The sequence below is a fragment of the Gymnoscopelus braueri genome, assembly GCF_963280865.1.
Source record: "Gymnoscopelus braueri genome assembly, chromosome: 19".
NCBI lineage: Eukaryota > Metazoa > Chordata > Actinopteri > Myctophiformes > Myctophidae > Gymnoscopelus > Gymnoscopelus braueri.
In genome coordinates, this window is record NC_137621.1 from 34,484,779 (window position 1) to 34,556,867 (window position 72,089).

Sequence of the window (72,089 nt, forward strand, 5' to 3'; positions counted from 1 at the left end):
GCCCAATACATGTTCTCAGGTAGTAATGTTTACTCGCATTTTTGTTCAGTAAGGGTGAGACTTAGGTCGTAATCAGAGCTGGCATTTTCCACTTCCTTCACTCGTTCACCAAGACTCAATAAAGAAGCCCGGGTCGAGGCCAGAGAGGCTTCCAAGTTGTCGAATCGATCATTCATTGTCTTGTTGTATTGCAGCAAGAATGTTTGTTAAGTGAATCGGTGCCAGTTTCAGATGGCTCTGTGTTCGCAGCAGCAGGCTCAGGTGATTCCTGAGCAGCAGGTGGAACAGGTGGTTTGTTCTGTAGTTCTTCTTGCATCTTCGCTTCGGTGTAGAAGGAAATAAAGTAGAACTGGAAAATTGAACTTAATATTCAGTAAATAACCGTGTTTTTGTCGGATATGGAGAGAGAAGCTCTGGGAAAGCGTGTCTACTCCATACGGTGCTCACGGGCGCCCCCTCGTCAGTGGGAAGGTTTGTCCCCAGTGTGGATACGCTGGTGTCTCTTCAGATTACCTAACTGATTGAAACTCTTTTTACACTGTTTACAGTAGAAAGGTTTTTCACCAGTGTGAATACGCTGGTGAATCTCCAGACTACTTAACTGACTGAAACTCTTTCGACACTGTTTACAGTAGAAAGGATTTTCACCAGTGTGAATACGCTGGTGAATCTCCAGACTACTTAACTGACTGAATCTCTGGTCACAATGTTTACAGACGAAAGGTTTTTCCCCAGTGTGGACACGCTGGTGTGTCTTCAGATTACTTAACAGACTGAAACTCTTGTCACACTTTTTACAGTAGAAAGGTTTTTCTCCAGTGTGGACACGCTGGTGTGTCTTCAGATTACTTAACAGACTGAAACTCTTATCACACTTTTTACAGTAGAAAGGTTTTTCACCAGTGTGGACACGCTGGTGTGTCTTCAGATTACTTAACAGACTGAAACTCTTGTCACACTTTTTACAGTAGAAAGGTTTTTCTCCAGTGTGGATGCTTTGATGTCTTTTCAGGTCACTTGACTGACTGAAACCCTTATTACACTGTTTACAGTAGAAAGGTTTTTCTCCAGTGTGGATGCGTTGATGTCTTTTCAGGTCACTTGACTGACTGAAACCCTTATTACACTGTTTACAGTGGAAATGTTTTTCTCCAGTGTGAATAGGCTGGTTTATATTCATGTCACTCATCTTACTGAAACACGGTTTAAAGATGTGGGTTTTCTTGCCTCTGTAAGTCAGCTTATGTTTCTTTAGTTGTTCCCAAAGTAAACTGTCGATGACTTTAAGATCTTCCTTCGTCTGTGTCTCCTTGTTTCGGGCTGGTTAAAGAGGTGAACATTTGCTGCCAGGTGGTGACTGGGATCTGTCCTTCTTCAGCATTTGGCAGTTGTAGTGCAGTTTTGGTCAGGTCTGGGAAGATCGGGACGTCACTCCACCCAGGAGCATTATTGGTTGCTGCTAGACATGGATTGTGATGTGAACAGAGTGTAGGTCTATTGGGGCTTAAATATGCTTTTTGTCTCTCGCTTCTCTCACTATATATCTTGTCTGTCGCTCTTTCCTTGATCTAGGTATGAAACGGAAGTGCAAAGGCATCTTCACACTTCATATAGGCTGAGCAGAGCTGTGGTCTGATGTCACACACATGTCACACACAACACAAACTGTTGCCAATTGCCATATATGCTAGCCTGGCTACATGTAGGCTGCGAACCCCCAATAGAATCATATTTGAACAGTGTGGCCAATGTGGATACGCTGGTGTCTTCAAATGACCTAACCAACTGAAACGGTTTTTCTACTGTAAAATTAAAGCTTAGTTTCTGTTTAGATACGTACAACACTAGAACACGCAACAGGAAAGACAAGACAAAGGCTTGGAGGTGGCTAGATCTACTTGGGAAGGAGCAATGCTGGGTTGTGAGAAGATGTTGGAATGCATCTATGTCAGACCAATTTCTTCAAAAACACTCCGTGGGGCCTCCCCACCCTGACAAGCAAATTGTAGATTTAGTTTGACTCGGTTCCACAGATAAATATTGTGAAAATAGCCGAACTACAAGTGCGAGGCGTTGTGAGCTTGCAGATCAGCTATTTTCACAATATTTGCCTCTTTTTTACGGAGATGTGACTTATATTCATAAGAATGCCTTCTGAGGGAAGCATTTAAGGCATTCCAATGAATATAAGTCTAACGTGCATTTCTTACATGCCGTAATATTTCCCAACTAGGCCAATTTGGTAATAAAAAGGTCTTAAAAGTCATTAACAGAAACATGGCTTCATTCTGCCCAAGCCTGTCCCCCAAACTACAGCCTTATACATTCTATACGTGAGGGCAAGAGAGGAGGTGTCCGACTTTTTATCTGTTGTATAATTGCTCGTTCTTTTGTCGGTCTGTCAGTCTCGTTGGTTGTGTGTAGTCTGTCTACTCCATGTCTGTCTGTCTGGTGTCTTGCTAGCTAATCACAATACTGAATGGAGTCAACCAATCGAATCATGTACAAAAGACAAATACATTTATTGAAACACTCTTTATGATGGACGAAACCATAACTTAAAAAAAACAAATATGTGTTTTTTTTTAAAGTTATGGTTTCTTATATAGGGCTATGCACATGTGTCATGTGACACTGGCCAATCACAGTCCTGAATAGATTGTGATTGGCCAATCACGGTGCAGGGTTAGGCGGGGTAAATTGTACAAATTTCCAAACCTCACTTATAGGGGCGGTTTCACCGCCCAAAAATAAGGCAAGATATGTATATTTTTAAATTAACTGACAATTAAAAGGTGCTGTGCATCATGCATGGGTCCTATACTATCTATCACAGCCATTCTAGGGCTGTCTGTCTGTCTGTCTGTCTGTCTGTCTGTGCTACACAATGTTTTGTGTAGGTTCCTCTGGATAACAGCATCATGCAGCTCCAACAATCAAAGTGATAAAGAGGATGTTATCAGCTCAGTGATACAATACTTTCACTGAATGTTCCCCCCAGAATAGGGACTGTAAGATTCCTGTGGTCAAAGGGAAATTATTTAACATATTTCACATTCCTTGGTGTTAGTGTTTCAGTAAATTATACCAATATTGTTTACCAATCAAAAAAAGTAAAGTGATATTCAACCTGATTCTATTTAATTCTTTCTTTTTGCGAATACATTTGGTGTAGACTGAAAAACGTGGTCCGAGTACAGAGCCAACTCGGGTCCAGTTTAAAGAGTTTACTCTATATAGGGTTTAAGTTGTTAAAATGTTGTTAATAGACAAAATAAATCTATGTGTAGGCAAGGGAAACATGTCTACTATTATACAATTTATTTGTTTCACCTTCAAGCACCTCAAAGTGTGCTACTGTATATGACTAGTGTTTAGAAACAACCAGGAGAGTCCTATCTGAGGATCATACAGGGTCATACTGTATGGGACCAGCATATTACTGTTGTCGGGCAGAAACCTCCATACAAATCTCCATTCAAATGAATGCCCTACTTGATAATACTACAGCGTCACACAAAAGTAGCAGAGCTTGTAGATCTGCTACTTTTGCCGTTTATTCATTTTAATCCTGAAAAGTAACAGTTTTGGACATAATGAGGCTTTCACCCTGCAGCGACGATATGTAAAATGTAACTGGGAGCATTGCAAGGCCTTTAAAGTCATCATTAAAAAAAACTATTCTGAAACTCACCAGCAGCCAATAAAGAGAAGCATGGATGGGTTTAGTATGGTCCGGTTTCTTAGAACTTGCTAATAATCTAGCAGCTGAATTTTGCCCCAGATGAAGACGGAAGATACTGTAGCCTGTTTACTGAGCCCAGAGTACAGAGAGCAGTAGTCTACGAAGTGTGATGAAATGAAAGCACAAATGACCTTTTCAAGGTCTGCAAATGATGAAAAGGAGGACTTGATTTAACAATGTTTCTCAGCTGGAAGAAGCATTATTGCACAAAACAGTCATTTAACTACGCACTGTATGCATACAGTATGTCTATATAACAAGTACTCAATGCTCAATCTGGGCATTATCATTTTCTTTTGTTAGTGCAGTTCTACTGTTATGGCAATAGTACAGTAACAAGAAATAAAATGCAAAAATAACGAACTGTACCCCATTGACCGGCTGGCAATGAATCATGTTCAGTGACTATACCTGGCTTTGGAATACTAGGCTGTTTATGTTGTGACAGGATACAGTATACGTATACTAGGCTGTGTACTATGTTGTGTGTGCTTTTTATGTGAATGTGTACATATGTTGCACATGATGTTGCACAAACATGCACCAACATAGGCCTACTGTATGTCTGCAATATGTTAATGTTGGTCTTTCTTTCTTTCTTTTTTTCTTATGTTGTCCCTCCCAACCTACTCCACAGGTACAAGAGCCAAGGTGATGACCCCAGACAGTAACAGCGAGGAGTTTAACATCCTGGCAGAGGTGTTGCAAGGGGATAGCCTTGCCTCCAATTCACAATGCGCTGAAAGAAGTTATTGACTTTAAACACCTGGACTCATGGGTCAACACAACCTTAAAGTGAGGAAATAACTTTCACGGAGGGCTCTGAATGGCATGGGGGAGGTCCAACATCCCCCATCATATCAAGCTCAGCTTCTTCTCAGCGGCTGTAGAGTTCGTTCTCTTGTGAATGCTGGACCCTAAAGCCTTCCCTACAGAAGAACCTGGCCACTGTACTACACCAGAATGCTATGTGCAGTACTAAACATCAAACAGGATGAACATGTTACCAACAAGCTTCTGTATGGGGGGGTTACCAAGTGGAAGGGAGGAAAGTACTGGCGAGCTAGCTATCTATGGAGGATTGAGATGACTGGAGACGTAGACGCCGCTGGAGGGCTTGCCCGAAGACGACCTAGGCCATCGCTTACACAACTGATGAAGTCAAATAGAAGACAGCTCAGGGTAGGAAGTAGGAACCTTGTTTTTCCCATTGCTGCTGCTGCTTCTGCTTGTGTTGTGATTCAAGTTGTTGCTCTATTGCTGTCATATTTGGAGCCAATGACTGGGTGGCAATGTAACATGTTCAGTCACTGTTTCTGGCTCGGGAATTGAAGGCTGATATGAAACTACAGTGCGTCTGTTGTGGTTGCTGTGAGTTGTGATAGACAGGGTACAGTAACAGCAGCCACTTCAATTAGCCCATGTGTGAACTTGCTATTTCCTTTCAAGCTAGAGTTTTTTTAGGCAGCCTTCAATTCCAAATCTTCATTTGGAAATGAAGATTGATGTGGATCTACAGTGTGCCTGTCGTGTTGTGGCTGCTGTTGAAGTTTGTGAGTTTTGACAGGGTGGGTGGCTGTAGTTCATATGGCTTGGTGGCAACATCTCTATGTAGGCCTTTTCCTATGACCAGTTACCCTGGTGGTGGGTTCTCCCTATCTGAGCCTTCACTGTCACTACTTAATTACCTCTTTTTCAAGCGTAGGAATGACAGTGATGCTGCAAACAGCACTTGGGGAGTCATGTAGGTCTAGACCTACATGACTCCTGCTTAAGTAGCTTTGTTGAACCTTCTAGATGGTTCAACAAAGCTACTTATTGCTGTGTATCAACAACACACACGCGCGCGTGCGCACACACACAGTATTGCAAAAGCCTCAAAGAGTGGGAATGGGGAAAACATCCATAGCAAATAAATAATATTCAAACATAAATTCCTCCATTTGCTGGGTTTTTGTCCATGCACATTTCGGTACTTTTCCAGTCAAGTCTTATGTTGCCTATGAGAGTAGAGAGGCGAACATTAGTAGGGCATTTCACCAACATGAATATAGAGGGAGGAATAAGTGGAAGTTTTCGCTTACCGCCTGAGCACCCGTCCGTTCAATGAGGAGAGCCAGTCAAGATTGAGGCAGAGTGAGTGCTTTTCATGAGAGTGGCCGCTCCTAGCTGGTCAGCGCAGGTATGCCTCTGTCCCACTGTCTCGCCTCGTTGAGGTGCTTACCTGTCAGGCGGCCGTCTAGCGAAACTCCACTATATATATATATATATATATATATATATATATATATATATATATATATATATATATATATATATATATATATATGATATACACACAAATAAACACACACACACACACACACACACACACACACTGTGTACGCATATACTGTCTATTTACTATTGTAAATTTTAAGACACACTCGCTCTCTCTGCACATCACAGAGATCAGACAGCTTTGCCAAGTAGCAGATACACCAAAAAAAAAGAAAAGAAATGGAGACAGTCTTGGTCATGAAAAGTGGGCATGCAAACCCGCAGGGAAGTGTTCCCTGTGCGCATCACTGGAGCGAGTAAAATCCCTATGAAAGGAAAGAGTTTCTGGCAGCAGGTGATGGGGTACCTTGGTGAACCAGAAGCAGGGGGTTTGGCCCTGTGTATAGTGGTGTAGGGCTGACAACCCAAAGCCCCCAACGCCCCATGTATCGGAAACGAGCCGTGAGCCATGGTAATGAGGGAAGGGCCCGTGGTGAGCTGATGTTCGGAGGGAGACGGCTGTCTGCGGCTCAGTGACTCTCATTTCGTAAACCAAATCACACCATAACCATGCGTCATGTTCTAAAACTTTGTGGGATGTTTGGGAGGGGTGCTTTCCTTCTACCAGATGCCGTTTCATACCCATTTATGCTAAATGATGGTGGGGTAATCTGCTCTGTGGGCTGTAAACAGTATCTGGGACTGATGAAATGAGGTTGCGATGGGTTGTAAGTTGTAAGACTATAGTGGTAGTATGTCATTCTTGTACTTGGAGCAGGTGTGGTACTATAGTAGCACAGTAAGAGTAGAAGTGGCGGCAGCAGTAGCAATTGTGCATCATACTAAATTATGAGCTATAAATCAATCAATCTTGATCAGGGTTATTAAGTACTGGTGCAATGATTTTGTTTGAATTGAGAGTGAAGCGAAATGTAACTGTTCTGGGGACTGTTGATGTGCATACAGTATGGTTCTTAAAAAAAGAAGGGAGGGTGAACCAGCTCCAGCTGGCAACTTTTAAAATATCACAATTCCCTATGTTTATTGGTAGGGACTACATTTTGCACAATGGGACTTTAAACCTTATTCCCTGGTCTTTTCCTGTATGATATTGAGGGAGTTTGTTGGCCTGGTGAGTCTTAAGCACCAGGTGCATGCATTGTTTTGTCTCTTAGGGAATAACCCTGTAAATATGAACAAATTTAGCAGATGCTAAATGAATGCAAGTCACAGAGATGACGTGGAAAAATTACTGCAAACACTGGGGTGTGTATAAAGATGTGTGTTTGTGTGGATGTAGGCTGTGTAAGTTGGTTTGTGCTGGTGTATGCATGTCATTACAGTTCTGTCAGTATGTGTGTCAGTCTGCTGTATTGTATTTGTCTGTGCAGTGGACCTGTATTGTTGTGACAGGGGGTGGCTGTATTAGTTCATATGATTGGCTTGGTGGCAACATCTCTGTCTATGTAGGCCACACTACTGTATATGGTACTGTGTACTGTGGAAAAGAAAGTTCCCCCATGTTAAGCAGAAAAGGCAAAACTGCTTTGTCTGTGAAAATGCGACTTTAGTCTGAATGTAAGCTGAGCTTCTGAGATTAGCGATAGAGCAAAAATATTCACGCAGCAAAATACAAGCTTGTACACACCTTGTTTATTGAATGTATTTAGGTTAGTCCTATTGAGATCAGGTTTCTCTTACTGCTATAACCATATTGCACATTGAACAATAGATAGAGCTATAGGACGTGTGTGTGTGTGTGTGTGTGTGTGTGTTGGGGGGGGGGGGGGGGGGCTGTGCATGTGGTAGAAAGAGAGGGGAGAGGTCAAAGCAAGAGCACAGAAAAGGTGACACAGTCCTAAAACAGTCAGCAGTAAATGGGAATTACAGTCTACAGCAGGGCTACTCAACTTAAAGGGATATTTCACTTTCAAAAAAACTTTTGGTCATTTTATCATCTACTCAGGCCTTTGTGAACCCCCCAGACCGTTTTTAAGTTGCTTGATTCATTATTTAGATATTTGATATTCATTTTATCAGACACGCTCCCTTCCTATACAAACCCATTGTAACTTCAAGGGTGAGTCACCAGAACCAAGGACGGGTGTTTTTGATGAATCTAACATGGTTAAAATGGAGTTTGAAGTTATAATGGGTTTGTATAGGAAGGGGGCGTGTCTGATAAAATGAATATCAAATATCTAAATAATAAATCAAGCAACTTAAAAACTGTCTGGGGGGTTCACAAAGGCCTGAGTAGATGATAAAATGACCAAAAGTTTTTTTGAAAGTGAAATATCCCTTTAAGATGGCTCAGGGGCCACTCAGCAAAATACCAAAAGTCCAAGGGGCCGCAAGCTAAAAATGACGGTCCTATTTTGGATTTTTCGATTTTGTAACACACACTACGCATTGTTATTGTTATAAGAAAATGTAGTTCAGCAAAAGCTAAGGTATGGCAAGGTTAGAGTTGCCAACTCCCAGAGATTGAAATAAGGGACACCTACCCTGGGCGCGCGGCAAAGCCGCGCGGCCGGAAAAAAATGGGGGTCAAACCCCCCAAAAAACCCGAAATGCATAGAAAACTATGCATTATACCTGTAACAATTTTTGAAGTTTGTTTTTGAAAAATTAGCAACCCATATATTTGAACGGAAATGTATATTTTTATCCTGTGCTTAATTCTTTTTTTTTTTTTTTTTTTTTGGTTTGACCATGAGGGGCCGCCAAGACGCTGCGTTGGGGCTGCATGTGGCCCGCGGGCCGCGGGTTGAGTAGCGCTGGTCTACAGTGAACTACTCACTGCAAAGTGCATGCTTGTAAGCCTGCACTTAAATACATCCATTCTATGCTATTTTACTCTATTCAATCCATTCTGTTACAATCTATTGTACTGTATTCTATTCCAATGCCCTGATTGTCTTTAATAATTTTACTTGTACAAGACAGGACTTTACAATACACATGAAATACATGCTCTTTGTAATGCATTCAAACCAAATGTCCAAATACCCAAAATGTAAATGGTTGAATGAATAATGGTCCAAGAGTCAAAAGCTCGAAAGATAAGAACATATTTTGCTTGTATTGCCTTGTAATAATTTCTCTCTCACAGAGCCACAATAATCAAAATAACCATACTCAAATTCCATTATACAGTCATACCCTGCAGTGGAAGTAGTTGCTCCCACCTTTCATCTGACCTGTATTAGTGCTGCAACTATTTGTCTTGGAATGAGGGAAGGCGAGGTTGCAGTGCAGGTGCAGTGCAACAAGCATGTACTGTAAAGTGTGTGTGTGTGTGTGTGTGTGTGTGTGTGTGTGTGTGTGTGTGTGTGTGTGTGTGTGTGTGTGTGTGTGTGTGTGTGTGTGTGTGTGTGTGTGTGTGTGTGTGTGTGTGTGTGTGTGTGTGTGTGTGTGTGTGTGTGTGTGTGTGTGTGTGTGTGTGTGTGTGTGTGTGTGTATCAAAGGATATCAAACGGAACACAACCACCCTAAAGACTAATCATTGTGTATATTCCGGCACTATACCTGCACCCAGTGATCTTGGTACATAGAAATTGATCTATTGAAGATTCTGACTTTCAAATGTACATATTTTTTGTTTCGATTGTATTGCTGTATTGTTGTATTGTGCTTTCTGCTTTGGCAATGTAAACGTATGTTTTCTCATGCCAATAAAGCCCTTTGAATTGAAAAAAATGAATTGAATTGTGTGTGTTAGAGTGTGCTGGTCAGTGTGTGTATTTAATGAGGGAGAACTGCATGTCCTCTTTCTGTGTTTTTTTGTATTCCCTTTTGGGACAAATTAATATCTACCCTATTCTAGTTCTCAACCCTTTCTGGATCAGGGCCCACTTGAAAATCGCGAAACTGTTCGTGGCCCACCCATGTTCGGCTACCGTGTTAAATGGTCAGATGGGTGGGCCGCGTGCATTTTCAGAGCATGTTTATTTTAATGATGAATCAATTGATTGTGTTACGGCTTGGATCAAAGGTCATAGTATACCTCAACTTCCCATTTATCTATTCTGTATCACAATTGAAACTCATTTTCAATGTTTTAAAGAAAAAAAGTGTATTGGACTATACTACTGGTATACTGTATAAAATGTTGTTGCATAGTTATACATTTTGTTCCATGCAACATGATGAGATGCTTTCAAGGCTAGCACACCATATTTAGAGATTTAGAGATTTGAGACTAGCTTGGAAGTATTCCACAGGTATTTCTTTTAAGTAATTATGGGTTGCCTCTATGACTTCATAGATTCTTCTGACAGCACTATCATCAGTATTGTGTACTAATATGTTGGAGGACATAGGGGTTGGGAACTCCCTGTTTAAGACCCATGGTCTATTCTACTTCCTATATCTCCTACAGGCCAGAACTGTCTGTGTGTGTGGGGGGGGGGGGGTATTTCTACAGCTAATCTCTAATCTCACAAACTGCAGCACTGATCAGGCTCACACTTGAGCACACTGCCACTCAGGCCACGAGAGAGAGGCACACTCACAACACAGAGACCGCTCACCTATGATGCACGCATGTGCACAGACACAGTGAGAGAGACGAAGTTTGATGTTACAGTACTTCGTCAGACAGTGTACTTATTGTTCTGGCGTGTTTACTTGCAGAGATTTGCGCTCCGCTGAGCACCCCTTTCTAGTTCTATTTAGACTTTTGGTCGATTAGATTTTCCTCTATTCTATTCTGTAATGAAGTTGCTATGCACTACATGAGTCTGTCTTGTTGTTGTGACTTGGTGTTGTCGGTTGGATGACCGTGTGGCTGTCAGAGGCAGAACTGACACCAGGGCTGTCGCAGTGCTAAAACTCCAGCCAGAGGCTTTACTGCATTAAAAATGAAACAGAGCCAGTGTTTGACAGAGGGATCTCTGTCTGAATATCAAAGGGTGTGTGTGTGTGTGTGTGTGTGATCATGTGAATTTGTGTGTGTGTGTCTCTCTGAATGTGGGAGATTGTGTGTTGGTGGCTGTGTGTGTGTGTGTGTGTGTGTCTTGGAGATATTTGTCTCTGTTTTTCTTTTTCTGTATCTGCATAGGGTTTGATGAAGCCTCTATCCTGGGAAATCCCGAGAAACAAACTCAAAACACATTGATCAAACAACAGTAAATGCAACAAGGAGATATATGCATAAACCTATGGATTCCCAACCTCACTGCTTTAGAGTATGATTTAGTGTATAAATATTAAAGTGAAAGGATACCATTTATTTTAATAAGCATCAGAATGAGCATAAACTGTGCATGCAGTTTGAAGTTTGCTATAGCTGTGAGCCTGCGACTCCTGCAAGGAATACGAAATGCAAAGTTCATTGCCTGTGATCTGTCTGCTGAGAAGAACAGCTTCACAGAAGTAACATTTAATGAATCTTCATTGTGTAAACAAATGAAATCCATTAAAGCAAGTAAAGCAAGACGATTGTGCGTCATTGATGCATGGAAAATATTGAAGGAATGATAATCATAGTGGTTTCTCCTTCATAAATGGCTAGTCATTGGTCAACTAGATAGATTATTACACAACATGCTGCCAGGTTCTGTTTGGCTCAGCGCTTGGCATCATTGAGTCATTATTGGTGCTTATTTAGTGCTTAAAATAGGGAGCGGATTTGTACAAGGATGGAGAATTCAGTGGACTGCAGAGGACTTTTGCCTTTTTAAAGTCCAGTGTTCTTGAAGCATATTATGAGCCGCTCAGCCATATAGTATGGACCCTGATGCCTGCCTACTGTAGGTCCACGTAGTTTACTTGGAGATCCTGATTGAATAGGGGTTATGTTATTCATCAACTGCTCTTGGCCATCTGTTTGAGGTGGTGATGTAGGTTAGGTGATGCAACCTACATTCCGCACCCCCCCCCCCGCGCATGGACGTCAAGTTTGATAGTGGAAAAAAACGTTCTTCCATGAGAAGTCCGGAAATACCAAACATCTTGAACGTAATGGTAGTAATATAACACACCTGCAGCCCTGCATATCACTTACTGTGGTATAATGGGAAATCTACACCCACCCCACCTGTGTTTCTGCACCAGTTCACTTGCTTCCCCAAAATATGGCACTTCATTTTGGTTTGGTTCATTCACCAAACAAATCAATGCATTTTGCCCCAACTTCCATGTCTTCAATCAATGCATAGGGTTTTAACAAAGTCAACTGTAGGCCTACATATTTTCAAAATATAGGTCTATTCCATGTAGTTATAGTTGGGGGTCTAAAGATATATTTTAGTGACAGAAATAACGTGTTTTAAACTGTCAAAAAGTGTACACGCATTGAGTGCTATACATGTGAACACTTGGCAACATCATTTTTTAAATGGTATATATATATATGATATATATCTATGCAGTGTATGTATGTGTATATATATATATATATATATATATATATATATATATATATATATATATATATATATATATATATATATATATATATATATATATATATATATATATACTGTACATGTAACTGGCAATAGCAGTTTAGTCCAGCCTGTCCAGATGCAGGCAGGGACTTTATCAATATTCTATTTAGCTTTCCACTCTCATAATTATAGTTATGGTATGGTTAGGGTATAATATGTCTAAAGAAATTAATGAGGTTTACAATCCTATACATTTGAAGTGAAACGGACTCAGCTGTAGTAATGCCATTGTTACTGGCATTTCTCCCAACACCAACCAGAGCACAGTACAAAGTACTGACAGTGAATTACTCGTCTGCCCCTCGGCCAACCTGCCACCTTTTGCCCCCACCCCATGTGGAGGTTTTGATCTATGATCGTCTGTGAGCTCTGAGGACATGACACTACAGAGAGAGAAGAAAGGGTTCTTCTAAGCCAATATCCTCAGTTGAACTCTCTCTTCTCCAGGCATTTGGAAGGCATGCTTCTCTCACTATCAGCCACTAAACAGGGACAGTTTGTTTTAGCCACAGAATTGGTTGAGGTAGAGTGGGTACGTGGGAAACGTCTTTTGTATGAGAGCTGGTGTTCTGGTTGTGCTTGTGTGTGCGTGTCTGTCTCTCTGTCTGCGTGTGTCTGTCTGTCTACGTTTAATGGGTCTTGCTTTGTTGGTGCATGCGTGCACGTGAGTGCTAGTGTGCATGTGTATGCATATTTTTATGGAACTGTGGCTGAGGTGACGTAAGTGTGAAATTTATATTATGAGTCAGGCGCTCATCTGTGTTCTGCATGTGTATTTTTGCCTTTGCAGAAACATAGCACATCCTCCTGCTCTGCTGTCTTTCTTTTCTGTTTCTGTTGTGCATGTTCATTTGTTTATTTCCTCTACCTGGTGCCGTACAGGCAGCCAACCACTTACACATTCACAGACTATGCCTTTGTTTGTTTTTGTGCTGTACGTGTGTCCCGGCAAATTGATCCCCTCCGGCGCAGCCAGCTTCCTGGTTTGATTTGTGTGATGCCGGTTCCTCCTCAGATAACTAACTAGAGATTCTCTGAAAGCTAGGCCCACACAGCTGTTCCCCCGTCATCCATTGTTCATCTCTTCTACCCATTCTCACTGACTGGCTTTTATGGAGACTCTCACAGTGCTTCCCGTGTTTAACTTGGCAGTAGCACTCAATGGACCGGGCTGTGTTTGACCACATTACACCCTGAAAGCTTTAAGGGCTTCATCACGGGGTCCTTTGTGTAGTAGTTCTTATCTGACTCAAATTGCCTCAAATTGAAAATGTGGTTGGCATGAGGCGTAAAATGCAATTAAAAAACAAATTATGCTCAACAATTATTTGAAAGTGTTATGGCACATCAGCCGAACATCAACAAACAATGATTGAGGCAAAGGGTAGACACTATAAATGTTGTACAATATTTGTATTTTTGGCCATTTATATAATTAAGTATTGTTTATTTTTTTCTCTTTTTTTCCCCATTTTGACTACAATGTACGGAGCCCTGTAATAATGTACTGTATTAAGTGAAAAAAACACCATCCTTTAGGAACTTTCCGTGACCCTCTGTGGTTGCACTCCGAAAAAAGAATTATCTAAAAGGTTCCTCAAAGCACTCTTTCTTTCAGAGCGTTAAGGTTAAGCTGCGCCAAGACAAACTTCTGAAAAGAATGAGTCTTTATGAAGTCTCTGAGGCCGAGTAGATAAAAGAGCAGAGGTGTTTTCCATTAAACCATGATCTATGTGTGTTTTAACAAGGATTAACAAGGCACATGAGCAGTGCAGCATTCACCTGTTTGACCATCTTAAGCCGCCTCATGTATCTGAAGGTCAAATACAATCTGCACCATAGTGCCATAGTCAGACTGACACTCATTTATATCACAATGAAACGTTTTGTTTTTGTTCCAAAATGAGATAGTGTTATGCTTCTTTTGATAAAATAGCGAAAATACTGTACTGTACTATACTGTAATATTTACTACTATGTAAATATTTTAATAAATAATATAGTAGCGCACATAATCTCCCTACCTCACCTGCCCTGTTGGTGTCCCACAGGGTTCAATACTGGGTCCCATTTAGTTTTCTCTGTACATCAATGACCGATGTTGCAGTCATTGTGTCATATGGTAGACTTGACAGAGACTTCCTTAGTCCTGACATCTGTGCTGACCAGTGTTCAAGACTGGCTCCTTGATTCATGTCTGCTTTTAAACACCAAAAAGACTGTGTGCATGATGTTCACAAAGAAGCCAGTTAAAATGGTACTCTCTTCAAATGTGTTTATTTTTTTGGAGGGGAAGACTTGAAATTGGAAACACAATTCAAGTACCTCGGAGTCCCTAACTTTTACAAATCACATCAAGAAGGTCTCCAACACTGTCAACTTTAACTTTTTAATTTTTTAATTTTCAAACAATTTCAAAATGTCAAACAAGTTGGGCCTTTTCTAACAGTTGGAGCTGCCAGGACGTACTTGAACTTTATGATCTTCTCTCACATCGAGTACTGTTTCACAAGGTACTGCAGCCTATGTGGCTGTGCAGCATCCTAAAAATATATATATATTTTTACCTTTGATAACTGGAAGCTCTTTAAACAGGCATGTGTAAAACTTTACATGGTTTATTTTCGTTTTCTTGATTGTCTTGTATTTTAGGTCAAAACTAGGCATTTTTTTGTTTTTCTCTAATGTTTTTTTCTCTTCTGTTTGTACCCTTTCAGTAATGTTCATATGAGCTCTTTTTTCTAATGTTGCTTGTTTTCTGTATGGGGACTACAGATTGAAATTAGCATTCTTGCTAAATCCGGTGTATTTACACGGCATTGTATGTGTGGTGTTCATTAATATGCGCTGTACCTTCCAAATAAACGTATAAATAAATAAATAAATACGTCGAAATAGAAGTGTCGGGTACACTGGTCAATGCAATTGGGGAATCTACAAGTGTTCTGGGAAGACAAGAGTACTGTTTGACCTGTACACTTGAATTTATAACTTGAGAAATATTTTAAAAAATGGGTCTCTCTGCAGAGTGCACATCCCCGCCAGGCCTACTGCTGCTTTTCTACTGCATACTATGTACAGTATTGGCTCTACCCTCCTCCTTTGATTTTCCATGAGGTATCTGTTGAGAGGCAGAATATACCATTGGCATGGGATGATGTGTGGCATAGCATCAACCCCAAAAATATGTATGTTGACATATGACACATGCACTTGCACACAGCGCCCATTCACAGGCACCTGACACTTTACATAATTAAGATTGCACACAACTTGTGCACACAAAATGTACATACACTTTGTAAATAGATGCTTATGTATGTACTGCTCACATACATATATAATAGTTAGAATAAATATATACTTAAATATATACCCACAGTAGAAGGACCCATGCACACAGCACCTTCAAGCACCTCAAACTGTGCTATGATTAATGTACGTACTTACTGTAGCTATTTCTTACTACATGCTGTTATTCTTGATTGTTTCTTGTTGTTGTTATTGCTCCTACAGTGTTGAGGAAACAAAACCAAAGACTTTTACTACTGTGTACTTAAGGTACATAAGGTGTTGTAGTATTGAAGCGTAAATCTGCTGGCCTATGATAGTGGCATCGTTTGAGTAACGGAGCTCAAAGAGTTACAGTGATGCGGAATAAATAAAAGTCCATTGAAAAAAATCTATATTCTATGTGGACTGTGGAAGGAATACTTTTACTTTTGAGTCTGTGTCGTTTCCCTGAAGTCAAACATTTTACTTAAGAATTCAGATCTCTTTAAATATCATACTCGATGAGTCACAGTGACAATAGAATGGGTTCCAACAAGCTTTCGTCAATTTCCCTTCAAAGTTCCCAGCGGTATCCAGCATACCCACGCATGTTTGAGCAGGGACAGCTGGCTCAACACAGGACATGAACTATGGTAATAAAGCAAAAAAGACATAATGTAGTTATCTTAGTCACAGAGTTTCTAACACCTCCATCCTTTTGGTGCAGAGGAGCTGAATGCAAGCAGCAGCTTGTGGTTAATTATTTTCCCCTGCTCTTCAGAATCAATTGATTGCACATCCCTTTGAGTTGCTTGGAAGGGAAATACACTGTCATAGTCACATCAAAAACTTTTATTATTCTGCACACATAGCACGCAGACACGAGGTTGACATTTTCTAATTAAACGTTTCCTTAAGCTGTGTACATCTCCCTGGGAAGTCTTGGCTGGAGACGCAGACACCCTCACTGCTGAGATGAAAGAACTCATTATTTTTCCCTTTCCCCACTATCGTTCTCCATGTTTCTCTCTCTCTCTCTCTCTGCGCTCCCTCTCTCTCTCGCTCCCTCTCCTTCTCTCCCTCTCCTCTTTTTATCCAGATAACAGGACCATTTCATTTAATCAATGCTGCCTTCAAGAGTGCAAAACGGGAGTAGCCGCGGTCAAACAAGTAAGCATGAAATTCAATTCTACCCCCACCCACCCACACAACCAACCAACCACCCACCCCCCATCTGCCCAGCCCCTCCACCCACTTCCAAGCCCACCCCTCCTCTGAAAACACAAACAAACAAGCAGAGCAGCAAGCAAGGCATTCATCATCGCCGATTCTGCTTTGACAACTCGCTCTGTTTTAGTATTACAATCATAAACCCCTGAATTGGATAAGGGGCGGTAGGAAGAGGTTGAAGAATGGAGAAATGCAGTGGAATTGGCCGACCACCAATGGGCAGTGGTGGACAAAGTATTGGACCCCAGTACTTGAGTCAAAGTATAGATAATCCTGGTCAAAAGTTACTCAACTGAAGTGAAAGTTGCTCAGTCAAATTTGCACTTGAGTTAGAGTACTGGAGTACTTGCTTTTAAAATGTATTCAAAAGTACAAATTATATATTTTTTATAATTACATTAAGTACATTTTCTTATTGCTGTATTGTATTCTAGAAATTTAAAAAAAACAACAACGACGATAGTGAAAACAGCAGATCTACAAGCTCACAACGCGTCACATCGCAACACGTTTTGAGCTTGTAGATCGGCTGTTTTCACTACTTACACCGGCGATCCGAGCGATATGTCTGAGTCATAGTGTCGGGGGCTTTGTCAACTTACCCAGTCCCTTTTGTGCCCATATATGGAGATCTCTGTATCTGTCTGTCTACCTGTGTCCCTTTTATGCCCATATATGGAGATCCCTGATGTCATTAGTATATGCCCGTACCCTGTATATTGGTTTGCCCTTAAGCCAATATAGGATACAGGAGGTTCGGGCCCTCACACCAAGGTTGCACCGCCGATCTGACCGATATGCCCATATGGAGATCTCTGTATCTGTCAGTCCTTGTGCCCCTTTTTGTGCCCATATATGGAGCTGACTGATTTGTTTGCACCTGAGGTTAGACAATACACTCCATATTTGAGCGTAGCTGCATTGGTAACTCCTTATATGGTTATGGCTGAGCCATAGTGACATGAGCGTGATGACTTGGTACGCTGGCCTGTCCTCCCATTAGCCAATTTTAATCTAGGATTTGATTTGAAATTGGGCTTAACTTGTTAATTCATAATGTACTTTCTCTCTTCCTAGAAATGTAGTGGAGTCAAAAGTACAATATTTGTCTTTTGAGATGTAGTGGAGTGAAAGTCATTAGCATCCAAAAATACAAATACTCAAGTAAATGCAGATGCTCAAAACATTTCTTGAAGTACCTTTAAGTATCTGGCTATGTAATGTTATGTAAATGTATTTCACCGTTTGTCTGTTTTCTGATGTTATGTTTTTCTGATTTTATGTTTTGTGTGAGGACTGCGGATGAAAATTAGCATCTTTGTTAAATCCGGTGTATTTACGTTCATGTGACGTTCATTAATATGCTCTGTCCTGTCTAAATAAACAAATAAAGTAAAGTATAAGTACAGTATCCTACTCGAGTAAATGTACTTTGTTACTGTTTGTTACTGCCAATGGGAGAAAGGGAGGCAAGCATCCTTTTTTGGCTGGACCACAGGGGCGAGCCCTATACACACATATGTCTGTCACTGAGTAATGAAGTTACAGCGTTGCTCGATCTAGCCAATCGCAGACCAATCGTCCCTCCAGGCTATGGGATCTAGGCTACCTCAGTTGGCCTAACAACAATGAAATAGGCAATTTCAGCACAATCATCCCTCCAGTCTATGGGATAAAAACAAATCTTGTGCTGAAAGAACAATGGTAACTTATGGTGATGTGCTGGTCGACCTGAAACCTGGAGATTGTATGGGTTCTCATAAGCTTTCCGAGACAATATCATTCGGGCAGCTGGATACACACACAGCCAGCCAGCCAGCCAGCAAGCAAGGGCTGTGTTTGCAGTGTTGAGGTTTCACCTATGAGTTTTTCCCCCTTCAATGTTTTTACACCACCGGCACTTTTTTAGGTCAGAAAGAAGAGGCTACCGCTGACGATATGGCCAATTTAATCAGGGGAAAGTAAAAAAAACGGGCGATGCTAAGGTTGCATGCAAACTGGGCCAAAAACATAAGGTGTGGGAAAGAGAGCAACATATTTCATGTTCAGAGACATACTAGAACGACACATTATTAGGCTACTACTGTATTTTGTTAAAGTTCACCTTAAGATGTGAAGGTTGCATTCACACAACTGGATATGGTGCTTCACTGTGGGATCAGGCTGCAGGGTATGGCGAGTCGACCACAGTGGTCGAGGAGCATGTACTGCAGCGGTGTTACAGTGTATACGAGTGGTTCCCAAACAATGGATCGGAATCCATTTTTATGGGTCGTGATAAATTATCCCTTTTATTTGATTCCTACAAGCTCACAACGACGTGTGAGCTTGTGAGATCAGCTATTTTCACTAGTTTTGGGTCCTGGGGAGACATAAAATGTCTCTTTTGGGCCTCGAACTAAAAAGTTTGGGAACCACTGGTGTATAGCCTACTATAGGCAGGTTTGTGTGTTTAAGGTTCAAGCGTTTTTTATTTGTTACATCTTGTGTAGGCGTACAGAAGAGAAACATTATTTCTTCAGACCTTGTAGCAGCAGTAATAAAGATATGTATACAACGACAAGGGAATAACAACAAAAAGATAGCAGCACTATCAAAACATATTCTCTATTGGTTTTAGCACTAAAGGTGCATGAAGGTGCTATGTGCAAGGTTCTAACTTATAAATTATGAACATCTGTCAGTGCCTGTGTCCTTGGCAATTGTTTAACTAACACTCAGACTACCTCTGACCTGAGACAGGCTGCCTCCTTGTCCTCTCAACACGGACAAGGAGCTGGTCAGATGGAGGTCAGTCTCTTATGTTGAGGGTCATGGAGGCAGAGGTGTTGGAACCTATCCTCACCTCTTGGCGTCACTCTTACAGAAATCCAGAATCCAGCTGCACAGGCTGGGGTTGAATCCTATAGGTCTCTGATCTTGGTGTTGAGTCTGGAAGGGACTATGGTGTTGAACGAATTCACATTTCCTTTTCTCCAGGTGGGAGAGGTTAGTGTGTAGCGTTGTGGCTATGGCGTCATCTATGGATCCATTTTGTAAATTGGTGGGGGTATTGGGTGGGTAGCAACCTGCTGTTGATCAGCTCTTAAGGAGACAACCCACAGAGCCTAGTCCCTCCACGTGCCAGAGCCTCCCCGAGTCCCGGCAGAGTAGTTCCGGAGAAGTGGACTGAGTGGCCCTGTCTTTCCCTATAGGACTGACCGTGGATAGCTACTGGGACGTAAGTCGGGGCATGATCAACCCCGGCTGGGTCACCTGGGCGAGGGTGTATGTTGTTGCGAGACCCGAAACACCCTATGACCCCAGGCTACAACACTGATGATACGTCCCAGGTGCATCCATGTGATGTTTTCTTTATAGTTAACATGCTTAAGCATGTTAACTATAAAGAAAACATCACAGCCTTCAGAAGCTTCTGAAGGCATTTGCTCACTGTGGGGGTGAGAGCTACAGGTACCAGAATTACTGTATAGTAGCTTGTTTGAAACAGAAGGGAACAATTGGTTGTAAATGTCCGTAAAAACTTGTTATATACCTGCGTCATGCATGCTGCGAACACTAGACCATCTGACCCAGCCGGATAATAATCAAATCTTGATTAATTTCACTTTATTATCTACAACAGCTAAATTTATTGACGATATTCAGGGGTTTGCTTAGAGGAAACGGTTACTATGTGGTTGCGACCCTGTTACTAATCTAATTGGCTGCAGCTCAGACTTACTGGCACTGCTTTTTGTGTCCATCGTTTCAAATTAAAAGTTCTCCAGCATTTCATACTTTGATTTAATTTATTTGACATAACAAAAAGTATTTATCTAACAGGTAATATATAACTGCAACAAATACGTATTTTTGAAAATATAGAGGATAACACAAGTTTAAAAAAAAATTCCATTGTGTTCCAGCCATATACTAGGTTTTAGTCTTGTTACTCTGTTCAGTGGGACCTGATCACTGGCACAGAAGATGCAATGGAGAGTCATGTGAAATAAAGTTTTAAACCCCTAACTCATACCTTACTGTTTATAAGGTAAAAACCCAGTGGCACTTAAAAAAAACAAAAAACAAACAAACAAAAGAATCTTCAATATAGAAATTATTTTCAAAGAGTTGTGGGGGGGGGGGGGGACTTGGAAGTGAAAAAACATTAATATTTTCAATGGTTTGATCTTGAAAAGTAACAGCTGTGTATGAAAGCCAGGCAAGAGGAGAGGAAAATCGACAGATGATCATGATTTGTTTTCTTTTAATAGATAAACATGGTGATCAATTATATAACAAAAGTTGTTGCACTATAGCTCAAACCTAATTAGGTCACTGCTTAAAGATGTAATTAATATTCACAATATATCTCTACTGCTGATTGGTTAGAAACAGACAAATAACCCGCGGACAGACATCGTTATATTCCAAAGCTTTATGCGTTCTCTCATTCATTACTTCAAACTTCGCAGTATGGGCTTTTGTTCACAGAAATTCCATGTTTCCTGGAAAAAAATACTTTCTTCTTTTTCCCCTCCTCACAGGCAATAACTTGCACTGAGTTTGCAGATAAGTAGAATTGAAATCAATACACTCCATGGGAACAATGTTGGTATTGTTCACAATGGATAGCTGCTACAGCGAACATATTGCTTATCAAAGTTGCTTATTATCTTAAAGGGCTATGCAAGAGGGCGAATGTTTTGAGGAGATTGAATATAACTGAGAGAACGACCTATTTCTGGTTCATTGAGTTCATTTGAACTGGTGCACCACGTACTGTAGATGTAGGAAGTATACCTTTCAACAGTTTCGTAGGATTTTGTTGTGGAATTTTCAGCATGTTAACCACTTAAATCCAATATACTTCGTTGACTGATGGTCCCTCGGGGGTCTATATACTTGGTCTTCTCATTTTCCCTCTACACCAAAGCTCTTCACCAAAATAGGCTGATATCCGCTCACAACGTGTCATATTGTAGTGTAATTGCAGTGTAATTAGGATTTGAATTCCTCTAATACATAGTAAAATCCTCAATGTTAAAGGAGAATTCCGGACAAATTAAGTGTTATCTTTCATGTCTCGTTACTCACCTAGCGACGTAAAAAGTGGCGTTCTTTTTTTCCATATATTCCCCTGTCGTCATTTTTTAAACACCCTCCGTTGTTATAATGGGAGCAAGTGGGTTAGTGAAGTTCGTCTATTATAACCGACGCAATGTTATTTTTTTCTCTACTACGATTCATTGTAGAGTCTCATGATAGTCAAACATGCGCTGAAAATTCCTGCGAGCCTGCCGTTAATGGCGAACGATTTAACACTGGTTGCTTGTTTCCAGAATCTGGCAACACGAGTTGCCAGGTTCTGGAAAGAAACAAGCATCCAGTGTTAAATCGTTCGCCATTAACGGCAGGCTCGCAGGAATTTTCAGCGCATGTTTGACTATCATGAGACTCTACAATGAATCGTAGTAGAGAAAAAAATAACATTGCGTCGGTTATAATAGACGAACTTCACTAACCCACTTGCTCCCATTATAACAACGGAGGGTGTTTAAAAAATGACGACAGGGGAATATATGGAAAAAAAGAACGCCACTTTTTACGTCGCTAGGTGAGTAACGAGACATGAAAGATAACACTTAATTTGTCCGGAATTCTCCTTTAAGTTATCCATTTGTGGTGAGAATTGTGCCACTCAATCTGTCCCCCATAGGCAAGATGGTATATATTTTCAACCGACGTGCGTTAGTGTACAGGTACATTAAAGGACGACTTCACACATTTTCAACCCATCTTCATATAATTGGTCCTCAATGATGCTCATGATGATATGGCATCATTTCTACTCTGTCTCAGAGGAGGGCTGTGGACAGTTCTGAACCCGCCTATCAGTGACTATCATCGTTTGGCTTTCTTTTTTTTTTTTTTACTAAATTTTTATTGGAACAAAGGATTTTCAAAAGACAGATACACATACAAGAATACAAGACGGAACTTAAAAGTGGGGGGGGGGGGGAACAGAAACAACAAAACAGGACAGTACAAAAAACAAAAAATAAAACAAAAACGAATAGGCTGCATTCTACAATTGTTAGTTATTTTTCTATTACATATTGGTTATGCATTGTCCATGGGCTGAAAGAGAGATGACCACTTTTCCCAGTATTTGTGTAATTTGTCTTCTTGTAGTCTGAGTATGAAAGTCAGTTTTTCCATAGTGTATATTTCCCTTATTATGTCCATCCAATTGTCTTTGGTTGGGGGACCCTGTTGATACCAGCGACGCGTGATCGCTTTCTTGCTTGCTGCTAGAAAGATTTTGATTAAATATTTGTCATGTGTCAAGAAATCTTCAGGAATATTTCCCAACAACAACAAGGTACAAGTCTGAGGTATCTCAAAGCCAAGAACAGCCACTATGGTGGCGTGTATATCTCGCCAATATTTTTTAACTTTGGGACACTTCCAGAATATGTGAGCGTAGCCCGCTTCCATGTGGCCACACTGTCTCCAGCATGGTTGATCTGTTTTCAGTTGTTTTGTTTTAATTTTAGGTGTTATAAAAAAACGGGTTAAATTCTTCCAGCAGAACTCCCTCCACATTCTTGAGTTAGTGGTCATATATTGTGTTTTACACATATTTTCCCATTCATCTGTAGTAATATTGATCTCCAACTCTTTTTCCCATTTAGTTTTAATATACTCTGTGGAGTTCTTTTGGTCTCTTTTTTTTATAGGCCTGGGTAAACACCTGAATAAGATCCTCATTTGAAGCCCCAGGCTCCAGTGGTCTCACCTCTCCTAAATAGTACTGTCGTATTTGTAGATATCTAAAAGAATCTTGACTGGTTAGATCGTATGTGTTTTTCATTTTTTGAAAACTCATGAGCTCTTTGCCTTCCATGATAGTACACATAGAGGTGAAACCATCTCGAGCCCACCGCCGGAAAGTTCGATCGTATAGTCCAGGTTTAAAATCTGGGTCGAAAGCGGGCCATCTCAACACTCTGATTGTCCTCTCCATTCTATTCTGTTTAACAATTTTGAACCATATCTTTAAAGTGAATACTGTGAATGGGTCTAAAGTGGCATGGTAGGATTCAGCCTGTTCTTTACTTCCAATTAATGTCTATAAATTCACGCCCACTATTGAGACAGCGCACCCACTCGAGGTACAGGAGAACGATGTACTGCAGCTGTAATGCAATCCATATGAGAGGCATAAAAAAAACGTAATATCACTGGTTGACTGAGGCTGTAGCGATTTTTTTTTGTGTTCTAATAAAGTGTCCCATTTGTTTGATTTGTCCTTTTTAATGTTAATTCTGTTTAATCTGTTTAATTCTCTATCTGCCGTCTCCCCTCTGCTGTGTTAACATAACATTATGGGTAACCCATTCAAGTGGCAAATGAAATGTGAAACACATCAACTATTGGGAAAACAAGAAGATATGTTCACAGAGACACTCCACACATTTGGAAACATATTTGTGATCAAATCTATATCGTCTCCAGTTCATGTAGGATTATTTTAAAAGTAGGGTAACTCTCATATCCTCTCATATGGATTGCATTGACAGCTGCAGTACATCGTTCTCCCGTACCTCGAGTGGGTGCGCTGTCTCAATAGTGGACGTGAATTTGTAGTCCGCCGTGTGTCTCTATATAGAGCAACGTAATTGCAACAATGTCCGAACTACACTAAAGATGGTGGCACATCTGTGCTTCAAATAATTTTATTGACAACCAGTAAGTGTCCTACCCTGCAGGGTCAACCATTCTCATTAGGAAAAAAAATGAAAAATCAGATTGAGAAGCTGCTGCTTCCCCAGGCATTGTGTCAATCGTTGTCTTGTTCATTGTGTGTGTTCTCTTGTTTATTTTAGTATTTTATTGAGTGTACAGCACTTTGGTTCAACACTGTTGTTTTTAAATGTGCTCTATAAATAAAGTGGATTGGATTGGATTAGAAGGGTAGGGAGACCACATCTAACCACTGCATATGTGGTACTGTAGTTGTATTGTTTTAACATGCAATTTATCTTTTTTTGCTAGGCAGTAGGCACCTCTTTTTTTTTTTAAAGAAAAGTCAGAAGCACCTCACCATGCTTCCACAGTGTTTCAGGAGAATTCTTTGTTAAAGGTATCATGACATTCATTTTCACTTTTTTTATTTTCAATGTTTTATTTGGGGTTTTATGACCTCAATTACACCCAAAAAAACTGAACTTAGAACATTCAGTGGATTTTCTGTGGTCTGGGGTTTTCTGAATAATTAGGCTGAAAAGTAATCTGAGTTTGGCCCTTCGACAGTCAGGTCACTGTCGATTAATCCCGCCCACTCTCCTCCTCGCCCCTCCCCTCCCCTATCCTTTCCTTTGGGGGGGGGCGGAGCAGAGGCGATGATTGACAGGCAAAATCCCTCACCAGCGACACCCGCAGGCAAAGATTTCTTTTTTCATTGCAGTTGAAAAGGCTTTAGAAATGTGAGAGAAAAACACCTGCCATTGATCACTGGAATGGAATTTTCACTTAAAACTTTTTGAACACTTTTGAAGGACCAGGACAAAGACTTTGAATGTGGTGTAAAAGTGAATGTCATTAAACCTTTAAGACAGACATCCTCAGTTTCATAGTACAGCACAGACAGAAGCATGACACGGACAGTAGTACATCATACCGCATATATGTTAAAATCAACACCATCCATAACCAGCTGACCTTGACCTAAACTATGAACGCCTCCCTCTCCTCTGGTTTTGTCCCCCCTCCCCTAAAGCTTGCAACCATGCTCAAGAAACCTGGTCTGGACCCCGACTCCCCCAAAAACTACCGGCCCATTTCCAACCTACCTTTTCTGTCAAAAATCCTGGAACGTGTTGTCGTCACTCAAATCAGAGACTACCATCATCAAAGTTACAAATGACCTCCTGCTCTCCTCATTCAACATCCTCCTCGACCTCAGTGCTGCATTTGACACCATCCTCCATACTCATCTCACGCCTCAAATCCACCCTCGGAATTTCTGCCACTACCTTCTCCTGGCTCACATCCTACCTTTCAGACAAACATCAATTCATTTCCATAAACAACTGCAAATCAATCACCCACGGTGTCCCCCAGGGCTCAGTGCTTGGCCCTCTCATGTTTATCCCCCCCCTCGGACAGATCCTTCGCCGTCACAGCCTCCGTTTTCACTGTTACACTGATGACACACTCCACCTCCCCTCCTAAACCATTACTGCTACCACCCACACCCTCACCACCTGCCTGACTGACATTAAAACCTGGATGCAAACAAACTTCCTGAAAGTCTGAAACTAAACTGCAATAAATCCAAAGTCCTCATTAATGGTCCAGATGCCCTCACCCGCTCCACTCATAACTTCTCCCTGAACATAGACTGTTTCATTGTCACCCCCTCCACCCAAGTCCGCAACCTTGGTGTCACCCTTGATCCCACCCCCTCCTTCCAGTCCCACGTCAACCAGATCACCAAAAGAGCCTTTTTCCACCTCCGCAACATTGTTGCATAGACACTCTTCCACACCTTCATCACATCCAGAGTCAATGTTTTTTTGTTTGTTTGTTCTGTCTTGCAAAGCAACTTTGAGTACAAAGAAAGCGATATATAAATTGGATGTATTATTATTATTTATTATTATAGTGCAAACAATATCCATCCTCATATTACATCTGTCATATGTGTAGTGAAGAGTCTAAAAGTGTCGAAAACCAGATATCCATCATTTGAAAAACCTGCCTATTCCTACAAAATGATTGTTGTGTTGAAGGTAAAGGGCATTATGTATTTTATATGTATAATGTATTTTGCTCACAAAACTGTTGTCTTTGAGTGCCATCATCTGTGTTTTTGTGAACTGACTTCAGGCGACAGAATATTGGTGACGAAGCACTTTGTGTATATGCGCGTTCGAGAGACTACACTTCATTCTTTTCCCCCCCTTCTTCATTTCAAGCCATTTTCACTTCAGCCCTTTCCACACTATTCCTTGAGGAGTTCTGTTCTGAAAGCTCTCTCTGTGTATTTTTATTTCTGACAGAGGTTTGGTTGAAGAGGCAGTTAGCAGTGTGAAACGACACTGTTTGAGACCATTTTGCTTTTCTGTGGCAGCGCTGTGCGCAGGGCCTCGGCGTGACTGATCCATTCTTAAGGCGGTAAATATATACATCGCTTTCCCCTGGCTCGCTGTTAGAGGCTCACTGTGATGGAGATTGCATTGGAGGGCTGTGTATACATACAGTATGTGTGTGAGAGTGCTACTGTAGTGCATGTCTGTGCGTGCGTCCAGCAAAGTATGGAAAAGTACTGTGTGTTATATTTATTTATATATATATATTACTGTATATTGTGTCTGTTTTTCTTCAGTGTTTTTGTGTTCCACCCACCCCTATGGGATTTGTGGTGACAGGTGACATACATATTACATATGTCATATGGCTTGCGGTTTTTATTATGTCTATCAGTGTGTGTGTGTGTGTGTGTGTGTGTGTGTTCAGTCCATTCCTTGTGGGAGGTCTAGTGATGTTGTTAAGTGAGAAAACCATACAGGGGTATGACTATGCGGCCGTAGAGAGACCACCCCTGTTGATGTCATCTTCCTGTGACCCACATACAGACCCATGTTCACACCAAAACCATGTATCTGCAGAGACCGGAGGAAAAAGTGTGTCATGTCTTTCGTCATCGACTAAAATCTATTTTTGGTAAAACAAGCCGAAAGCTTTTAACAAAGACTCGAGGCCCCCAAGGGCCACACAAACTGATATTCAACTTTTGTGCAAGATGAAAGACCACCTCCACAGCCCCCAATATACATAACTGCCCCTCTTCTCAGCCATAAGACTCCTATAATGGCTCTCTCATGGCCCGTTTTATGATCTTGATGGCTCTGGAAAATAATGTCCCGTAGGGAAACCATGTGTCCATAGATAACTGTTATACATAATGAACCACTGCTCTCACAGCAGCTTTTAATATCAAGCTGACAGTACTGATACCCGTTATAGATTTCACTTGTGGGTGATGCAAGAGGGGTGTGTGTGTGTATACACCATCAAGTGCGTCACAGCCAAAGCCATGCCCCTTTTCAGGGCCATGCTCCTCATTGCAACCCAATGCTGTTAGACTTAAGCATATGTTTTGATAGTACTATCCAATATGTTTTTAATTGCGGCGTATCTTTTTAACACATTGGGTGCCAGAGGTTTATTAAAATAATATACGTTGAGTGCCAGCATTTCTTCCATCCACTTGCGTTATACATTTCGTGCTGTGAGAAGCCCCGACGCGGAAATGCATGTAAACAAAGCGTGCGTGCGAGACGGCGGAGGGTCCCGACTAACGCCTGGAACAATAATATTTCCAACGCGACCCTCCATTGCAGCGTGATCGCCGATCGAAAACGGCTCGTTTCCACCACATTAAAAAGAAATGGAGATATTAAGCTTTTAATCAAGGAGATAACATTGAAAACGCCGACCGGAAGGATTTTTGACATGGAGCCACATCCAGCCTCTTCTTCTCAGAAACTGCTTGGGTGATGTCAAAGTTTCGTTTTAGCGCCCCACGTGGCCCACATGTATAAAAATAGAATTGGGTCAAAAACGGTCCGGACCGTTTTCGGCACTTCTCGTTTGGACCCTCAAAAACGGTCCGGACCGTTTTTGGCATTCAATGTGTTAAGACCTCCTGACGTCATGTCAGCATACTTCTGCTACCCCCCCCTCCATCCCCTCACCCCCGGCCCCTTACCCCCAGCCCCTTTCAGATACAGAATCTCCCTCATAATGTTCTTACCCAGGAGAAATTATCATGTAATGTTTCCAAATTATGATTCATAATGTATGCTTAAAAGCTTGTTAGCACCGCTGTTGGCTGTTTTTCTAGAAAAAGAACAAGGGAAAAAGGAAAGTAATGGAATTCCACCCCCGTGGAAAGTGAGAATTATAAACACAAGGTCTTTTGAAAATCTGAATGTATGCAATGTCGATAATGACTTAATGATGCGTCAGTAAACTAAAGACGTGAAAACAATGTGTCAGACACAAATCAACAATCCCTCACATCCAAGCCCTTCTAATGTACAGTACATACCACACACGCGCACACACACACACACACACACACACACACACACACACACACACACACACACACACACACACACACACACACACACACACACACACACACACACACACACACACACACACACATGTGCGCATCTAGTCCACCCCCCACGGTTCCATGTAATATGTTTCCACAACACCGCCGTATTTCAATTATAATATTTAATGTGTTTTAATTTAAAGGAGAGAAAAGCACATGAAGAGCATGTGAATCAAAGGCAGACACTGCACTGCCTAAGGTGTACAATACCATATGTACAGTAGATGCACAGTTGGGTTTTATTTTCCCTCGCTGATTCACCTCTGTCGATGTATTGTTTGATGTGTGTGTCCGTATGGATTTGTGTGTGCCATGTTGAAAATGAAAACAATATCTCTGCAATTTCTTTGTCTTTTGTTAAACATCTTTATGTATTGATTGATTTATTCTGAACAGCATTTGTGGCATTGTTTCACTACACACAGTTACACAGCTTCACACCTGGGAGCTTCCCACTCAACTACACCACTATACCACTGCACATTTCCTCAGGACCACTCACAGTTAATTAATAACGTGTTAAGGAACCATAAGGAATGTGGTTCCATGGCCTGGGCGGATCTGTTGTATTTATGATTTAAATGGGCAGTCAAGGACACTTTGATTGTTGTGGAGTGAGGATGAACCTTCTGTGTAATGGCAGGTGTACAGTAGGTGTGTGAGTTGGTACAGTCTAGTCAGTCCAGGGCTCAATAGAGAGCCATCGAACAAAACTCCTACTATTGCGTCAATGCCTGTCATGTTGCTTGATATAGTTTGACGTCTTCACGTCACGACAAATGTCTGTTTGTTGTGACGTGAACTAGGGAACCAGTAGAGAAAATGTCAAAGGTGGCACATACTGTAGTGGTGAGGTCATATGTTGTTTCATTTCCAGTTCAAACCCACAGAAGTGATTGTTATATACACACCAGGTGTGTGTTTGTTGCCTACGTAGATACACTGCGGTGCAACAGCGGAGCTAACAACACTACAGAACTCAAGACCCTAATGCTAGACTGGAGGGAGTGGAAGGCAGCAATTCAGAAGTCCTGAGTCTGTGTTGGCTAGCCTGCACGCTCTTACTGTACTTCAGAAAAGGAACACAAAAATGTTGGCCATCTGGTAAAACAGACAGCTTTTATCACTGGTGCTCTGAACCTTCTGAAGAATACAATTGAGTACTTCTGCAACTCAGCATCAGTGGGTGTCCAGAGAAAGTTTAATGGTCATAGATCCCTGTCTCTGCAGCCACATGTACCACTTTCTGACCTCCAGAGGTTATGTAGCGCTATATTGGATAGAGCCAATATGATATATCCCTCCGCGGAGGCATCCGAGGTAGACTTACAGATTAATCCTGTGTACGGGCGGTGCCGCGGCTATAGGGGCGGAGCTACCTGTGCTGCCCAAATTCCTACGCGCCACCTCCTTCATCCTCTTTCTATCTTCGGTGCGGCGAAGAGGTGCATATTTGGAGCTCCAGAAGAGCTCTGTGTGCAGAAAGTATACTCGCAGCTATCTATAGCTTGGAGGAGCTATTTGTAGCCCCTCCTTTGAGTGCTTCTGCTTTAGCTCTGCTCGATTTGGCTTTGTGACGTCTTGTTCAGGAGTTTGTCGTTTGTTTGCAGATTTTCTACACCGTGTACAAAGGGCGATACACGGTCTGGCCAACCTCTATTGCGGCACGGAGGGCCTCAAAACAACACACGGCTGTGCCGTCTGGTTATCACAAACTCGTGTGCTCCATGGTGAGCGGGCAGTTAGCGCTGTGGATGATGAAGAAGAGGAGGAGGATGACGCTTTGTGCCTTCATGCCCCGGAGGAGCTGGAGTTAGGTGACAGTGCCTCTGTGTTGCAGGCTGCGCCATCTAGAGCGGAGGAACCGATGCCAGCTACTAACGCGATACGATACGTGCCCTCCTGGGCACGCGATACGTGCCCTCTTTTGTAGAAAATAAAAAGTACTAAACGGAGCACAATACCCACTCTGGTTTTAAAACAAAAACCCAGCCCCCCTCTGAATTAATACAATTCAAGGTTTTATTGTCAAATATACTTACAATACTGCCAGTTGGAGATCCCTTGCAGGAGAGGATGAGTGAGTGACTCACAATACAGCTGTGCCAACATTGCAGGCAGTGGAATTCATGTTCGTCTCTTGAGCCTCCTCAACAGTGTGACAGTAAAAATACAATAATAAGACAAAAAAATGCAAAATGGGAAGAAAAGATAATGGCATGTGCAAAATAAAACAAAATGATATTTACACAACTGTTGATTGTGGGGCTATAGTCTTGTACAATCTATGTATATTTATTCTACTGTTGCTAGAAGAACTCTTACAAACCCTTATCAAAAGCCATTCAGCTGTTTACACTTCTAGGAAAGATATAGGTTCATAGCAAATAGAGATAGTTACTCTTGTTTATTTCAATGGTTACAAACCGAATCTTCACAAAGGTTGGAAAGTTCAGGGCATCTGTTTTATTATTAGCGGGAAACTGTCTCTCTATACTGTAGGTGCAATTGAAATAACATTGTCTCAAAGTGGGATCCAGGTGTCCTTGAGGGGTTTCCAGGGCATTCCCTGGCAAACTGAGTTTATATAGAATCAATATCTAACTTTAACCTTACTTCAGCTATTTGAAAATAGCTGAAGTAAGGTTTGGAATGGTCTTGAAAACATTTTAACAACACAAATGTTGCTCCAGAAATAAATACATATACATTTTGGAGTACTTGACATGAAAAGGTTTGAGAACCACTGCCTTAACTGACAGAAAACCCTGGAAGTTAATTATTGTGGATGGCACAACAATGACTCTTAATCTGTGAAAAGTAATGAATACGTTGTGTCTGTATTTCAGACAAGGTGTACGTGTCCTTGATGAGTAAAATTAGCTACAAACACTACTTTGACATTAAGGTATGATTTTCTCATCATAGTGTTGCTTGGTATATTACCTCAGTAAACCTCCTGTTTTCCTGCATATCTAATATAGAACATTGCACCCTAGAAGGCCATGGATTTCTTTATACACTGCTGACAATTTCAAAGGATCACGATTTCATATTAAATCTAAACACATCCCGACTGCAGTCATAGCAACCCGAGAAGTCTACAGCTTATGGGCTTGTCCAATGAAAACACACCAGCAAGTTCACAACATTTTGGAAAACAGCTTCCAGAAATGTTCTTGTACTGCATATATCAGAACTGCAAGCTCATCTTCCAGATCCTCTTCTTATCTTGATTTAAGTCTCCAATACAAATCAATCAAACAAGGAGATGACTTCCTAATCCAACTCAAGCACTTCGCCTGTCTTCTTTTCACTTGACCATATTTGGACTGGTAGACACAAATAGTACTTTGTCTGGATTCCCTGGCCCCCTACTACCCAAAGATCACAAAGTGTATAAGGGGAATGACATTAATCAGGACTGCTTCGGCAGATAGTCCTGTGGCACTATGGGAGTTTCCTTTGGTCAACTATGTCAGCCTAAAAAAAGAACAGCAAGAAATAATAAAAGGCTGCACACAATATGGCTCCCCGTCGCTTTGAATTTCTTGCTGTATTTGTGACAATATTGCAGTAGTCCAGAGCAATACAGTGGTAGTCCAGTGCAATGATTGCAAACTACTGTGTCAGAACTCAAAAGTGGGTCACAAGCAGAGTAATGCGTTACAATGTAGCGCATTACTGTATTAATATTTTTTGTGCTGTAAATAATGAAGTATAACAGCACTACCATCTCATTTAACTAATACTATTACCATTACAGAGCTAAGAAATAATGTTACTTCCATTGTTGTGTTATGGCTATTATTATCGCAATCATTAATCCAAATTAATAATTGTGATTATTCCTGCTCTGTTCACAATTCTCTGGAAAGCACACCTGGTGCAGTAGTTCACACATAGTTCACACATATCTTGCAGTCCTGATGTTTTTGTCAGTAAGACTGGTCAAATGCATGCAATCATCAATATTGCACCGTACCTTTATCCAAAGTGCTTTACAATGTGAATTCACTCATTCACACACACTGACGGTGGAGGCCGCCACGCAAGGTAGCACCCTCATCGGTATCAGTGTCTTGCTCAAGGACACTGACACAAAGTTATTAAGATCAAACTGGGAACCTTCTGGTTCCAAAACGGCCACGTTACCTCCTGAGCCACAGCAGCTGGTAGGAGTTTGAAGAAAGGTATGCTGTAAAAAGAGGTATCCTAAATTAAACTTTGCAAACAAAGAAACTTAAACTTTGTGATATTTTCACAAACTAAATAATACCCCTTTAGCACATTTATTGAATGAGCAGCCAAAAATTCAGAATAGCAAGACAGGAAGGAAGAGAGAAACATCATTTATTCTGCTGGGGAGGTGCCGTGAAATGCCGTCATTTCCACCCGTTTGATGAAGACAATATGAAAACTCGGCAGACACAGTTCTCCGTTTATCATTCTCTCTGCTCTGTCTATGGCATGGCCTGTTGCATTGTATTTGAACTGTGATATTTCCCTCTGCAAAGCATTGTGTGCCTCACTCAAATCCAATAAGATATATTATTTACATACGTCTGAAGATGTGGAAGTCCACCAAGGCCCCCTGGGCTGCTCTCTGCACCAAACTGTATGTGCTCAGAATATCACTGGAGAGTTGTTTCATAGGCAGTGTTCATGTAGGTTACAGTATCTGGATCTTGTTCATTAACTATACTATACACAGCCTGTAAGGGTAAATTCTTTCCACTTGTTTTATTTCTGCATTTTCATGCATCTTTTCAGTCTTTTCAGACTAGGAGAGTGTAGTGAGACAGAAACGCAAGGGAAGAGAGAGGAGAGACATGGCGGGAGTTGGAATCAAACTTGGTTCCTCGTTCTCACAAGGAGCATATGGTCTGTGCACTAACTGGCTGAGCCACCAGGCACCCCAGGGTCTATTTTAAAATTAAATTAACACAGAGGATTCGACAGTTGAAAGTGTTATAAGGGTCCTGCTTGGCTAAGAATACTCAGAATATCACTTGAGAGATAATAGATGAGGTGATGATTAATGTGAATATGCAGGTTTAGGGATTTTACTTATATATCTGAATAATGCATGGGAAATGTCTTACTAGATCTCACTAGTTATTCTGTCGGAATGTCACAAGAGCTGAAAAAATGATCAACTACATTATGGCTCTTTTCAAAGGGGAAATCTATTTAGCATACTGTTAAGCAAAACTGGTTCTGTTCCAAGACCGCTAGACAAAAATATGGACTCATATCACTACAGATTGTTTTATTAAACTATACTATAAGGTACAATCTTACTAATTTAAGGGGGAATGACTGCTACCTGCGACAAGACTGCTGCTAAACCATAATACACAATTATGTGTATTATGGTATGCAGCATCCAGCATGTGCTGAGAAAAAGTTTAATAATATATAAAAATCAAATCTTGTGGATCTCGGGATCCACATGGTAACGGTGTGGCTCCAATGTGTATCTCGTACTTCATGTGGCCAGCATGTGACATCCGTATGACAACAGTTGACATGACACATCTACTTAGAGTCTCCTTAGAGACCCATTGATTTCCATTATGAAATGAAAGTTACATATTTCCAAAAAGTATAAAACCTATTGGAAAAAACATTAGTGGAGATACTTTTGTGGCATAATGGCAGCGTGCACAATAACTTTGGTGCTGATTGGTCCAGCAGTTTGCGAGATTAGCTCCGGACACACAGACACATTGACCAACCGTTTTATTGACTCACAACTAATCTAAAGGCTAGACTCCTGCAGAGCCATGCCGTAAAATGGTGCCTGTCATCTATGACATATCTATGACATAAGACTCCATTATTTGTGCAAAGTTTCAGCGCAAACCCACTGCCATTGACTACCATTATAACATTTTAGTTAAATATATCCAAAATGATATAAAGCATATGTGGCCTACTGGCAGTGTGCACAAGACATTTGGTGCTGATCGGTCCAGTGGTTCGCAAGATTAGCCCCAGACAAACGGGGGAAAAAACATCTCCCACTTTGCCTTAGGCCTAGCAGGAATGATGATTAGCAATAATTAATTAATGGAGGAATGTGCACAGTTAAATTAAAGTTTGCTCCTAGTTCTACCACAACACTACTGCCAATCTAAAACTGAGAATATCACTAGAGAGCGAAAGCAAGTTTAATAAGCAATACTCCATATAGATAACTTATTCATAGGGGAATCTGCTGTTGGTTCTACTAGTTGCTTGCTATGAGACTACCATTGAAGTTTCTCTCATAATGCCACTTGAGAGTATAGAAAAGTTTTTAATATGGCAATGTTCAGCTGAAGTATGGATCATTTGTTTATCAAGGAAAGTACATATAACTGCAACTCAAAAAAATGCACAAAGTCTGCCTTGTGTATTTCACTTTATACTAAAGTACACTCTGTGCTTGGAATAGCACAGTGAATAGACCATGGCGATAGACATTTTGCCACTTGTTTTACATAAATACTACTGCAAGGCTAAACTAAGTTAGAGAAAATCTAATACCTACTGTAAGTATCGGTAGAATAGTCAAGTGTTTAATAATGACTCATCTTGATAATTAATTAGGGAGGTGCAAATTGTCAGTAAAGCCTGACACTAGTTGTCTCCGCCAGGCCGAAAGGCATGGCGAGAGAGTATGTTTTACCCTCCGTCCGTCCGTGTGTGTGTCCGTATGTCCGTGTGTGTGTCCTGTCTGTGTGTTAGCAGCTAATCTCTGGCACCGTTGGCCCGGTCGCTGCGAAACTGTGCACACACACTCCCTGGATGCCAATTCAGAACCTCTGCCTCAAATGTTTCACATGGGCCTGTTATAGCGCCACCTGGAGGCCGATTTGTGCATTACTCCTACAGATTTTATCCATACGTCATGCAAATCGGTACACAGTATCTCTATAGTCATGTGATCAACACGGATCTGTCCGATTTCCCATATTCCATCCTCATTGGCTAAGGTTTGCTTCCAAATTTTGCAGGATGGGTCCGTTTTGAACAAAATGCCTCAAATCATGAACGCAGCTTGCGATTTCCGTGAAATTTAACACGCACATTCCCACTAGGCCATGGAAGAAATGTCACCCTTTTTCACATTGGCCTGTTATAGCGCCACCAGCAGGTCTAATTTAGCAAAACACATTTTTGGAACAAAATGCCTCAAATCATGAATGCAGTGTCCGATTGCTGTGAACAACCTAAGAATAAATGGCACCCTTTTCACATTGGCCTATTATAGCGCCACCAGGAGGCCACAATAACGTACCTGACCTGGCTCCAAGGAGCACTTTTTCTAGTTCTGCTATGATATTACTTCTAGGCTTATCTAATGCTTGTTCTCTGAAAATATCAGCAGAGACCGGGCTGAGATAAGTGTTTATAAGGCCGTGCTTATTGATGGGGCATTCTTGGGCATGCTTAGTACTGAACAAAACACACAAAGTTAGCTATTAGTTCCTCTGTGAGATAACAGATCAGACTACTGATAGAGTTAAGTGTGTCTAGTATAAGTGTGTCTTCAATAGATATTTTATTCCCCAGAGCATCTTACAACCAGTGAAGTGTATTAAATACGTTTAATTTGCTGTAGACTCGCGATGCCAGACAATAGAAGATCTCTGTCTAGTGCCTACCAATCGTTTGGGGACTTCTATAGCGTTAGGAGTTCTCTCCTAACGCTATATGGACCAGAGCTAGGGGACTTCTAAATGCAAGGTGGTTGCTAGAACAGCGGGAAGTGCAGCTACCAACAAACCTACGCCTGCTGCTTTGGAAAGCAATCATGTCAACTCCCCAATATGAGATTATGGATTGGTTCTGCAATACAATTGTTTTTTTTTGGTGTGTTTTTTTCTCACTAATTGTTTCCACCCAGTTTTAATAATGAAAGCTTGGAGATTGTCCTCAATCTCTAGTTGATTGAAGCATTTAGAGACTGACTAGTAAGTCTAAATTTGCTGTATTGTTCCAAAGGATCAATATAGGTCACAGTAATTGCTCACACATATATGGAGCTGAACATAAAAATGCACAAAGCCTGCTCCTACACTAAGGTGTGTCTTAAAAACACATCATGAGACAAGAGATAGAATAGGAAAGTGTTTAAGCAACTATACTCACTGAACTTGTTTGCTTTTAGAAGAGCAAATAAAATCACTTCAATTGCTGGTATTTAAGCAAAAACTTTACTCAGGGCTTTCCTTACTTATCGTATATAGCTGAACAGAATACACCAAACCCTGCTGATAATTGTACAAGACTGGACCCACATTTGTTTTAGACATTTCACTATAGGTAAGCATTCATGCCTAAAGTATAGATAACTTATTAATAAAGGAATTCAAAATAGCCACTGCTGACACACCTATAGCTCTGTAGTGACACTACTGCTAGACTGACCTTTGTTTCACTGAAGAGACCAGGAAAGTGCCTGCTAAGCCATAACACAGCATTTGTATTACAGGTTTTTAGCTGATATTGTCATCCAGAGTGACAAGTCCAGCAATACAATAGTAATTGCTTGATGACCAACATTACAAGCAGCTAGAGTTCTAGCATGGCTACTACCGCTAGTCCTGCTTGGAAACTTCAGTTTGACTGAAGTTCCCTGCAGAATACCACTAATAAGATTAGTGGTAGACTCGGCCTAACCCTATGAAATTCACAGCATTATTTTCTGTGATTTATATGATAGTCACAAGGCCTGAAAATAATATCTGCTGTATTCTTTTTTAGCTGGCCAGACTCTGAGACTATGTGTCCCTCTCCCCAAGCTTATCATAGATCTGGTGAAACTCCCTGGCATCTGGCACATACAGTAATCCATATTGTACTTCAGACTGCCTGATTTACAACGGCGATTGTAGATAGCAAAAATAGCCAATCTACAAACTCGGAACGTGCCACATCACGACACGTTGTTCCCTTGTATCTGCTATTTTTGGCACGGGACGCCGGTGTATAAGTATAAATCAGGGGATGGGGAGAGCTGGCTTGTTTTGACACACGACAGTGTAATTCTACTTTTCTTTTATTGGCAGAGGCCGCTTATCACACGGTGGGTCTTTAAGTGTGAGAACGCTCTGAGACCAGACTTATACTGAACATTCAATAATTGATGATAAGTGTTATTTGTGTTCACTCCTACGCCACTTTGACTTAAAATCCCTGGTGTGTTTAGCCGACATCTTCCTTTCCTGCTGTCACTCGTCTGAGTTCCAGTCAAAACACATTTCGCAGCGTTCCTACAAAATCAAAAGAATATCATTAATCATTTAGCTTGACTCGACGCAAGAGAGGGGGAGTTTATTCTACCATAATATTTCAAATGAGGCATTTCTGTCAAGAGTTCCTAAAATGCCTTTTTGTGATCAGCCATCAACGCATCAAACCATTAGCACATGGTTTAAAGTGGGATCGAGGGGAGCCCAACTTGCTTGACAGCACCCACATTTTCCAGATGGAACTGGTGATAATAGCTAAACTGTCAGTTTGAAGGCATCCTTTGTTGGCCGTTTATAGTAAAACATTTGCTGTTTGATTGGCATTCAAATATTTGTTGGCGTAATTTTGACATTGCCTGTGGAGTGGAATTCTTAAGAGCCAAGTCCCTTGGAGCTAGGTAGGCAATTTGTTTGTGCGGAGGCTTCTCAGTGTGTCAGGAACGTAATTAAGTTGTGTAAAGCTGCATTATTGACTTGCATCTGATCTGAGGTGTATTGTATGTGTCTAGTGTCTCATCTTGTATTCAGCACCTCGGCTCCCTAAATGCAAGGCCTTGCTGACCCTGCTGTTCAATGTCAGTACATTTGTATGTACTCTACTGTGATGTATGTATGTCAATATGTTCCTTTTTTTGTGCCGACGAGGCAGATTCCTCCACAGCTACTGTATTTGGCAACTACGCACAATTTAGATTTTGTAAACGCACAATTAAAGCTTATTTTCTTATTTTTGCCATTTTCCTTTTAAACCACTTATCCTGATTTAGGCTTTGTCATACAACCATGTCACAAAAAATAGCTGATCTACAAGCTCATAACTAGCGTAGAACAGCTATTTTGAAACGTTTGTGCCTATAATGACATGCCTACTATAGGGATGCCAGGTTCAAGTAGTTAAAGCCTTTCTTTATTCAGGAATGGCTTGCTGAGCTTTGCTTCACTTTAACACAGCTGCACACATTAACATCTGCATGGGGGACTGCCCCAATCTTCTTCAGTTTCGCAGAGAACTGCTTCACTGGAGCAGCTAGAAATAATTGCTGAAAGGCACCTTGACAGATATTGAAGGACCATAAAATATTGCATTATCAGTCATGCTTTCCAGGTCGACTCAAATCCGCATTTTGGGAAACACCTTAAGAAAGATGGATCTGTGTAAAGAGTCGAGCCCTCTTCAAACTGCAGCTCGACACCTGCCCCAGTCTTAAATTACCATTCTCCCTCTGAAATAAGCCAGGTCTCTAGTGTGCGGGGTGTGTGCAATTAATATCCAAACAGAGACTAAAGACCAAGCCACAGCTGTGCGCGTTATCTGGCATATTGAGAGAGGCCACACGCAATCTGTTTCTCCCTGTCTCTGAGAGCGAGTGTGGTCCCTCTTTAATTAACGATGCCTCTGGTGGTGGGGTCGGGGAGGTCCAAAAGACTGGATCTACTCAGGTTGCTGGTGTAATGAACAGTTGCCGTTTTCATTTGATGCTATGGCGATGACGCTCAGGAGAACAAAGCCTTAATACTGTGACCCCAATCTCTGTAGGTGTTACAATAATACACTCTCCTCTCACCTCCACATTTTTGAATAAAAAATAAGAGGGAGATTTCCCCTTGCTCCTCCTAGAGAAAAGGCCCATTCTGCCAGCCCCCTGTGACAGACAGTCAGCTCCTGATACAATCACTCATATGGATGACTTTTATAGCGTCTGCGCTAATGAAATATCTTTAGTAACAAGACCTCGCACCCCAAGGTCCAAGCAACAGTGGCGATGCCTTGAGACCCCACCCCCCCCCTCACAAGAATGAGACGAGAGGATAGGGTAGAGATGCAGGAAACAAAAGAAAGGGAGAGGAGGAGAAAATAGAGGAAAAGAGGGGAGAGTAGAAGATAAAAAGAGAGGCGAAAGGCTAGCTCAGCCACCACAGTAACTTGTCAGTATTGACCAATGGGTTATGTTTGCTCCTGGTCTGCTAATGCAGTGCCTGCTGTTTCCAACACTTCCTGGGGGATATGTTGAAACCTGAGTCAATATTTATGAGTATTGCTGCTCAAAGCTCTTCCCCTAATGGCATTATGGGCTGCAGAGGTGTCTGCGTGGATTGGAAGGGGGGGGGGTTTCGCCAACGGCTGGTTGATGATGAGACGAGAGAGAGAGAGAGAGAGAGAGAGAGAGAGAGAGAGAGAGAGAGAGAGAGAGAGAGAGAGAGAGAGAGAGAGAGAGAGAGAGAGAGAGAGAGAGAGAGAGAGAGAGAGAGAGAGAGAGAGAGAGAGAGAGAGAGAGAGAGAGAGAGAGAGAGAGAGAGAGAGAGAGAGAGAGAGAGAGAGAGAGAGAGAGAGAGAGAGAGAGAGAGAGCTAGCTAGCTCACGGGTAGACACATTGACCTGGCCTTTATATTAGTGATGTTGCAATCTCCTGACCCTGCCTCAGGATTAGAAATCTATTCAATTTAGAGCCTAGATAAACTGTGTGCGTGCGTGCATGTGCACACTTTTGAGGGCAGGCACGTTTACGTGTGTAGGCATGTGTGAATGTTTGTCGTGTTGTTACGCCTGAGCATGTCCATATATACTGTATATCATCGGTGTCAGGTGGAAACCTCATATTATGTTCAAAACCGTTAACTTTTCAGGAAATTAAACTAAAATGTTAAGAAATAGTGAAAATAGCAGATCTCCAAGCTCACTAGGTGACGCATCACTAAGTGTTGTGAGCTTGTAGATTTTCTATTTTCACTGCTTTGCTTGACACTCTTGTACAACAAAGCAGGGCAATACGTGAAGGGGGGAAAAAACATCAAAAGTTGAAATGTGGAGATACAAGGTTTTGACGCAATAGCGACAATATGCGAGTGTCTGCATACAGTGTATGTCTGTGTCTACACACTATGAAAATCTACTCCTGATTTATACTTTGTTGTGCGCCGGTGTTGTGCGCCAGTGTTGCACACCGAAACACAGTCAGCCTCTTCACCACTCAGATTTTAACATACCATGATTCAATAGTGTGGTTGTTTAGGTGGTTTGGCCTAGTTCTTGGTGCAAAATGCATGAGTGAACTAAAAATGACACGATTCACAATCTGTATATGTCTGTGTTGATATCTGTTTCATAATCTCATTTCTAAGTGGTTATCTGAGGACAATGTCTTTGAAGCAGCAAAAAATCTTTAAGCAATAATACTACTATGGGTTCTGTGCCTCTGCATTATTAGGGGGCCAAGCACTGAAGGTGCTGAAACTCTATTGTATTTGTTAGGCTTATTCTTCTGTCCCTAAAAGTATCTGATCTCAGTCACTACTCAGGTTACAAATTGTCAATTGGCTTCATAATGGCACTGTAACAAGCAACTTTATTATTTGGCCTATTACTTCTATTCTGTCGGCCGTAGAATGAATATTCCTTTCTCACTGGACGTTCTGCCATGCCCATACACGATTTCCCACCATTTAGATATACGGTATATATTTTTTTATATTATGAGCAATCAACATCAAAATAGGGCATATAGCATATCTGGACCAAAACGCTGTTGCCTCACAGCTAGAAGGTCCTGGGTTCGATTCCCACCGGGGACGCTGTGGGCGCTGGGGGCGTGTCTTCTCCTCCGCGTCATCAGCGCCCATACCCTAGGTGGGGTTGGCGAAAGGGCCTACTCTGTGTGGAGTTTGCATGTTCTCCCCGTATCTCCTAGGGTAGTTAATACCCTCACAAAAACATGTAGTAATCCTGGTTACTATACTGCCTCCCCCTGGTCAGCCGGGGCGCCTGATGGAGGGGACGGGAACTGGTTGGAATAACGTGTTCCTTCCACGCGCTACGTCCAACCAGGGAAACTCTCCCCTGTCAGGTGACAAGAAGGTCAGTTGGCTCTCATGCATTGAAGGAGGCATGAGCTCTGCCCTGGCCTCCCTAGGCTGGTGGGGGAGTGTAGTGCCCAGGATCACTTAGCAAATTGGCACCGGGTGAAAAAAAGGGTAAAATAAAGATAAAAAAATACCCCAGTCTGGCACATGTGATGTCATACACTCATCTTATAAGAAGGTGTGTAGAAAACCATGTCTCCTCAATGGCACAGTTAGCAAGTTACTCTCTCGGTTTGATTCTCATGGTGTCCAATTCAAATTGGACAACTATTTGGCAATTTATGCATGTGCCCCTTTTCCTAAATCTTCTAAAGTTAATTTAATATTTGAACTCACTTTACCTTCATGTAAATTGTATGCTATACGAATGGATTTCATGAAACAAAGTGTATGGTGTTTGTGAAATCTTCTCAGTTTGGATTGTCTGAGAGTGTCAGTTATTTGATATTCCTCTTTAATCTCTTTAATGTTACTGAACCGCTAATTGCTCCTAATGAGCAGGCTGATGCTTGCACCCAAACCTTGCACTACATTAAACCAATCGGGTAATGTGGCAAAAGACATTCTTGGACATTAACCCATTAAGACCGGGGAAAGCATCTGTGTCATTTTAGATTTCTTTGGCTATTCAAAAATAGCAGATATACAAGCTCATAGCGTGGCACCGAGTGGCGCACTATGTTCCAGGGACCCCCAGAAGCAAAGATTTGAGTTATAAATGTTTGCTTTTAAAAAATATATATTCAAAGATTTGCACAAATTTTTTTTTTTTCAAAAATAGATATTTTTGAATAGCCAAAGAAATCTAAAAATGACACGGATGCTTTCCAAACCATGGTTGGGCCGCGTACATTTTCAGAGCATGTTTATTTTTAATGATCAATCAATTGATTGTGTTCCAGCTTGGATCAGTGGAACTAACATAGTATGCTTTCTATTTATCGGTATCACAAGGAAAACTCACTTTTCAAGGTTTTAAAGAAAAAAAAATACCATGACATGTTTTTACATTTAAACAATATTAATGTTATTATCATTAAAATCTTTGTGTTTTGCCAATTATTATGGGTCCCACTTGCAGTATCCTCATGGCCCACCAGTGGTCCCCGCCCCACATGTTGAGAATCACTGATCTACTCACATACGTCATCTTCTTCCGTGGTTGCCATTTTGTTGGCAATTAACTGGGTGTTAATTGCCACTTGGGGCTGTATATCCTTTCTGTTTACATCAATGATCCTGTAGATTAGCCAAGCTAAAAATATGCATTATATATTTCACAGTCAATCATGCACATGGCCAGGCAAGCACCTACTGTAAAGTGCTGCTAATTGATGCTTTAATGCGCGTGTCGAAGCAGTAGCTGCTGAGGACATAATCACCTATTGACACGTTTTGACTCCTCCTTTCTAACACAATAGGGAGAGCAGCTGTTAACGTTTTAAAGTTTCAAACTGATGAAATAACATACTGTGGTTCTGCATACTGGAGAATAGTTGGTGATGAATGTAAATGATTAAATGTTTCCATAAATGACCTCCAAATCCGAGTCACGTGAAGCAGGCTTAAATATTTAGTAATTTTATGATTCAAATTGGATTTTGGTTTTCGGGCACCGGTCTAGTCAAATCAAATTCATGCATATACGTGTATTGTTTTTGCAAAGATGTATTTTGAGCTGAGAAAGCGTGAAAATCCATGGCAAAACCTTAAAGAACTTCGGTTTTCAGAAAGACACACTGTATTTCAATAAGCTGTAGCTCCAAACGGTTTGGTCAATCTAAGCAAGTGATATTTCATTTAGTGGCTCTCATCCTCTACTTTCAGTCACGTACATACTGTAATAATTAGACATGTTTCATCCCACGGGGGAAATTCAGTTTTCAGCTTCACCCAGCTGAGTGCTTCTCAGGTGAGCACAGGGGAGCAGTCAGGGGTTAAGTGTCTTGCTCCGTGGACACCTTGACATTATTGCCGGGGCCGGGAATTGAACCTGGGACCTTCAGCTTCCCAGGAGGGCACTCTAGCCATTCAGCTATGGCCACATGTACGGAGATACTGTACATGTGTATCCAAGCACAAATATCAAGTATGTCATGTTGGGGGCAAAGCTTGTGCTTTATGTCTCTTTCTGATTACAGAATTCAAAGGCGTCATACAAGTTGATAATATGCATTATGTATCTTGTATTCCTACCTGGGTGTATTGGCTTAATTATGAGGACAGAGGCATCTGTGGGCTATGTGACACAGTAGGCTATTTCTTCTACGTATTCACACATAAACATCAGTTGTTTATAATAGTGTATTGTCACACAGCTTAGCTGAATGCACAATTCTGATTGGGCAATCACTGTTATTTCTTGATAGCAGATCGCTGGTATGAATAACATACTGTTGCTATGGACTGTTGCTATATGGGCTGTTGCTATTCTGATCAATAGACTGAGCACCTTGATCATATCTTATCAGCTCATTCACAACACCTGTGGGGACTGTAGACTTCTTGAGCGGAACTAATGAAATCCTTATCAAATAGTAGGATAATTGGATGTAACTGGATTGCTTTGATGAGGTCCCACAAGTGATTGGGTAATCAATAACTACCAGATAATGTCCAAAAATAAAAACCAATCAATTTGGAAGTGAAACACTTTCATATAGACAATAAATATGAAGAAAGCTAAAGACGTGTCATTTCTTTTTAGCCTGCTGCTGTGTGCGTCAATGTTATTATTCCTGTTTACAGCGGCACATCAATAATAATGGGTTTATGAGCATATTGCATACATTAACTACTCCAGTAGAGCTGCTCTGTGGCCAAAAGTATAAAACTGTGGTTGTACTTGGCAGCTCCCAGGAGTGAATATGTGTAACATTGTGAGCGTGAGTCAGTGCGCTGCTGAAAAAGATTTGTGCTCAGCAAACCTACCCTGCAATAGGGTAGAATAAGGTAGAAAACAAAAATATATTGTCGCTTTCAGGTGAAGAACCTGTATGTCTAAAACCATTACTTTTCAGGAAATTGACAAAAGAACCAATGTTCCAATGGAACCAATGCTAGTCACAAGCTCTTCCTCCTATAATTCCACAAACCTCTGAGCCCCAACCTCTGAGCCCAAAAATTGTTCTGCCCGGTTCTCCTCAGTGCCTGGAGCTATTGATCTCAAATTGCACACAGCCATTGACCATGGACCAACGTGCTTAAACTTAACATTCTTACAGATCTGTAAGAATCTGTGTGTGTGTGAAGTGTGGGGCGGCGGGGGGGACCGAACGGGGGGGGGGGGGGGGCGTGTGTGTGTGTGTGTGTGTGTGTGTGTGTGTGTGTGTGTGTGTGTGTGTGTGTGTGTGTGTGTGTGTGTGTGTGTGTGTGTGTGTGTGTGTGTGTGTGTGTGTGTGTGTGTGTGTGTGTGTGTGTGTGGGTGGGTGGGTGGGTGGGTGGGTGGGGCCGCGACGCACGACAGGACGCGCAATAATCCCACGTTTGCAACTACTTTCGCCTGCACACTTCACCGGGTATGGTCTAGTGTTAATTATTCTCATTGGTTAAATATTTATAAAACCTACATACAGACTTAACCATCATCGACTGACCAGCTTTGGTATTATACTGTATATCAGTGGTTCTCAAACTTTTTCTTGTCAAGAACCCCCATATTAATTAATTAATTGGTTGCAGACCACCGTCTGAAAATATTCTGTGCCACTGCCAGGGACCACCATAAAAGATTTATGTTATTAAACATTTTCATCTGCTATTTTTTTTGGAAAATAGCTGATTGGCTATTTTCAAATATTGTATTATATGTGTATATAGGGTTAAAGTGGTTAAACAGATTTTCATTCTATATTAACTCATTTTGCTGGCGACCCCCTGGAACCCCCTCAAGGACCCCTGGGGGTCCCCGGACCCTACTTTGAGAACCACCGCTGTGTATAGTATAATTGTATACCAGTTGCTTATTGTTATATCTACTCACTGTAAGTTCATAATTGTATGCATTATGCGCTGTCTGATGTGTTTACCTTAGATGTGCACAAGCACAAAGATTGTGCATTTTATGAATTGAGCCTGTGTCTTCTGTCTCTTTATATTGTTTACTGTGTAAGTTGTTTATTTGGTTATACAGTACAGTAATGAAGTATACTGCATGTAATCAAGTGAATGATATACATTATATATCATAATTCTTACCTAGACACCTAATATTTGCAAGCACTGAGATTCTACAGGGTATAAAGTGTGCTATCTCTTAGTGTAAATCAGTTGTTTATTGTATTGTATAATCAAGTGAAATGTGTTATACAGATACTTTGGGATGCGTGCAAGCGCCAAGAAGCGGCCAGCATAATTCAAGTGTACCGTTTTCTTGCCTGATGTCTTTTCCAATTACTTTAAATGAGCTCCCCTATCCTCGATTCAGCGTTGTCTTCATTAGGTAGGCTGCATCCAGCCACTGAAGCTCTGCTGTGTGTGAACTACACTACCGACTCCTTCCTCATTACCGTCCCAGGAAAACTGACTCTGCACTGCTGCTTCTCTGCTACGCCACGATATGTTAATATACTGGTATTCTGCAACATCCTCAGTGTTAATTTAACTCTGAAGGGGTACAAATGGAACCAAATGGACCTATAAGGGTCCATTTGGTTCCATTTGGACACAGCGTGTAGTTGACTGTTAAGTATTAAATATGGTATAATATTGTGTGTGTGTGTGTGTGTGTGTGTGTGCGTGCGCGCACATTGCACTCATGCATGCATGCCTACTTTGGCTATTTGTGAAGTAGCAAACACATAGTGTAAAGTGCGTGTGTGTTGAGGTACATGTATCATTGCATGCATACATGCACTGTATTCATGTGTGCCAACAATTAAACATATTTACATGCGTATGTGCCTACATTCATCATGCGCATACAGTCTAGTAGTACCTCTGTACTGTGTGTTTGTATGTGCTTGTTAAGCATGCTATGAGTATAAGTATGTGTCATTTTTTGCTGAGCAAGATCATTAGCCATAATGTGCTGTGGTCTAATAGGCTCCTCTTCCGCTGTGCTAAGATTTCTGAGAGGTCACTTGGTGAAAGATGGCGTAACAAAAACTCACAATACATAGTGCGTCTTTTTGATAGTGTGCATAAAATGTCCACGGTGGGCCTCATTACCAAGCAATTGACTATGAAATGTCTACTGTATGGTATTATGGTACTGTAATCTTGGACCTGAGGAAATATTTAGTAAGTGTTACACTTGCTTTCCTTTTTACAGACAATATTTACTGTACTTCTTAGGTTCATCTGACAATGAAGTGGCTCACTGAGGTACTATATAAAGTCCCAGACAAAACATTCTCACCACCTGAGGCATCACTTGACCAAGCGCCAGTATTTGACGAGTTGGAGGAGACAACTGATGCCTTTTGATGAGAATGTGATGCCTCTGGCATAGTGTGGAGTGGACCATGTAGACTCAACATCGTAAACGGCATGAAAAACATCAAAAAACACGTTCAAAACATTGCCACCCATGCAGGCAAGTTTGAGTCCTGTGGGAAGCGATAGCAGAGTGAGTGCCCACAGCAAGTGAGTGCCCGCACCAATCATTGCCAAGCCTAATTCTACTGACTCAGCAGCACCGTTTGTGTTGCATAGCGATAGGCAGAGGTCAGCATCGGATGCAAAAGGTACCTTAACCAAGCGGTGAAATATGACGCTTTGGGGAACCGAGTAGGAGATGTGTGCAATCAATCATTTCATGCATTTAGTTTTTAAATCAGAATGTGATGTACCTGTGATACTATTTAATGTGCATGTTTCACGAGTCAGAATATGTCTCTGCCAAACATCTTTTGAAATGTATTGGAATCTGTGGATAGGCTGACAGATAGTCAATTTCTTGAACATTTGACTTGTGTTACTATAAAAGATAACCTGTAGGTCAAATTATATTGATGCATCAACAATGGGATGAGAAAAGAGCCATGCTATATCTACAGTATGCTGAACAAGGTCCTTGTTCGTGTACTTTATTTGCTCAATACTGTATGTGCTTTTATGTGGCCATTCTGCAAAGAATGAGAAATGAAGTAAAATTACCTAGACATTCCTCTCAATAGCTCAGTGAGAAAGAGAGAATCTAGTCCACAGTACGATGGAGGCGATTTTTTCCCTACCACAGGAGTTCTACAGGAATATACGGAAAATCACCCGTGCATACCTTGCCATACTGTATGAAGAATAGTGATAATAGCAGATCTACAAGCTCATGTGAACCGATGCAATGGGTTGTGAGCTTGTGGACCTGCTACTGGATTTTTGAAAAATCCGAAATGTTTAGAATTCTTTCTTTTTTATTTCTAGAACTTTTTTTAAAATGTTTGAACAATTTTGAAAAGATTTGCCTATTGGCTTAATAGATCGATCTTTATTGTGAAATTCAGTTGTCATAGCAGCAGCACCACAGTATGAAACAAATTCAGATGGGGGTAAATAGATAGACCTCAAGAATAAAAATGAATAAAGAGGGAACAGCTCTTCTGTTGTATTGTACTGTACAGGGATTAGAGGTGCCCAAAACCAAAGGAGATTAGGGTCATGCTTGACCCACTGAACTTGGTGGTTAAGGATGATTTCTGTATTTAGACAGGAAAATGTAGAGAGACAGGAGAAAGAGAAGGTCATGCAACACAGGTCTCCAGCTGGAATCGAACCAGGGAACTTACGGTCCATGTACTACATTAACAGTAGAAAGGTCTTTGTTCAAAATTAATCTAACTTAAAAATCAGATCATAAAAAACACTTGGTCTCTCAACCTGGTTGGTTGAGAGACCAACCAGTGTTTAGTGTTTGTACCGTAGATGTTTACTTTTTTATGTCTGATGGTTAAGAACATTTAAATTATTTACTTTTTCAGAACATTTCTGCATAAGAGATGTGCCCAAGAATGCAACAGTATACTTTAACAAGCATGCGGTACGGTAGAGCTTTTGCAGTGGCTCTTTTCTGCAGTGCACTATATTCCCAATCTGCGCTGTGTACTTACACAGTACACTTCCACCTGTCCTCTATGCGCTGGGAGTGAATCCCTGTCAAAATATGTTGCGTAAAGTGACAGCAGCGTGATGTGGAAAGCATGTATACACCAGGAAAAATAACAACATAACATAAGCCATTTGGCGGTCGCTTTTATGTGGAGCGCCTTACAGCACCATGAGTGCATTCATTTTTAGTGTAGGAGGCCCCACTGGGAATCCACCCTTAACCTTGACAGTGTTAGTGCAGTGCGCTAGTCGCTGAGATATACGAGAACCATGAATTACTTGTGCATGTAATGCCCTGGGTGAGCAAAGGTGATTGTGATGCTGGTGTTCTCTTCACTTCGGACTCTATGGATTTGACACCCTTGCACTCATGCTATGGCAAGGAAATTACCTCTACATATGTCAGAATCAGAATCATATTAATTACCAACTACATTCAATGTGTGAGAATTAGCATGAGGTGTCTGGTGACCAGCGTTGGGCTTGTTAGTAATATATACAGTATAATCCTATTGTTTACTCATTTCAGAAGTAATATTCCTTTACTTATTACTCTCTGGGAACAGAGTAGGCCTACAACTACTAAGTAACATACTGTATTTTATTACTTTACCTATATAACTATTAAACTATTAAAAGTAACCTATGGGTCCATTTGGTTACATTTTACATTCAGAGTTCAACCAACACTCAGGAATTTACATTGTACAGTATATAAATGTTTTCAATCATACACAGGTAGGAGTAAAGACTAGATAGATTGGATAGATATTCAAAGTAGATAAGGAAATAGGTGCCCATTCCAGTTAGCTGGAAAATAGGAGGTAACTTGTTTAGGTTGTGGAGATGTATGTTTCCCTTAACGCTATTTTTTTGTCACATCACTAATCTCTACTGCATTCCTGGTGTGGTATGACCACCTCTAAGACATACAGTATAGGGTATTATATTGTATAGCTCCGAAGCTGACAAAATGAGTTTATCCTGCATTTTTCCACACTTCCCTCCTACTCGACCTCTTGTTTATATTGGCCTGGCGGGGTTTTTGCCGTACAAAAGTTCATGGCATTGCACCGAGCTCCGTGCACAGCTGCACCTGCCACTCAGCACCAGCTGCACCAATTCCGCTGCTGGGCGTCACACTTCCAAACCCATGAATTGTGCTGCCAAATCGTCCCGATTAACATTATCACCCTCAAACTAGTGTCCTGTTCCATTTACATTGGATTTACACGTACATCTACGGTGCCAAAGTTTGAGCAAAGCCCTGAATGTCCTAAACTTCCCCATGGGCGTCAAGTGTGTATAATATGTGGGTCTGCTCTGAATCTAAAGAGGGATATGTGAAAAGATCAATCCCAATTAAATTGTGTAACATGGCCAGTAAAGCTTAACTATGTTAAGTTGTTTTAGAGGCACCAGGGCAGAGAAATTGGAATTCGAAAGAGTTTATGGAATTAAAAAGACTTTACACTGACACTGATGGTAATGAGCGACTGGTCCTTGAACAAAGAGAAAATAATATGGTACAGTACACATCTGCATACATTGTACCAACATTCATCACACTGATTCTGACAAACCAAACATTAGAAAGTACCTCTGTTAACGTTATGGGGGGTTAAGTAGCTGGCAAAGAGAGGGTGAGGAAGAGGTAAACGAAGGTAGAAAGAACAGAGGTTATTAACCAGTAACCCCCATAACGTTAACAGAGGTAGCCAGCCAGTATTGGCCTGTCAGGAGAAGCCACGCCTTCATGAAGGCAATATGTGAACTGAGGGTTTCTCTTTTTACCATGGGAGGGAATGATGGCGCAGCGAAGCATCTTGAGTGTTTTCCATTAGCCTGAGAAATTCTCGGGAGACACAAAGTACCAGATGAACACCTTCCCCTGGAGTGTGAGGGAGAGACTAAGTGTGCATCAGTGCTACAGTGCTGCTGTGCTAGAGAGAGGAGGAAATGGTGGGACGAGTAGCTGGCAAAGGAGAGGGTGAGGAAGAGGTAAACGAAGGGAGAAAGAACAGAGATGGAAGAGGAGACAAATGGGGAGGAAAAGGCAGAAATAGGAAGGAAATGCACGGATAGAGAAACTGAGAGGGGAGGCAAGGAGAGACAGACAGAAAACATCTCAAAGTGAGGCTCAGCATCTCAGTGTGAAGGCGTTGGTTCAGAACAGCAGCACATCAGACTCCCACCAGGGGAATGAGGATAGAGGCTTCTTGGCTGACACCACTTTCCACACACTGATGTTTGATTCCAGCAACAACCAGCCCAACAGCAGCTTTTGGCCAGCCGGGTTGAGAGAGCAGTTAGCAAAGCTCGGGAGATGCCCCCCCGCTCCCGCCTCGTGCTGTGCACCAAAGCTGTGTTTATTACACAGCTTCAAATGTCAGACTAGTCAGAAAAGGTGCAAATTACAAGCGGTTCATGGACTGTGCTGGGAGCATACAGTACTTGCTTCTCTTGATTCGGGCGTATCTGACTGATATGGTGGGTAGATCACTCGTTCACGCTACAGTGATTTGCAAAATAGGACACTTGCGGTTAGATAACGTTTGCTCATCAAATAATTACAACCTAAGGCATCAAATCACATTCTGCTGTTGCCAGTGCTCTTCTGTGAGTGGAATTGAAGGAATGAATGCAAACACAATTCCTATGGCTTTTTGAAGTTGTGACTTTGATACAGTGCCCCGATCACAGCTTAGAGAGTGTCTTAACATTGTACATTGAAAAAGGCCTCCTGTCTTGGTTAAATTGTACGCTATAAAACTGTCAGTACTATATATGAAAATTAATTCATGGCACTGTCGGAGGTGCGTGTTCCCACTTGTGCTTACTGTACATCTTATTGATTTCATATAGCACTTTTAATTTAATATTTTTCTTTTAAATTTCAGGATACAAGAGGAGAATTTCCAAACACAATCTGTTCAACAAATTTGCAATTTATGACACTGATTTGGATGTTTTAATGCCCTGTAAAACAACAATGAAATTGTTGTTTTGATCTGGTCTGGCATCATTACATTACTGTCTACAAATTCTTTGTCTGATCAGATTTAAGACAAGTCAAGTTGAATTTAACCTAAATCACATAATTCCCATAGATTGCTGTTCTGGTTTGCAAACAAGGCTGTGAACAGAGCAGAAGATTGCGGTTGTGCTTGCCAGCTCCCAGGTGTGAACGTGGCTGTAGCAGTATGAATTTGAAGCAGGGTGTTCCTGAAAAAGAGCAGCATGCTCAGCAATCCTTCCCCGGATTTAAAACGGAAAACAAAAAATTCTATCCTGTTGGGGTTACATGCAGCAAATTCTTTGTCTCATCTAGTCTACAGGGAGCCCTAGTTAAATTGAATGTAAACGCACACAGTTTTTACGGTATCTTAGGTTGTTGTATCAACATTTTTTTTCTTGTGCTGAACACTAAAGACTGTATCTTACTGTATGTATTCTAAATTCAAAGCTCTTGGACTGTCTTGTATCGCTGCAGGCTTTGCAACAGATATGTCCAATTTCCCATGTGTGAATATGAAGCAGAATATGGCTCGAAGACAGCATGCGTGCTTAGCAAACCTCTCCAGCATTTATTTAAAAGAAATGAGAAAAAAGGATTATACTGCCATTGTACTGAACATGGATCCACCAAAATCTCAGTTTATTGTCATGCATTTTTGATACAGCTTGAAACGTTGCAGACAGTAATGTATTGTGAGTTTCCAGTGTGTATAACCGGAAATTGCAATAGACTTCACTCTACACCGGTTGGCATTGTCCAAGCAGGCGCCCTGCCTGCTTGGACAATGAGGACAAGGGGAGGCACAGTAGGGGGTGCATGATTTTGCGCTGTCCACTGCCCTAGTGGGCAGCACAAAATTGTGCACTCCCTACTGTGCCTTTCCTCCTCTAAAAATACAGAGTACCGAACACACGCAGACAGGAAAACTCAACTTCTAAACACTCGCAGCCAATTTTCTGATTTGCCTAGCCTGCGCATGTAACTTAAGTAGTTGTGAATACTTTTACTGTGCTGCATTATAATCTGTGTATATCGTTTGCGGTCAGTGTATAGAATTTCTGTTTTGAACATAATAGCATTGTGCTCCATGGTCATTAAAACTAATTTAGTTTAATAGTTGGTCAAATATTAGCCTTCCCAATCCTCAGCCTGACCTGCCGCCTATGAGCTACTGAACAAACAGTGTAAATATTATGCATTATGGTTCTTTATCATGCTGTGAAGAAGAATATTATGTAACATTGTTACATGCAATACAATTATTTTATGCCATACAATGCTGCTACACCAAACCACTCTGTAGCTCTTTGTGCTCTGTTGCTCAAAACATGTCACTCTCATAGGATGACAGCTTTATGCTCCAACACCTCCAACACCTCATCTAAAAACATATGATCAACAACATAATCTCCACAAATTACAGATTGTAATCAACGCAATCCTGCCATGACATACTCAGTCATTTTACCCACACAATGTTTACTATATGCAAGTGTAACGCCCGGAAAAAAACCTGTGTCTCCCTTGTGGAAAGCCAACATCTTAACCACTAGCTAAAGGGGAATTCCCCCTTGGCTGGGGGAGATATACAAGGGATAATTGATGGGTCGCCGGTCATTATTGATAAATAAATCCCAACAGGATGATTGGGCCTAATTGCCTAATCATCCTGAAGGGATTTATTTATCAATAATGACCGGCGACCCATCAATTATCCCGCTTATTACACGGCAACTTAATAAATAAATAAATAAATTGACCCAAAAGTAACAACATAACAAAGTATTTCCTTGCTTACGACAATGAAAGTATTCCATAAGTGTTGCGCTGGGCGGACATGGTCGCATCGGAAAACGAGGAAGTTATTGCATCGTCTATTTCTCGCTTCAAATGTTTTCAAAAACATTCTTGAGAGCAACGTTTAGCTGTAAATGACATTGTGTGTTTGTTTACATGGCTGTCATGTTGGATACGGCACAAAATCAAGCAGCACAGATTGATATGAGCAGGTGCTCTGAGCCTTTGATTATAGACAACGGTCTGTTATAGAGCTCATCGGTCATTATCAAGAAATAACAGACCGCTGAATTCAGTGATTGACCAATCAGAATCAAGCATTCAACCAAGCCGTATAATAATAGGCTTTAGCTCATCAGGTAGAGGCTCTGAGCCACTACTGCTACACAAGTGCATGCTTCCAACAACATACAGTTGTACACAGTACATGCTGTTTGGGTTGATGCAGTCAAAGACAAGTCATCCGGGCCAATGTCACATTCTGCCTCATACCGGGTACTTTGGCCTAATGCAAAAGAAAAAAAAGGTAGAGGTGACACTTTACTGTAGATATAATGCAGAGGAAAAGCGACATTACACAGCCCTCTATAGCAAGGCTTCCCAAACTTTTCAAGGCTGCAACCCCTCAAAAGAATCATATTTGAACTGGGGACCCCCCACCCTGACAAGCACTTGGAATTGCATTTAGTTTGACTCGCTTCCACAGCTAATTATTGTGAAAATAGCTGAACTACAAGCTTGTAGATCGGCTATTTTCACAATGTTTGCCTCTTTACAATTTAGTATTAAAAAGGTCTTAACAGTCCTTAAATTGTAACTTTAGAAATGTGCAGATGCCCTGTATACACTATTACTGTACAGTATGTTGGTTTGTTTACTGTTGAGTGAGAAAACAATGTTGGACATTAAGCTAATAATATGGGGACCCCACAACATAATTTGGGGGGTCTTTGGCAGGGATCTGTTCTAGGTGACTAAAATAATGTTAGGCTCTATGAATGGTAGTGTGTAGCTGTCGGTAAGGAATCAGCAGATGTCTTCGAGTGGGTGTTGAACAGTTTGTGGCTAATCTTGCAGCCGAACATGAGTCGCGCTGCAAAATAGAACTTCCCCTGCCATGAAACTCCAAAAGGTTGCCAGCTCTCAGGATGCAGAGGCTTATATGACTGCAGAGGCTGATTTGGCCAGCTAGGCCCCATGTCCAGCCAGGCTGATGAGGGATAATGGCGTGGTTGATAGTGTTACTGGAGAGGGGACTCCCTCTTTCTTTGGTGTTTCGCCCAGGTAGGCGTGGTTATATGCCTATACCTAACCCTAACCTCACAGACAATATTAACCCAGTGGTCCCCAAATGTTTTTGGTTGTGACCCAGAAGATAAATTTGATGTCTTCCCGGGACCCAAACTAGTGAAAATAGCCGATCTACAAGCTTGTAGATCTGCTATTTTCACTATTTCAAAAAATAAATGTTAATGTCTTTTTTATGGAATTTAGATTTTTTCATAATTGTGAAGTAAGTATAAGAAGTAAGAAAATGGGATATTTACTTTGGAGTCGCAACCCATAAAAATGGGTCCGTGACCCACAAATGGGAACCACTGCCATAAACCTACCCTCAAAACCAAGCCCACCTGGGTGAAACACCTGGGAAAGATCCGTACTGGAGAGCCGAGTGTGGGATGAGGTATGGAGGGTTGTGGATGGAGCAGGATGCCTAAAATGGGGCAGGGCGGCCACAGTGCAGGGTCCCAGTGTCGGAGGGAAAGGAATGGGCAGACACGGCCCATGGGGAAGGCCCGGGGATGAACATGGGATGTGAAATGCTGAAGCACAAAAGGTAGTGTAGTGTAATTGGGAGTGGTTTAGGCATGACATGCTCAAGTGTTATCCTTCCACCCGTACCTCAGCTATTAACCCATTAAGACCTGAGGGCGATTCCATAAATTAACAAAATATTTTGAGATGGGGGTCAGCGACCAAAATACATTTTGGGTGGTCCTTGACAGGAAAAAGTTTGAGAACCTTTGATATTATAGCAACATAAGTTTTCAGAAAACTGTTAGGATTTGGAAGACATTTGTAGAATCCCCAGAAGCAATAAGATTTGAGTTACAAATGTTTGCTTTAAAAAATATATATTCAAAGATTTGCACAAAAGTTCACGATTTTTCTAAAATAGCAGATCTACAAGCTACGAGCTTGTAGATCTGCTATTTTTGAATAGCCAAAGAAATCTAAAAAGGTCTAAATGGGTTAAGGAGGTGATGTGAGTTTTGACTAGCACTTCATGAGGGTTGGTGTGAGTGTAACAGGGGGCAGTAGTCATTCAGATTTATTTATTTATTTTCCCTTTGGAATGGTGAAAATAGTGGTCTTTTTGAAACATGCTGGGACTACTGACTGTAGCAGGGAAATGTTGAAATGTTCAAGACATCGTCTAGCTGCTCCACACGTGCCTTTGAGGTCTCGGCTGTGGATACTGTCTGGTGTGTGTATAAATCCATTTGAAGATTTTACACACATGCACCCTAGATATTTCCAGTAGGCAGGGGTCCTGATACATTTGGGAGAGATGTAGACATTTTCTACTTTTTTTTTCTTTACTTTTGTAATCTGTGATTACTTTTTGCATTCCTATTGTAGTGTATGGCCATGGGAATTGCAACACGTTATCCCTATATTGATTCTTAGCCGTCTTGATTGCACCCTGCAGCTATACCTGTATTTCCTATACTCACCTGAATCCAGAACTTCTGTTTTGTAATCAGTAGTCTGTGCTTTTAGCACTGCATGCACTCAACTTGCCTGTTAACCCATGGCTTCTGATTTGGGAATGATCATAAAATAACGTGTAAAACATCATAAATCAACATCAATATTATTCTCCGCTGCCTCTCAGAAAACATACCAGTCTGTAGTGTTGAAAAAGTGAGATGGAACAGTCTGATTTGTCTGATCAGCTCTGTGGGGTAAATAAGAAAAAGAGGTTGCGCATCAACAATGGAGTGCTCGACCCAAATCCAGTAGGAATTTAAATAATCCCAAACAGGTAGCACATCCGAAATGTAAAATCAATGGAGGACAAAGTACTCACATTTCCACTTTTTTTATTGGCACACACCAATAAACGAACGCTTTTCGGCTATGAGCCTTCATCAGAGCATTTCTCAGCCCTGTGGGGTCCTTGCTGTTGGTTGTTTCCTCTGTCCTTGCTCTTAATGGAACCAAAGTTGAACTGAAAGTGAACCCACAAATTCCCCATGGATTGTTAGTTGTTGTTGGCACATTGTTGTGATCGATGCTGCAGGCTGTGTTTCTCAACTTTGACCTTGGGGGAAATGTATTCAACTCGGCTCTAAAGCCATGCATCACATGGATTGTGTGTCATTTTGAAACGTGACAAAAGTTTGACCTGACCTGTACTGTACTGGACTGTATTGCCATCATGCCAACCTTTTATAGTGTGATATAAGCCAAGTGGAATGGAACATAAGTCCATGGCATTGCTGTATTTCACTTGGAATGGAAAATCCTTCAACCATTGTATCAACCTCTTCTAGTCTGAACTAACACAGCACAGGTGGAATAATCTATAGATCCTCAAGGTCTTGAATGGATATATTGTTGTCATAGATTACAAACACAGTTCCGCTGCTTTCTTCTTCCCCCGATAGAACCCAAGATAGTCACATCCGACATCCCACTGCAATGCTATAGATTCTGACATCCAGCATTTGATGCACTTTGAATGTTTTAAGACCTGAGGCCGATTCTACAAATGCCTTCTAAATTAGTAGTTCTTACACTTTAAAGATTTTTCAAAAATGTTGAAAAATAGCAGCGCGGCACAAAGTGACACGCTGTGAGCTTGTAGATCTGCTATTTTTGAATAGCCAACGCAAAAATCTAAATGACACCGATGCTTTCCCGGTTTTAGTGGGTTCAAACCTGCAATCAGTAACTTATTTTTATCAATAAAAAGTTATTTTAATTGTTCTGTATGGTAAACTATTTGTTAGTGGTTGGAGGCATTTAGACCCTGCTGTTGGGTCAGATCTGACATGTGGTACTGCCTGAAACTCATCGATATCTCCCATGACTAAGCACAGAGGTATTTTCTATTCTGGAAGAATCTACAGTATGTGTAATTAAACGTAAAATTTAAAGAATTGCTATGGATTCCTTCTCCTTTTATCGGGGGGAAGATCCGGTCAGCGGTAAAAGGAAGCATCCCCTATCGTAGCATTTTCTTTTCTCTTTGCCTGTCTAGTGGAACCCATGGGGAGAGAGTTAATGGCGATGTTGTTGGAGTAACGGCCTACTGGCTGCTGCTCCCTGGGTGTTCAGTCATGAAGGTCATTACGGTAATGGAAAAGGTTTGTTAAGCTCCACTTGTCTGCGCGCGGTACATGACTGGAGAGATGGCCCTGAATGCAACAGGAGAGAGGCAGTGGATCAGGACAGATGAGAGCAGTCAGCCACACCAAGTTTAAGGCGTGCGGTGCCGTCGGCCAAATCATCACAGGCTTGCTCCCCTCTTTTGGCTTCTTTCTCCTTTGGTCTCTCGAGCTGACTGTCTGCCTGCACCGTAAAATCACGAGTGTAATTTGACTCTCAGAGTTAAATGAAAACTGAGGATTTTACTGTGTATCCGTTACTGTGTCACTCCATGTCTGGTTTTGCCCGTCTCGTTATTTCTCTCTCTCTCTGTGTGTATTATCTTGGCCTCTCCTTTTCTTCTTCTGTTTCAAAGTTTCTGCCTCTCACTTGGTCTCGCTCTCCCTCTCACTCATTTTCTCTCTATCTCTCTCTCTCGGCCAGTCTCTGCCGCCTGCCTGCTCAACACATGCTGTAACATCAGATACACTGTGTGTGTGTGTGTGTGTGTGTGTTTCTCTGTCTCTGCTGCATGCGTACGTGCGTGTGAGCACATACATCCATGATTGTGTAGTGTTGTATAGCCAGTGGTAGGGTGGGGTATGTAACCTGTTGCTATTGCTATAATTATTGGCAAAATCATATGACTGAACTCATCTCCTGCTGCGTTGATAAGAGCAATACTCAACCCAGCCTGCACTCCCCTGCCTTCTTTACTCATGTCTAATGTGAAACCTAAACGCTCGACTGTGTTAGAATACCTCCCAAGGCTGCGTGACTACAACAAGCCCAAACACTATTTAGCAGGACTTAATTTGACAGTCAGGAGTCTTCAATCTCCACACTGTATGCACAGGCATCTGTCCCCCTGCTCCTCCCTGCATCCTAATTAGAACACTTCAGGGCGGTATGGAGCAGAGACAACGAGCGGCCACAACTGTTCATTTGTAGGTAAAACAATGAATTTTGAGCTCTAGCACCCCCGCCCCCCCCACCACCACCACCCTTTTTCACAGAGGCGTGAATATTCCCCTTGTTTTGGATTAGCTCCTCTAATCAGCATTCAGTCTGAGATGCACAGTGACTATGATTCATCTCTTCCCTGCCTTTTCAAAGTGGAGGGAATGGGGAGATTTCAGATGTCGCCCCTGAAAAAAAGGACAGGAAATTGTGATTCAGGATGAAGAAGAGGCAGCATTTTTTATTATAAAACACCATGGTCTGAACAACACTTGCACAACTGCTCTATGCTGTACAGTAGGCTATGTGTAGTAAGTATGAGTGGAAGGATTTGTGTTACTAAGCCATATCACAAATCAACCAACATACAAGTTATAACCGAATGCTGTTGATTTTTATTCATGAATAGAATTTCTATTGATGTTTTACCAACATGCGTGGCAATTAGCTGATGCTATCAGGAGTGACTCACAGTACAAAGCGCACGATTGGCATGAGTGGCATAAACTCTAGTCAATCATCCTCTACTGAGTAAGTGGTCAAGTAAATAGAACAGTGCCAAGAAATCAATTAAGTGCTACAAAGTAACTACTGTAGGACAGTAGGTAAACATCAAACCTACAGTACAGTAGCATTTGTCTAAATAACATACTTTGCATCTGTGGACCAGCAAACAGCATACGATAACATACAGCAGTGGTTTTCAACCTTTTTCATGCCAAGGACCCCCAAATTTATATACATTTGGCCGCGGACCCCCATCTGAAAATGTTTTGTGCGAAGGACCCCCAGAAGCAAAGATTTTAGATAAAAATGCTTGCTTTAAAATATATATCTATTCAAATATATGCACACATTTTCAAGATAGAAAAATAATAGCAGATCTACAAGCTCTATGAGCTTATATCTGCTATTTTTTAATAGCCAAAGCTAAGTTGTTGAAATGATGGTGAACAAATTTTGCTGGAGACCCCGTGGTACCCCCCCCCCCCCCAAGGACCACTAGTGGTCCCCGGACCGCTGGTTGAGAACCACTGACATACAGCATTATACAAATAAGAAGCCAATATAAATCTGGATAACATAACCAGCATCTATCTAAATAGACAACACGTATATAAAGAAATGAGGGGTGCTAGGCGGTGATAGTGAATAGATGAGTTTTCAGACTGTGGTGGAAGATGGAGAGTGAGTCTGCAGTCCTGACTGAGCGGGGGAGGTCATTCCACAGCTTGGGAGCCAGGAGGGAGGTTACTTGCAGGGTTGGGAGGAACAGACGCCCTGTGCATATTGCATTTTGAAACATCATCTTATATCAAAAGCATGCATCTTTCTGTATGCAGAAACACAAGCGAACAGGAGCAGATGTGCAGACACACAAATGTTTTAGTCTGTTTACATAATGTCTGATATTATCCATATTGGCAAAGGACTTAAAATGAATTGTGGAATTATGTACTATTCCACAATGAGTTTCACTTTTACCATAAACTGTTGTTTCACATTCATGTGAGAGGCTCAGGAAGAGTTATTTTTCCCTGAGGCTGTCAGAGTCCAGAACAAGTCAAGGACAAAGAAAAAAAAGAAAAAAGAAAAAAAGTGACAGCTTGTAGCTTTACATAAACATTTGCTTGCACAAATGGACGTATATGTGTATTTATTTATATATGTATATCTTATTGCACATTCTATGAATCCAGATACTAAATGACCCCCCCCCCCATATTGCTGCTAAAGAGGTATGCCTTTCTTACTTGTACTTTTTTATTTTTCTTATTTTATTTTCTTATTTTATTACATCCAGTATTGTCATTATTATTATCTTGATGTTATTGTGTTGTTAGCACAGTCTGGTGTAACATGCCACGCCAACATTTAGCTGTATATATTTATATATATATATATGAGTAAGTGACAAATAAATGCTTTTTAATCTTGATGAAGCCTTTTTGGAACAATGCACTTTTACAAATATTACAAATAACAATAAACTTCATTGCATAGTACTTTAAGCAGGGGGAAGGAGGTGTAAGGGATCTTAAAAACAGAGTCTCAAAGTGCTTTGTAGACACTGAGACAATGATAAATGGGAACCAATAAGATAAGCAATGAAATAAAAAAAAACAGACATGAATTAAAAACAGGGTTTCTGAGGAAATTAGATGAAATAGGCAAATGCAATGAAATAGAAAAAGGAGCTAAAGAGGTTCCAATAATAATACCACTTTTTATTGCACAGTTGTGGAACTATTGGTACACTATTCTTCTTTGCCCAAGAGGGACAATACATTACTTATGCAGGATAGATGCTAGATAAATGCATAAAGAAGGGACTTAAAATGACTAGAAATGTAGTATATAGTACTAATGCAGGATAAATTAATGAAGATGGGACTTCTAAAATGGCTACATCAGTAAAAGATGTCATTATTCAGTTAGCATGCAGGCCAAGCTTGTGTCATTTGGGACTAACCCTGTGATTAAATCATATGTAAATGTATGCAGGTTAAATAAAAAGTGCACTATAGACTCAAAAAACAACACTGATAACAAGATAAACAATTGAAATACCAGATATAACTTAGAAACAGGGTCACAGAGGAATAAAACAAGCTAATGCTGGGCATCCAAAAAGAAACAACCTGCTTATTAAAATACGTAAAAAAAGAAAGAAAAGTAACCACCAGAGTACCAGTTTTGCTCTTTATTCCATTTGTCTGTTGAATGAAACTATAAAACAGCAAGAAAATGAATTATGATATAAAACCCTGTCGGTGTCTGAAAACACACCATCTGACATGAATATGCAGCAGAAAATCCATTCAATCGTCCTACACATAAATGTCGCGGCTGGAAGACGGCTTGATGGATAACTTGTGTGTAACTATATGCAAAGTTTATGACTGTAACAGGGCTGATGACGTAGAATTAGCATCTCCTGCATGTTTGTTAGTGCGACGCGTGACACACCGTAGCCGAGGTGAGATGTGTAGCGGACTCTTCAGGGACGATGGTGACAAAGAAGTTATTAGATTAGTGTAGAGAGAGTGTTCCACCAAACGGTGCCCGGAGGGCCGATTGATTGAGCTCTGAAGACAGATTGTGTGCAATTACACTCCATTTGTTCCACCCTGCCCTCCACCAACACTCCACGGACACCTTCACACCATCCCCCCCATCACCCCTCCCCTCCTTGTTACAAAGATGTTTCAGATTAAACTCTATCTCTCTATCAGGCGGGGCCTGATAGAGAGTCTCTGACTTGGCTCGTCCCTCTCTCTCTCTGTCATTCGCTCTTTCGTTTGTATTCCGTAGTTTTTTTGCATGCCTTTTTTTCTCTCCCTTTCCACCTTCTCGCCCGCTCTTTCTTTTACACCTCGGGGTAGTTTTTTGCAAAGCGCAATAAATCTCCAGTGAATTTGACTTGGAGGTGCTGATGCAGAGGCATTATTGAAACGCACACAGTAAATACAGCTGTGCGATGTGACTTCAGAAATGTCCCAGGATAGGCAATAGAAGATACGTTCCATTATAATTAACTACCTTACGCGTGATTGATACTGTACTTGTTACACATCGTGTCACGTAACGGAAATAGCCAATGAAATGGACATAAATACACATTCAGCATTTAAACGCAACGTGCATTGACATTGTCTATTCAACAAACCCTCTGGCTTTCTCTCCCTCTCTCTCATTGCCTCGTTGTCTATCCTCATTTCTTCTTCCGCCCGAGGCCATTATGCCCTCCAGCTCTTAACTGAAGCCCTTTTCCTTTCCACACCATCTTCCTCCCACCCTCCTCTTGCTGCCCTGACCTCCTCCAAAGCTGTGACTCCTTTCCTCCTCCTCCAATTATTCTCCTCCTCCTCTTTTCCCCTGGCTTCTGTCTTAGCTTTGCCCCTCCAAAGCACCCTCGATTTCTCTCCTCTCCTTACAGCCCTCCAAGCCTCTCTTCCCTCGCCTCCTCTTCTGAACACCACACATCCTTCCTCCCCTCCCGCATTCTCACTCACTCATTCTACTTTTCTCTGAAGTACTCCTCTACGGCCCACAGTAAAGCTCTCCTCTCCTTGCAGACCACCCCTCCCTTCCCTTAACACACCCCCTCTCCTTCCCCTTTGCAAAGCACCCTTCCTCCCTTCTCCTTGCCCCGACATGGCCCTCTCCAAAAGGACACGCGCGGAGACAATCTCATGGGTTCATCGCACTCATGGGAAATGGAGTGGCAACACAATTAGATGAAGTTTTTCACAGACTTAGAGGGGTGTCATGGATCATCTCCTACCCTGTCAGAGCAGACGCCATCAAAGGCAATCCATGTTGGAACTTGACAGTGTTTGTAGTTGAGGGATCAGTGTCTTGCGCGCGTATCCATTGTGTGTATGTGTCAGTGATGGAAGAAAGCATTGTGTGTGTGTGTGTGTGTGTGTGTGTGTGTGTGTGTGTGTGTGTGTGTGTGTGTGTGTGGGGCATCTTTATGTATGCATGGCATGTGTGTGTGTATGTTGGTGAATGTGTGTGTGTACGTGTCAGTGATGGAGGGAAATGTAATCTGTCAGAGATGAATTGTTGCACGTAAACAGTTCCTTCCCCCTGCTTATATTCTTCTGCCATAAATTTCACAAGTGACAACATCATCCATCAAATCAAAGACAACAGGAAGATAAAGAGGTGCGGTCCGCAGAATTAACTAGCGCACTTCTGAGCCAAGCTGAGCGTCAATACGAGGAGACTGGCATCTCTGTCACACATGTCACACACATACAGAAGATGTGCAGATACATGTATGCACGTGGATGCAAACTAATATAGACATACACACACTCATACATGCATGCATACTGTATGTGTGCGCACACACACACACACACACACACACACACACACACACACACACACACACACACACACACACACACACACACACACACACACACACACACACACACACACACACACACACACACACACACACCACTGTCATGAACTAGGCTATATGACATGTTTGCTGTCTCTTTGAAGTCTGTCCCTTCCTTGCTCTCTCTCTTTCTCGCACGCACGCACGCACGCACGCACGCACGCACGCACGCACGCACGCACTCACGCACACACTATCTCTCAACTTCAGCCTGTTTCTCTCCCCTTCTTTCTTTATCACAACACTATCTTTTAATCTCTCTTTCTGTGTCTCGGACACTCACACAATACTGATGTTTTGCACTGTACTTCTCTCTCCCTCGAGCCTCTGTCTCTTTCTGTCTCTCTCAGCTACTCTCGGTTTTAATAATCCAACTGTTTCTGTCTTTTTCCTTTGTTCTGACTTTGCCACTGCACTCCATCTGTTTCTACCTCAACACAATTACCTTCTCTCTTAATCTCTCTGTTTGTCTCTTCTCTTTTGCTCATCCTTTCACCCCCCCAACACACACAGATGACAGTATATACTATACAGTATATTGTAATGAGAGGGTGGATGACTCGGGACCAATATTCCAATGGGAAGCCATGCAACATGTTTATTTAATAGAGTAGACCACAGATTTAATTTAATTGCTAATTCTAAACAAACCTTTTTCAGGCCAGTTCAGCTCTAATAACATACAGTAGTCGAATGTAGTTTGTATACCTGCGTGTTGTGGCTCTGAACCAATTTCAAGATGGAGAACAGGGAGACAGGGCTGACTGATTGCATTTTAAAGAGGAACTAAACACCCGATTTTAGCTTGAACACATGTTCTCCCACAGAGTCTCCCACTCAAATTGGGTGGACTCATTTAGGGCACCTGCTTTCCCAGTCATATGACAGTTGGGGTATGGAAAAGGTGGAGCGTGTATAACACAAACCTGCCTTTGTTTATCTGTTTGATTGGTCCTCCACCTTTGTTTTCATTGAGAAAGCTGCTGATTCAGAGCCTCTGCTGCCCATGTATAGTAGGTCTGTTTAAATGTATATATCACTGTCCGCCTGGGAGCCTATTAAACAAGTGCACCCACTGATGTTCGAGGCACTATGGCCGAGGCTGCACCCATTGAGGGCAGAGGCAGTATGGTAGAAAAAATACAGTACCAACGTCACAGAATTCTTCAAACAGTTTCGACCCAGGGTTACTGTGATTTGCGCTGGAAACAAGGAGACTTGTGACTTTGCAATGAACACTCAAGGTTAGTTGTGAATACTACAACAACACAGCAAATGGAAGACACATGGAAGATAAAAGTCTCAGTTTTATTCATTGTTTATTTTGTGCAAATTTTATATCCAAACTAGAAAAAGTGTACAGGTCTCCGCCAGGTCAGGTAGGTTGTTGTTGGCCAGCAATGTTCGGAATTCGCCAATCAGGATGGAATAGGAAAAATCGGACGGAACCATCTTGATCACTTGACTACAGAGATAATGTGTACCGATTTGCATGAAGTTTGGACAAAGTTTGTAGGAGTAATATAAAAAAGAAAAGTGTTGCAAAAGTCAGCCTCCTGTTGGCGCTATAATAGGGCAATGTTAAAAGGGTTGCATTTGTTCCTCACCATAGTGCGAATCTGCGTGCAAAGTTTCACCGCAATCGGACGCTGTGTTCATGATTTTCGGCATTTTGTTAAAAACGGGCCACTCCTGCAAACTTTAGATGTCAATCTTAGCCAATCAGGATGGAATATGAAAGATCTAACAGATCCGACTTGATCACATGACTATAGAGATCATGTGTACCGATTTGCGTTTTTGATAAAATCTGAAGTCTTAACTCTTTGACTGCGGACGACGCGATAACGCGTCAAGTGCTACTTTGTCCAGTTGGCCGTCGACGCGCTCGACGCGCTGGACGCGCGTTCATTGTTTAATCTCTGATTGCGCTATGCTGCTTAATATTCAATGTTATTCTCGAGTTCCACTTACTTCACGGACATCTGCATCCGGTTTCATGGCCTGGATTCCGTTTCCGGTTTTTGATTTTTTTCCCCAGTCATTTTCGTCCAAAATAGGTAAATAAACGGGTTTTCACACGGTATAACGGACAAACGGACAGCTTCTCTTCTATAATCTATGGTCTGGGTGACGATCAGTCATCGCCGTCGTGCATCACAACGTAATTTTCGCTGATCAAAACAATCTGGGTGACGTCACATCCGTTTTCATGTTTTTCCTTGTCTAATCTATGAAGAAGGGTGAGAGAGACCCAACGACATGATCACGCTGTCATGTGCTGCTCTCTGGTGGCGGATTTGTGCTGGGTCTTTACATTATGTGTCCTTAAATTATTTTCATGAGAAAAATTCAAAATAAAAAAATAAAAAAACACGAAAATTGCTGGCACTGGGGGAGTACTTTATGAAAATACTCTGGCAGTCAAAGAGTTAATATCCAAAAATGTGTTTTTCATAAGTCGGCCTCCTGGTGGCGCTATAAAAGGCAGATGTGAAAAATACAGGGCAAAGGTTTTTCCTTGGCTCGGGAGTGCGCATACAAAGTTTTACACAGATCGGTGCAGTTATAGGTAAAAACACGAATCAGCCTGTTATAGCGCCACCATGAGGCTGATTTGAAAATGTTCAAGTGGCATTTCTTCCTCGGCATAGTGGGAATGTGTGTGCAAAATTTCACGGAAATTGCATGCTGTGTTCATGCTTTGAGGCATTTTGTTCAAAACTGAGTACTCCTGCAAACTTTGGAAGCCAATTTTAGCCAATCAGGATGGAATATGAAAAATCTGAAAGATACGTTTTGTTTAATGACTATAGAGATACTGTGTACCGATTTGCAGGATTTTTGGACAAAATCTGTTGGAGTACTGTCCAAAAATGTGTTTTGCACAAATCGGCCTCCTGGTGGCGCTATAAAAGGCCCATGTGAAAATCTTGAGGCAGAGGTTATGCTCTGGCATCCAGGGAGTGTGTGTGCACAGTTTCGCTGCGATCAAGCCGACGGTGCCAGAGATTAGCTGTTCACAACACACACACACACACACACACACACACACACACACACACACACACGGACGGACGGACGGACGGACAGACAGACGGGGGGTAAAACATACTCTCGCCATGCCTTTTGACCTGGCGGAGACAATAATCTCCAGTATACTGATAATTCATATTTATGCCCATCCATGTCTATATTGTATCTTGTAAATATTGGTTGCTGTTCACAACAGTGCACCAACCTCACCATGTAAAATTCCCTTTATGTGCAAACTTTGCACATACAGTATAGAATATGCATGTATATTTAATATACTTTCCAATATGATTTCTTATATAAATGCCATAGCCAGTGCTTGCCTGCTTTATGAATAATTGACTACTTTATTAGTGTCAATGTACCATACACATCATTCTACATATAAATGCATATCTGATGATATTTGTATTTATGTAAACTATACGATTTGTATTCACATTGTGCCTCCTTCACAGTATGTACACAGCATTAAATCATAGATGTTCACAGTCCTCTGAACCATAGAAAACATTTATTGAATTCGTTATGTTGAAAATAAACCCCCAAAAACTTCAACAGTAATGCAGTGCTCCGGCATTAAAGGACCACTTCACCCATTTTCAACCTATCTTCATATAATTGCTCCTCTCTAATGCTCATTACAAGTTGGCACCATTTCTGTCTACTCATTCTCTAATGAGCATTAGAGAGGACACGTTTTTGAAGTAAGGTTTTAAATGTGTGAAGTGCTCCTTTAAGGGAATACTTATTTTAATGCTCTTTTATGTAACTAAAGTTCGGGATGGGCCACTCTTTAAAGAGAGGGCAACATATTTTAAATGATGGAAAATATAATGCGAAAGAATAGTACTGGTATAATATGGAATTCAATTCACGGCTCCATTTTGTCTAAAATCATGAATACTTTAATGAACTCACCTGAATAATTGAGTCAATTATTATTGAGTCAGCAGTTGTTTAACAAAACTGTTTGGTTAATAAGTTTTGCAAATTCAATCCATCCTTTCTCCAGGGACTATTTGTGCTAGACTTAGGTACAGTATATACAGTAAATGTATCACACTAGTAAGAGTGTTTATTCAGACTGACCCATGGAAAACGGATGAAAGTCAACTACACCCAGGGAAATTAATGTCCTCTTTTATGTGTGCCAGTATGTATTCTGTAATTGTCATTCTGAAAAAGGAAACGGCCTTCTTCAAACTGTTGCCATAAAATTGGAAGCACACAATTGTCCAGAATGTCATTGTTAGAAAGGGTGTCCACTGACTTTTGGTTATGTAGTGTATTTAATTGCTCTCTCTAAACACAATTGCCCTCCCAAGATGGAGGGGCGGTGGTGTGGGGTTGCATCTCCTCCACAATGAGCATAATCAGTCCGGAACAGGACCCAGGTGCACCCCAGTGAGAGGCCTCCTCTTCCGCCCCAGCAACCCAGTCATTACTGACCAATTAGAATTAACAATTACAGCTGAGCCTTGTCCCAAACACTGGTGTAGAAGGCTGAGTGTCCGCCTCCGTGTGTGGGCACCAACGGGCATTTTGGCCCCATCACAACGACTGACAGAAAGACAGGCAGGCAAGCAGGCAGAGAGGCAGTCAGCATCCCTGAGCACTGTCCTGCATGATAATGGCTTCACTGGAAATAAATGGTCTACCAGCTCATTAAATCTCTTGCCGGGTGGTGAAAATCATTAGTTTTTAGCTGTGTGTGTGTGTGTGTGTGTGTGTGTGTGTGTGTGTGTGTGTGTGTGTGTGTGTGTGTGTGTGTGTGTGTGTGTGTGTGTGTGTGTGTGTGTGTGTGTGTGTGTGTGTGTGTGTGTGTGTGATGTATCATGTATCAAGGGAAGAGATCTTTATGTCTAGCATATCAATAGGTTTGAGGAATTGGTGAGCGTTTCTGGAATATAAGGAAGAATACTTGATTAAGATTATGTTACTATTACTGTCTATAAAAGTAAATTAGTGTATTGCGTTCGTGGTGAGCCTAGTGGGCATTCATACACCAACAGATAGACTAACAAACAAACAAAACAAAACTTCACAATGTTATTTGTTTAAATTGAATAAATTTAAACAAAAAACAACTTTAAAATGTGTGTGAAAATAAAAACATCTCTGTCGTTGAGCTGTGTGGATTAGCTCTGATCAAGCTACTGTCATACCATCGTTCTTGTGAGTAAAACTAGCAGCTTTGACCGAAATGCATTTATGACAATCCTCTTGAACATGAGACACTAGGGCTAGTATAGAAAAATAAATATTGCTGTGATTTTATTTGTTTCTAAAAAATGGATGTGAAATGTTATGGGTGATCAGTCAGTGCTCAGTAGGATGTCTGCCTGTGGGCATTAGCAGGCATTTAGCCCCATCAGACAGACAGTATACAGGCAGTGTCCTGCATGTTAATGGATTCAAGCTCTTCCAACTATTATAGTGTTGGATGCTAAATCACACCGATTCAGTCTGAGTGTGTGGGGGGAAGGGGGGTTATTTGTCTTTTTTTCCCCTGATGTGAATCAATTTGTTCTTTGAGAAATTGTAGTGAGATGGACAGCCAGACAGCCAGACAGATAGATATTCATTTTTGAAACAAATCAAGTTATCAGTCAGCTCCTGCCAACAGCTGGCATTTTGTTCTAACAGACAGACAGACAGACAGACAGACAGACAGACAGACAGCAAGTGCCCCAAGCAATGCCCTGCATGGTAAAGGCTTCACTCGATAAAATGATCTGCCTTATCAAGTCATATCTAGAGTTGCAAATAATTTTTTGTTGCAGACAGAGTGAAAATATCTGTCAGTGAAGTGAGGGTCTATTACCTATTTCTTATGGACAATTATCTTAATATAAATGTAATAATGGTTTATATCAAGGATCTTGAATGAAGTTGATTTCTCACACTCTCTAAGCAGGAGTGGGCAGCTGGGCATTCAGCTTCAGACAGACTTCAGATAAACAATCGCTGAAAATGGCCTCACTGTAAAGAAATACCTCGGCTGTTTCTTAAAAGCAATTTTGTGTGTGTTTGTAAGAGAGAGAGAATATTTCAAACAATTGTTTTCAACAAGCTTTAAAAAAACAGCAAAAATCATAACAGCGTTATGTGAGAAAGTATATGTAAATCAGGCTTTGGACTTAGATGGACATGGACAGATAGATTGACAGACGAACAGGTTGAGTCTCCAGCACTCAAGTCAAACCCATGATCACAATATCAATATAATATTGATATTATAGTTCCCAGCCCGAATTCCAGTCCAGCTCACACATGGTGTTCTCGCTCCGTGTCTTCTGTGTTCTGTCTCCTTGATACAGCCTGATCAAATCAATTAAAAAATACAATATTTTTGATTTACTCACAAACCTCATCTGTGTCAGTAAAAGACTAAACTAAACACTGTTTTAATGCTATTCTGATGAAACACACAAGCTCTGGCTGCTGATCAAACCACAAGTTCAAGAATGAATTGAACAAATGTTGAACACGCAATACTGAATATAAATATTGAAAGCACATTTTCCTTCAATGGATAAAAGGAATTCCAGACAGGTTCCTACACAACATGTTCTGGTGCTGTGCTGTATTTTAATTTGGCCCAACAAATCTAGTTGCATGCCCAGGAAGCCTTTAATTTTATCCGAACTAAGCAAACCCTAACACCACCTCACTGCACATACGCACGCACGCACGCACACGTTTTTCTGAATCTTTTGAAGACCTGGAAAAGAAATGGTCTATAAAGCGCTGCGTCGACATGTATCACAATTCATTTCTTGTTAATATCATCAACCCCAGAGCCAGCGATGCTAGAAGATAAAGCAAGGCTGCCTGCGTGTAACAGTTCATTGGAATGTGTGATATTTTTAATGCTAGTCTCTATTGTTCTCTGAGTTATGCTACTATTTAACCAAGATACCCCACTGCTGGCCTATCAGTTCCAAGAACACTTTGTGCTTCAGGTACAGTAGATGCTCTCCTTGCCTGTGTGTGCAATGTGCGTGTGTGTAGGTGTTACGTGCACGCAACTACACGCATAATGTTCATGCATGAACATGTGTGAAGCATGCGTATCTGTCTGTACATGCGCACTTGCATGCATGCATACAGTAAGTGTGTGTGGGCATGCACCTGTGTGTGTGTGTGTGTGTGTGTGTGTGTGTGTGTGTGTGTGTGTTAGTCTGACTAAATTGCGTTGCCGTGAGGAAAGGCAACTTCAAACACAAGGACACAGCACATCCATCTGTTCTCCCTCTATCCTTCCCCACCTTTCTTTTGTCACCACTGTCTCCCCCCATCTTCGCATGACGCCGAGCACTCTGGGAAATGGGAGCCGGGCGCACAGGTGCTGTGGTGATTGTCCACAGTATGCTTATTGATTGTCACACGCTGACGTCTTTCACACAAATAGGCCATACCATGTTATACACCAGAACGGACAAAAGGTACCTTTGTGTCAGAATGATGGCTCTTTTGTTGGTTAAAAAGGAAAAACAATCTTGGGAGCTTGAAAGTATGTTTTTCTCCTCCCAATGATAGTTGGATAGAGCTGATCCCAGTCAGTGGCGGTGGGCCTTGTTATCCAGAATGCTGCCCACAAAGAGGCTGTATCCTTCTTTTTTCTCCTTTGCCTCTATTGAAAAAGAGTGGGCAGTTTACGCTCCTATTAATAGATGTTCTATG